Below are 72,089 nucleotides of genomic sequence, written 5' to 3' on the forward strand. Positions count from 1 at the left end.
GCTCCTGTGCCGCTGCCTGACTGTCTGCAAGCTTTATAGGACCCCTACCCAGGGAAGCCCCGCCCCCTAATCACGGCTCAGCTTCTCTCCCAACACAAAGCCCCTACCCATACAGATACCACCAATACAAAACCAAACACACACAAATACCTTCTCCTCCAAAAGAACTCCCACTCAAACTCCCCTGTTTACAGCTCTGTTTGCTAGCTCCTGTGCCGCTGCAGCTGTCTGTGCCGCTGCCTGACTGGCTGATATCTTTTTTGGACCCCTAGTCAGTGAAGCCCCGCCCCCTAATCAGGGCTCATCTTCTGTCCCAGCACAAAGCATCTACACATACAGATACCACCAATACAAAACCAAACACACACAAATACCTTCTCCTCCAACAGAACTCCCACTCAAACTCCCCTGTTTACAGATCTCTTTGATAGCTCTTGTGCCGCTGCCTGACCGGCTGCAAGCTTTATAGGACCCCTAGTCAGGGAAGCCCCGCCCCCTAATCAGGGCTCAGCTTCTCTCCCAGCACAAAGCCTCTACACATTCAGATACTACCCATACAAAACCAAACACACACAAATACCTTCTACTCCAACAGAACTCCCACTCAAACTCCCCTGTTTACAGCTCTGTTTGATAGCTCCTGTGCCGCTGCCTGACTGGCTGCAAGCTTTATAGGACCCCTAGTCAGGGAAGCCCCGCCCCCTAATCAGGGCTCAGCTTCTCTCCCAACACAAAGCCCCTACACATACAGATACCACCTATACAAAACCAAACACACACACAAATACCTTCTACTCCAACAGAACTCCCACTCAAACTCCCCTGTTTACAGCTCTGTTTACTCGCTCCTGTGCCGCTGCCTGACTGGCTGCAAGCTTTATAGGACCCCTAGTCAGGGAAGCCCCGCCCCCTAATCAGGGCTCAGCTTCTCTCCCAGCACAAAGCCCCTACACATACAAATACTACCAGTACAAAACCAAACACACACAAATACCTTCTACTCCAACAGAACTCCCACTCAAACTCCCCTCTTTACATCTCTGTTTGCTAGCTCCTGTGCCGCTGCCTGACTGGCTGCTACCTTTAAAGGACCCCTACCCAGGGAAGCCCCGCCCCCTAATCAGGGCTCAGCTTCTCTCCCAGGACAAAGCCCCTACACACACAGATACTACCAATACAAAACCAAACACACACAAATAGCTTCTACTCCAACAGAACTCCCACTCAAACTCCCCTGTTTACAGCTCTGTTTGCTAGCTCCTGTGCCGCTGCCTGACTGGCTGCTACCTTTATAGGACCCCTACCCAGGGAAGCCCCGCCCCCTAATCAGGGCTCAGCTTCTCTCCCAGGACAAAGCCCCTACACATACAGATACCACCAATACAAAACCAAACACACACAAATACCTTCTCCTCCAAAAGAACTCCCACTCAAACTCCCCTGTTTACAGCTCTGTTTGCTAGCTCCTGTGCCGCTCCAGCTGTCTGTGCCGCTGCCTGACTGGCTGATATCTTTTTTGGACCCCTTGTCAGTGAAGCCCCGCCCCTAATCAGGGCTCATCTTCTGTCCCAGCACAAAGCCCCTACACATACAGATACTACCAATACAAAACCAAACACACACAAATACCTTCTACTCCAACAGAACTCCAACTCAAACTCCCCTGTTTACAGCTCTGTTTGCTAGCTCCTATGCCGCTGCCTGACTGGCTGCAAGCTTTATAGGACCCCTAGTCAGGGAAGCCCCGACCACTAATCAGGGCTCAGCTTCTCTCCCAGCACAAAGGCCCTCAAAGCCTCTACACATACACATACCACGAATACAAAACCAAACACACACAAATACCTTCTCCTTCAACAGAACTCCCACTCAAACTCCCCTGTTTACAGCTCTGTTTGCTAGCTCCTGTGCCGCTGCAGCTGTCTGTGCCGCTGCCTGACTGGCTGATATCTTTTTTGGACCCCTTGTCAGTGAAGCCCCGCCCCCTAATCAGGGCTCATCTTCTGTCCCAGCACAAAGCCCCTACACATACAGATACTACCAATACAAAACCAAACACACACAAATACCTTTTCCTCCAAGAGAACTCCCACTCAAACTCCCCTGTTTACAGCTCTGTTTGATAGCGCCTGTGCCGCTGCCTGACTGGCTGCAAGCTTTATAGGACCCCTAGTCAGGGAAGCCCCGCCCCCTAATCAGGGCTCAGCTTCTCTCCCAACACAAAGCCCCTACACATACAGATACCACCTATACAAAACCAAACACACACAAGTACCTTCTCCTCCAACAGAACCCCCACTCATACTCCCCTGTTTACAGCTCTGTTTGCTAGCTCCTGTGCCGCTGCCTGACTGGCTGCAACCTTTATAGGACCCCTAGTCAAGGAAGCCCCGCCCCCTAATCAGGGCTCAGCTTCTCTCCCAGCACAAAGCCCCTACACATACAGATACTACCAATACAAAACCAAACACCCACAAATACCTTCTCCTCCAACAGAACTCCCACTCAAACTACCCTGTTTACAGCTCTGTTTCCTAGCTCCTGTGCCGCTTCCTGACTGGCTGCTACCTTTATAGGACCCCTAGTCAGGGAAGCCCCGCCCCCTAATCAGGGCTCAGCTTCTCTCCCAGCACAAAGCCCCTGCACATACAGATACTACAAATACAAAACCAAACATCCACAAATACCTTCTCCTCCAAAGGAACTCCCACTCAAACTCCCCTGTTTACAGCTCTGTTTGCTAGCTCCTGTGCCGCTGCAGCTGTCTGTGCCGCTGCCTGACTGGCTGATATCTTTTTTGGACCCCTAGTCAGTGAAGCCCCGCCCCCTAATCAGGGCTCATCTTCTGTCCCAGCACAAAGCCCCTACACATACAGATACTACCAATACAAAACCAAACACACACGAATACATTCTACTCCAACAGAACTCCAACTCAAACTCCCCTGTTTACAGCTCTGTTTGATAGCTCCTGTGCCGCTGCCTGACTGGCTGCAACCTTTATAGGACCCCTAGTCAAGGAAGCCCCGCCCCCTAATCAGGGCTCAGCTTCTCTCCCAGCACAAAGCCCCTACACATACAGATACTACCAATACAAAACCAAACACCCACAAATACCTTCTCCTCCAACAGAACTCCCACTCAAACTACCCTGTTTACAGCTCTGTTTCCTAGCTCCTGTGCCGCTTCCTGACTGGCTGCTACCTTTATAGGACCCCTAGTCAGGGAAGCCCCGCCCCCTAATCAGGGCTCAGCTTCTCTCCCAGCACAAAGCCCCTGCACATACAGATACTACAAATACAAAACCAAACATCCACAAATACCTTCTCCTCCAAAGGAACTCCCACTCAAACTCCCCTGTTTACAGCTCTGTTTGCTAGCTCCTGTGCCGCTGCAGCTGTCTGTGCCGCTGCCTGACTGGCTGATATCTTTTTTGGACCCCTAGTCAGTGAAGCCCCGCCCCCTAATCAGGGCTCATCTTCTGTCCCAGCACAAAGCCCCTACACATACAGATACTACCAATACAAAACCAAACACACACGAATACATTCTACTCCAACAGAACTCCAACTCAAACTCCCCTGTTTACAGCTCTGTTTGATAGCTCCTGTGCCACTGCCTGACTGGCTGCAAGCTTTATAGGACCCCTAGTCAGGGAAGCCCCGCCCCCTAATCAGGGCTCAGCTTCTCTCCCAGCACAAAGCCCCTGCACATACAGATACTACCAATTCAAAACCAAACACCCACAAATACCTTCTCCTCCAAAAGAACTCCCACTCAAACTCCCCTGTTTACAGCTCTGTTTCCTAGCTCCTGTGAAGCTGCAGCTGTCTGTGCCGCTGCCTGACTGGCTGATACCTTTTTTGGACCCCTAGTCAGTGAAGCCCCGCCCCCTAATCACGGCTCAGCTTCTCTCCCAGCACAAAGCCCCTACACATACAGATACTACCAATACAAAACCAAACACACACACAAATACCTTCTCCTCCAACAGAACTCCCACTCAAACTCCCCTGTTTACAGCTCTGTTTGCTAGCTCCTGTGCCGCTGCCTGACTGGCTGCTACCTTTATAGGACCCCTACCCAGGGAAGCCCCGCCCCCTAATCAGGGCTCAGCTTCTCTCCCAGGACAAAGCCCCTACACATACAGATACCACCAATACAAAACCAAACACACACACAAATACCTTCTCCTCCAACAGAACTCCCACTCAAACTCCCCTGTTTGCTAGCTCCTGTGCCACTGCCTGACTGGCTGCAAGCTTTATAGGACCCCTAGTCAGGGAAGCCCCGACCACTAATCAGGGCTCAGCTTCTCTCCCAGCACAAAGCCCCTCCAAGCCTCTACACATACAGATACCACCAATACAAAACCAAACACACACACAAATACCTTTTCCTCCAACAGAACTCCCACTCAAACTCCCCTGTTTACAGCTCTGTTTCCTAGCTCCTGTGCCGCTGCAGCTGTCTGTGCCGCTGCCTGACTGGCTGATACCTTTTTTGGACCCCTAGTCAGTGAAGCCCCGCCCCCTAATCACGGCTCAGATTCTCTCCCAGCACAAAGCCCCTACACATACAGATACTACCAATACAAAACCAAACACACACAAATAGCTTCTCCTCCAACAGAACTCCCACTCAAACTCCCCTGTTTACAGCTCTGTTTGATAGCTCCTGTGCCGCTGCCTGACTGGCTGCAAGCTTTATAGGACACCTAGTCAGGGAAGCCCCGCCCCCTAATCAGGGCTCAGCTTCTCTCCCAGCACAAAGCCCCTACACATACAGATACTAACAATACAAAACCAAACACACACACAAGTACCTTCTCCTCCAACAGAACTCCCACTCAAACTCCCCTGTTTACAGCTCTGTTTGCTAGCTCCTGTGCCGCTGCAGCTGTCTGTGCCGCTGCCTGACTGGCTGCTACCTTTATAGGACCCCTAGTAAGAGAAGCCCCGCCCCGTAATCAGGGCTCAGCTTCTCTCCCAGCACAAAGCCTCTACACATACAAATACTGCCAATACAAATCCAAACACACACAAATACCTTCTCCTCCAACAGAACTCCCACTCAAACTCCCCTGTTTACAGCTCTGATTGCTAGCTCCTGTGCCGCTGCAGCTGTCTGTGCCGCTGCCTGACTGGCTGCTACCTTTATAGGACCCCTAGTAAGAGAAGCCCCGCCCCCTAATCACGGCTCAGCTTCTCTCCCAGGACAAAGCCCCTACACATACAGATACCACCAATACAAAACCAAGCACACACAAATACCTCTCCTCCACCAGAACTCCCACTCAAACTCCCCTGTTTACAGCTCTCTTTGATAGCTCCTGTGCCGCTGCCTGACTGGCTGCATGCTTTATAGGACCCCTAGTCAGGGAAGCCCCGCCCACTAATCAGGGCTCAGCTTCTCTCCCAGCACAAAGCCCCTCCAAGCCTCCACACATACAGATACCACCAATACAAAACCAAACACACACACAAATACCTTTTCCTCCAACAGAACTCCCACTCAAAGTCCCCTGTTTACAGCTCTGTTTGCTAACTCCTGTGCCGCTGCAGCTGTCTGTGCCGCTGCCTGATTGGCTGCTACCTTTATAGGACCCCTAGTCAGAGAAGCCCCGCCCCCTAATCAGGGCTCAGCTTCTCTCCCAGCACAAAGCCCCTGCACATACAGATACTACCAATACAAAACCAAACACACACAAATACCTTCTCCTCCAACAGAACTCCCACTCAAACTCCCCTGTTTACAGCTCTGTTTGCTAGCTCCTGTGCCGCTGCAGCTGTCTGTGCCGCTGCCTGATTGGCTGCTACCTTTATAGGAACCCTAGTCAGAGAAGCCCCGCCCCGTAATCAGGGCTCAGCTTCTCTCCCAGCACAAAGCCTCTACACATACAAATACTGCCAATACAAATCCAAACACACACAAATACCTTCTCCTCCAACAGAACTCCCACTCAAACTCCCCTGTTTACAGCTCTCTTTGATAGCTCCTGTGCCGCTGCCTGACTGGCTGCATGCTTTATAGGACCCGTAGTCAGGGAAGCCCCGCCCACTAATCAGGGCTCAGCTTCTCTCCCAGCACAAAGCCCCTCCAAGCCTCCACACATACAGATACCACCAATACAAAACCAAACACACACACAAATACCTTTTCCTCCAACAGAACTCCCACTCAAAGTCCCCTGTTTACAGCTCTGTTTGCTAACTCCTGTGCCGCTGCAGCTGTCTGTGCCGCTACTTGACTGGCTGCTACCTTTATAGGACCCCTAGTCAGTGAGGCCCCGCCCCCTAATCAGGGCTCATCTTCTGTCCCAGCACAAAGCCCCTACACATACAGATACTACCAATACAAAACCAAACACACACAAATACATTCTACTCCAACAGAACTCCCACTCAAACTCCCCTGTTTACAGCTCTGTTTGCTAGCTCCTGTGCCGCTGCCTGACTGTCTGCAAGCTTTATAGGACCCCTAGTCAGGGAAGCCCCGCCCCCTAATCAGGGCTCAGCTTCTCTCCCAACACAAAGCCCCTACACATACAGATACCACCAATACAAAACCAAACACACACAAGTACCTTCTCCTCCAACAGAACTCCCACTCAAACTCCCCTGTTTACAGCTCTGTTTGCTAGCTCCTGTGCCGCTGCCTGACTGGCTGCTACCTTTATAGGACCCCTACCCAGGGAAGCCCCGCCCCCTAATCACGGCTCAGCTTCTCTCCCAGGACAAAGCCCCTACACATACAGATACCACCAATACAAAACCAAACACACACACAAATACCCTTTCCTCCAACAGAACTCCCACTCAAACTCCCCTGTTTACAGCTCTGTTTGCTAACTCCTGTGCCAATGCAGCTGTCTGTGCCGCTACTTGACTGGCTGCTACCTTTATGGGACCCCTAGTCAGGGAAGCCCCGCCCCGTAATCAGGGCTCAGCTTCTCTCCCAGCACAAAGCCTCTACACATAAAAATACTGCCAATACAAATCCAAACACACACAAATACCTTCTCCTCCAACTGAACTCCCACTCAAACTCCCCTGTTTACAGCTCTGTTTGCTAGCTCCTGTGCCGCTGCAGCTGTCTGTGCCGCTGCCTGACTGGCTGATATCTTTTTTGGACCCCTAGTCAGTGAAGCCCCGCCCCCTAATCACGGCTCAGCTTCTCTCCCAGGACAAAGCCCCTACACATACAGATACCACCAATACAAAACCAAACACACACAAATACCTTCTCCTCCAACAGAACTCCCACTCAAACTCCCCTGTTTACAGCTCTCTTTGATAGCTCTTGTGCCGCTGCCTGACTGGCTGCAAGCTTTATAGGATCCCTAGTCAGGGAAGCCCCGCCCACTAATCAGGGCTCAGCTTCTCTCCCAGCACAAAGCCCCTCCAAGCCTACACACATACAGATACCACCAATACAAAACCAAACACACACACAAATACCCTTTCCTCCAACAGAACTCCCACTCAAACTCCCCTGTTTACAGCTCTGTTTGCTAACTCCTGTGCCGCTGCAGCTGTCTGTGCCGCTACTTAACTGGCTGCTAGCTTTATGGAACCCCTAGTCAGTGAGGCCCCGCCCCCTAATCAGGGCTCATCTTCTGTCCCAGCACAAAGCCCCTACACATACAGATACTACCAATACAAAACCAAACACACACAAATACTTTCTACTCCAACAGAACTCCCACTCAAACTCCCCTGTTTACAGCTCTGTTTGATAGCTCCTGTGCCGCTGCCTCACTGGCTGCTACCTTTATAGAACCCCTAGTCAGGGAAGCCCCGCCCCCTAATCAGGGCTCAGCTTCTCTCCCAGCACAAAGCCCCTACACATACAGATACTAACAATACAAAACCAAACACACAAGTACCTTCTCCTCCAACAGAACCCCCACTCATACTCCCCTGTTTACAGCTCTGTTTGCTAGCTCCTGTGCCACTGCAGCTGTCTGTGCCGCTGCCTGACTGGCTGATACCTTTATAGGACCCCTAGTCAGTGAAGACCCGCCCCCTAATCAGGGCTCAGCTTCTCTCCCAGCACAAAGCCCCTACACATACAGATACTAACAATACAAAACCAAACACACACAAGTACCTTCTCCTCCAACAGAACCCCCACTCATACTCCCCTGTTTACAGCTCTGTTGGCTAGCTCCTGTGCCACTGCAGCATCTGTGCCGCTGCCTGACTGGCTGCTACCTTTATAGGACCCCTAGCCAGGGAAGCCCCGCCCCCTAATCAGAGCTCAGCTTCTGTCCCAGCACAGAGCCCCTACACAAACAGATACCACCAATACAAAACCAAACACACACAAATACCTTCTCCTCCAACAGAACTCCCACTCAAACTCCCCTGTTTACAGCTCTGTTTGCTAGATTCTGTGCCGCTGCAGCTGTCTTTGCCGCTGCCTGACTGGCTGATACCTTTATAAGACCCCTCGTCAGTGAAGCCCCGCCCCCTAATCACGGCTCAGCTTCTCTCCCAGCACAAAGCCCCTACACATACAGATACTACCAATACAAAACAAAACACACCAAATACCTTCTCCTCCAACAGAACTCCCACTCAAACTCCCCTGTTTACAGCTCTGTTTGCTAGCCCCTGTGGGGCTGCCTGACTGGCTGCTACCTTTATAGAACCCCTAGTGAGGGAAGCCCCGACCACTAATCAGGGCTCAGCTTCTCTCCCAGGACAAAGCCCCTACACACACAGATACTACCAATACAAAACCAAACACACACAAATACCTTCTACTCCAACAGAACTCCCACTCAAACTCCCCTGTTTACAGCTCTGTTTGATAGCTCCTGTGCCGCTGCCTGACTGGCTGCAACCTTTATAGGACCCCTACCCAGGGAAGCCCCGCCCCCTAATCAGGGCTCAGCTTCATTCCCAGGACAAGCCCCTACACATACAGATACCACCAATACAAAACCAAGCACACACAAATACCTTCTCCTCCAAAAGAACTCCCACTCAAACTCCCCTGTTTACAGCTCTGTTTGCTAGCTCCTGTGCCGCTGCAGCTGTCTGTGCCGCTGCCTGACTGGCTGATATCTTTTTTGGACACCTAGTCAGTGAAGCCCCGCCCCCTAATCAGGGCTCATCTTCTGTCCCAGCACAAAGCCCCTACACATACAGATACTACCAATACAAAACCAAACACACACAAATACCTTCTACTCCAACAGAACTCCCACTCAAACTCCCCTGTTTACAGCTCTGTTTGATAGCTCCTGTGCCACTGCCTGACTGGCTGCAAGCTTTATAGGACCCCTAGTCAGGGAAGCCCCGACCACTAATCAGGGCTCAGCTTCTCTCCCAGCACAAAGCCCCTCCAAGCCTCTACACATACAGATACCACCAATACAAAACCAAACACACACACAAATACCTTTTCCTCCAACAGAACTCCCACTCAAACTCCCCTGTTTACAGCTCTGTTTGCTAGCTCCTGTGCCGCTGCAGCTGTCTGTGCCGCTACCTGACTGGCTGCTACCTTTATAGGACCCCTAGTCAGTGAGGCTCCGCCCCCTAATCAGGGCTCATCTTCTGTCCCAGCACAAAGCCCCTACACATACAGATACTACCAATACAAAACCAAACACACACAAATACCTTCTACTCCAACGGAACTCCAACTCAAACTCCCCTGTTTACAGCTCTGTTTGTTAGCTCCTGTGCCGCTGCCTGACTGGCTGCTACCTTTATAGGACCCCTACCCAGGGAAGCCCCGCCCCCTAATCACGGCTCAGCTTCTCTCCCAGGACAAAGCCCCTACACATACAGATACCACCAATACAAAACCAAACACACACAAATACCTTCTCCTCCAACAGAACTCCCACTCAAACTCCCCTGTTTACAGCTCTCTTTGATAGCTCCTGTGCCGCTGCCTGACTGGCTGCATACTTTATAGGACCCCTAGTCAGGGAAGCCCCGCCCACTAATCAGGGCTCAGCTTGTCTCCCAGCACAAAGCCCCTCCAAGCCTCCACACATACAGATACGACCAATACAAAACCAAACACACACACAAATACCTTTTCCTCCAACAGAACTCCCACTCAAAGTCCCCTGTTTACAGCTCTGTCTGCTAACTCCTGTGCCGCTGCAGCTGTCTGTGCCGCTACTTGACTGGCTGCTACCTTTATAGGACCCCTAGTCAGTGAGGCCCCGCCCCCTAATCAGGGCTCATCTTCTGTCCCAGCACAAAGCCCCTACACATACAGATACTACCAATACAAAACCAAACACACAAATACCTTCTACTCCAACAGAACTCCCACTCAAACTCCCCTGTTTACAGCTCTGTTTGCTAGCTCCTGTGCCGCTGCCTGACTGTCTGCAAGCTTTATAGGACCCCTACCCAGGGAAGCCCCGCCCCCTAATCACGGCTCAGCTTCTCTCCCAACACAAAGCCCCTACCCATACAGATACCTCCAATACAAAACCAAACACACACAAATACCTTCTCCTCCAAAAGAACTCCCACTCAAACTCCCCTGTTTACAGCTCTGTTTGCTAGCTCCTGTGCCGCTGCAGCTGTCTGTGCCGCTGCCTGACTGGCTGATATCTTTTTTGGACCCCTAGTCAGTGAAGCCCCGCCCCCTAATCAGGGCTCATCTTCTGTCCCAGCACAAAGCATCTACACATACAGATACCACCAATACAAAACAAAACACACACAAATACCTTCTCCTCCAACAGAACTCCCACTCAAACTCCCCTGTTTACAGATCTCTTTGATAGCTCTTGTGCCGCTGCCTGACTGGCTGCAAGCTTTATAGGATCCCTAGTCAGGGAAGCCCCGCCCACTAATCAGGGCTCAGCTTCTCTCCCAGCACAAAGCCCCTCCAAGCCTCCACACATACAGATACCACCAATACAAAACCAAACACACACACAAATACCTTCTCCTCCAACAGAACTCCCACTCCAACTCCCCTGTTTACAGATCTCTTTGATAGCTCTTGTGCCGCTGCCTGACCGGCTGCAAGCTTTATAGGACCCCTAGTCAGGGAAGCCCCGCCCCCTAATCAGGGCTCAGCTTCTCTCCCAGCACAAAGCCTCTACACATTCAGATACTACCAATACAAAACCAAACACCCACAAATAACTTCTCCTTCAACAGAACTCCCACTCAAACTCCCCTGTTTACAGCTCTGTTTGATAGCTCCTGTGCCGCTGCCTGACTGGCTGCAAGCTTTATAGGACCCCTAGTCAGGGAAGCCCCGCCCCCTAATCAGGGCTCAGCTTCTCTCCCAACACAAAGCCCCTACACATACAGATACCACCTATACAAAACCAAACACACACACAAATACCTTCTACTCCAACAGAACTCCCACTCAAACTCCCCTCTTTACATCTCTGTTTGCTAGCTCCTGTGCCGCTGCCTGACTGGCTGCTACCTTTAAAGGACCCCTACCCAGGGAAGCCCCGCCCCCTAATCAGGGCTCAGCTTCTCTCCCAGGACAAAGCCCCTACACACACAGATAATACCAATACAAAACCAAACACACACAAATAGCTTCTACTCCAACAGAACTCCCACTCAAACTCCCCTGTTTACAGCTCTGTTTGCTAGCTCCTGTGCCGCTGCCTGACTGGCTGCTACCTTTATAGGACCCCTACCCAGGGAAGCCCCGCCCCCTAATCAGGGCTCAGCTTCTCTCCCAGGACAAAGCCCCTACACATACAGATACCACCAATAAAAACCAAACACACACAAATACCTTCTCCTCCAAAAGAACTCCAACTCAAACTCCCCTGTTTACAGCTCTGTTTGATAGCTCCTGTGCCACTGCCTGACTGGCTGCAAGCTTTATAGGACCCCTAGTCAGGGAAGCCCCGCCCCCTAATCAGGGCTCAGCTTCTCTCCCAGCACAAAGCCCCTACACATACAGATACCACCAATACAAAACCAAACACACACAAATACCTTCTCCTCCAACAGAACTCCCACACAAACTCCCCTGTTTACAGCTCTGTTTGATAGCTCCTGTGCCGCTGCCTGACTGGCTGCAACCTTTATAGGACCCCTAGTCAGGGAAGCCCCGCCCCCTAATCAGGGCTCAGCTTCTCTCCCAGCACAAAGCCCCTGCACATACAGATACTACCAATTCAAAACCAAACACCCACAAATACCTTCTCCTCCAAAAGAACTCCCACTCAAACTCCCCTGTTTACAGCTCTGTTTCCTAGCTCCTGTGCCGCTGCAGCTGTCTGTGCCGCTGCCTGACTGGCTGATACCTTTTTTGGACCCCTAGTCAGTGAAGCCCCGCCCCCTAATCACGGCTCAGCTTCTCTCCCAGCACAAAGCCCCTACACATACAGATACTACCAATACAAAACCAAACACACACACAAATACCTTCTCCTCCAACAGAACTCCCACTCAAACTCCCCTGTTTACAGCTCTGTTTGCTAGCTCCTGTGCCGCTGCCTGACTGGCTGCTACCTTTATAGGACCCCTACCCAGGGAAGCCCCGCCCCCTAATCAGGGCTCAGCTTCTCTCCCAGGACAAAGCCCCTACACATACAGATACCACCAATACAAAACCAAACACACACACAAATACCTTCTCCTCCAACAGAACTCCCACTCAAACTCCCCTGTTTACAGCTCTGTTTGCTAGCTCCTGTGCCACTGCCTGACTGGCTGCAAGCTTTATAGGACCCCTAGTCAGGGAAGCCCCGACCACTAATCAGGGCTCAGCTTCTCTCCCAGCACAAAGCCCCTCCAAGCCTCTACACATACAGATACCACCAATACAAAACCAAACACACACACAAATACCTTTTCCTCCAACAGAACTCCCACTCAAACTCCCCTGTTTACAGCTCTGTTTCCTAGCTCCTGTGCCGCTGCAGCTGTCTGTGCCGCTGCCTGACTGGCTGATACCTTTTTTGGACCCCTAGTCAGTGAAGCCCCGCCCCCTAATCACGGCTCAGATTCTCTCCCAGCACAAAGCCCCTACACATACAGATACTACCAATACAAAACCAAACACACACAAATAGCTTCTCCTCCAACAGAACTCCCACTCAAACTCCCCTGTTTACAGCTCTGTTTGATAGCTCCTTTGCCGCTGCCTGACTGGCTGCAAGCTTTATAGGACCCCTAGTCAGGGAAGCCCCGCCCCCTAATCAGGGCTCAGCTTCTCTCCCAGCACAAAGCCCCTACACATACAGATACTAACAATACAAAACCAAACACACACACAAGTACCTTCTCCTCCAACAGAACTCCCACTCAAACTCCCCTGTTTACAGCTCTGTTTGCTAGCTCCTGTGCCGCTGCAGCTGTCTGTGCCGCTGCCTGACTGGCTGCTACCTTTATAGGACCCCTAGTAAGAGAAGCCCCGCCCCGTAATCAGGGCTCAGCTTCTCTCCCAGCACAAAGCCTCTACACATAAAAATACTGCCAATACAAATCCAAACACACACAAATACCTTCTCCTCCAACAGAACTCCCACTCAAACTCCCCTGTTTACAGCTCTGTTTGCTAGCTCCTGTGCCGCTGCCTGACTGGCTGCATGCTTTATAGGACCCCTAGTCAGGGAAGCCCCGCCCCCTAATCAGGGCTCAGCTTCTCTCCCAACACAAAGCCCCTACACATACAGATACCACCAATACAAAACCAAACACACACAAGTACCTTCTCCTCCAACAGAACTCCCACTCAAACTCCCCTGTTTACAGCTCTGTTTGCTAGCTCCTGTGCCGCTGCCTGACTGGCTGCTACCTTTATAGGACCCCTACCCAGGGAAGCCCCGCCCCCTAATCACGGCTCAGCTTCTCTCCCAGGACAAAGCCCCTACACATACAGATACCACCAATACAAAACCAAACACACACACAAATACCCTTTCCTCCAACAGAACTCCCACTCAAACTCCCCTGTTTACAGCTCTGTTTGCTAACTCCTGTGCCAATGCAGCTGTCTGTGCCGCTACTTGACTGGCTGCTACCTTTATGGGACCCCTAGTCAGGGAAGCCCCGCCCCGTAATCAGGGCTCAGCTTCTCTCCCAGCACAAAGCCTCTACACATAAAAATACTGCCAATACAAATCCAAACACACACAAATACCTTCTCCTCCAACTGAACTCCCACTCAAACTCCCCTGTTTACAGCTCTGTTTGCTAGCTCCTGTGCCGCTGCAGCTGTCTCTGCCGCTGCCTGACTGGCTGATATCTTTTTTGGACCCCTAGTCAGTGAAGCCCCGCCCCCTAATCACGGCTCAGCTTCTCTCCCAGGACAAAGCCCCTACACATACAGATACCACCAATACAAAACCAAACACACACAAATACCTTCTCCTCCAACAGAACTCCCACTCAAACTCCCCTGTTTACAGCTCTCTTTGATAGCTCTTGTGCCGCTGCCTGACTGGCTGCAAGCTTTATAGGATCCCTAGTCAGGGAAGCCCCGCCCACTAATCAGGGCTCAGCTTCTCTCCCAGCACAAAGCCCCTCCAAGCCTACACACATACAGATACCACGAATACAAAACCAAACACACACACAAATACCCTTTCCTCCAACAGAACTCCCACTCAAACTCCCCTGTTTACAGCTCTGTTTGCTAACTCCTGTGCCAATGCAGCTGTCTGTGCCGCTACTTGACTGGCTGCTACCTTTATGGGACCCCTAGTCAGTGAGGCCCCGCCCCCTAATCAGGGCTCATCTTCTGTCCCAGCACAAAGCCCCTACACATACAGATACTACCAATACAAAACCAAACACACACAAATACCTTCTACTCCAACAGAACTCCCACTCAAACTCCCCTGTTTACAGCTCTGTTTGATAGCTCCTGTGCTGCTGCCTGACTGGCTGCAAGCTTTATAGGACCCCTAGTCAGGGAAGCCCCGCCCCCTAATCAGGGCTCAGCTTCTCTCCCAGCACAAAGCCCCTGCACATACAGATACTACCAACACAAAACCAAACACCCACAAATACCTTATCCTCCAACAGAACTCCCACTCAAACTCCCCTGTTTACAGCTCTGTTTGCTAGCTCCTGTGCCGCTGCCTGACTGGCTGCTACCTTTATAGGACCCCTAGTCAGTGAAGCCCCGCCCCCTAATCAGGGCTCAGCTTCTCTCCCAGCACAAAGCCCCTACACACACAGATACTACCAATACAAAACCAAACACACACAAATACCTTCTACTCCAACAGAACTCCCACTCAAACTCCCCTGTTTACAGCTCTTTTTGATAGCTCCTGTGCCGCTGCCTGCCTGGCTGCAAGCTTTATAGGACCCCTAGTCAGGGAAGCCCCGCCCCCTAATCAGGGCTCAGCTTCTCTCCCAACACAAAGCCCCTACACATACAGATACCACCTATACAAAACCAAACACACACAAATAACTTCTCCTCCAACAGAACTCCCACTCAAACTCCCCTGTTTACAGCTCTGGTTGCTAGCTCCTGTGCCGCTGCAGCTGTCTGTGCCGCTGCCTGATTGGCTGCTACCTTTATAGGACCCCTAGTCAGGGAAGCCCCGCCCCGTAATCAGGGCTCAGCTTCTCTCCCAGCACAAAGCCTCTACACATACAAATACTGCCAATACAAATCCAAACACACACAAATACCTTCTCCTCCAACAGAACTCCCACTCAAACTCCCCTGTTTACATCTCTGTTTGCTAGCTCCTGTGCCGCTGCCTGACTGGCTGCTACGTTTATAGGACCCCTACCCAGGGAAGCCCCGCCCCCTAATCACGGCTCAGCTTCTCTCCCAGGACAAAGACCCTACACATACAGATACCACCAATACAAAACCAAACACACACAAATACCTTCTCCTCCAACAGAACTCCCACTCAAACTCCCCTGTTTACAGCTCTGTTTGCTAACTCCTGTGCCGCTGCAGCTGTCTGTGCCGCTACTTGACTGGCTGCTACCTTTATAGGACCCCTAGTCAGTGAGGCCCCGCCCCCTAATCAGGGCTCATCTTCTGTCCCAGCACAAAGCCCCTACACATACAGATACTACCAATACAAAACCAAACACAAACAAATACCTTCTACTCCAACAGAACTCCCACTCAAACTCCCCTGTTTACAGCTCTGTTTGCTAGCTCCTGTGCCGCTGCCTGACTGTCTGCAAGCTTTATAGGACCCCTAGTCAGGGAAGCCCCGCCCCTTAATCAGGGCTCAGCTTCTCTCCCAACACAAAGCCCCTACACATACAGATACCACCAATACAAAACCAAACACACACAAGTACCTTCTCCTCCAACAGAACTCCCACTCAAACTCCCCTGTTTACAGCTCTGTTTGCTAGCTCCTGTGCCGCTGCCTGACTGGCTGCTACCTTTATAGGACCCCTACCCAGGGAAGCCCCGCCCCCTAATCAGGGCTCAGCTTCTCTCCCAGGACAAAGCCCCTACACATACAGATACCACCAATACAAAACCAAACACACACAAATACCTTCTCCTCCAAAAGAACTCCCACTCAAACTCCCCTGTTTACAGCTCTGTTTGCTAGCTCCTGTGCCGCTGCAGCTGTCTGTGCCGCTGCCTGACTGGCTGATATCTTTTTTGGACCCCTAGTCAGTGAAGCCCCGCCCCCTAATCACGGCTCAGCTTCTCTCCCAGGACAAAGCCCCTACACATACAGATACCACCAATACAAAACCAAACACACACAAATACCTTCTCCTCCAACAGAACTCCCACTCAAACTCCCCTGTTTACAGCTCTCTTTGATAGCTCTTGTGCCGCTGCCTGACTGGCTGCAAGCTTTATAGGATCCCTAGTCAGGGAAGCCCCGCCCACTAATCAGGGCTCAGCTTCTCTCCCAGCACAAAGCCCCTCCAAGCCTCCACACATACAGATACCACCAATACAAAACCAAACACACACACAAATACCCTTTCCTCCAACAGAACTCCCACTCCAACTCCCCTGTTTACAGCTCTGTTTGCTAACTCCTGTGCCAATGCAGCTGTCTGTGCCGCTACTTGACTGGCTGCTACCTTTATCTGACCCCTAGTCAGTGAGGCCCCGCCCCCTAATCAGGGCTCATCTTCTGTCCCAGCACAAAGCCCCTACACATACAGATACTACCAATACAAAAAAAACACACACAAATACCTTCTACTCCAACAGAACTCCCACTCAAACTCCCCTGTTTACAGCTCTGTTTGATAGCTCCTGTGCCGCTGCCTGACTGGCTGCAAGCTTTATAGGACCCCTAGTCAGGGAAGCCCCGCCCCCTAATCAGGGCTCAGCTTCTCTCCCAGCACAAAGCCCCTGCACATTCAGATACTACCAATACAAAACCAAACACACACAAATACCTTCTCCTCCAACAGAGCTCCCACTCAAACTCCCCTGTTTACAGCTCTGTTTGTTAGCTCCTGTGCCGCTGCCTGACTGGCTGCTACCTTTATAGGACCCCTAGTCAGTGAAGCCCCGCCTCCTAATCAGGGCTCAGCTTCTCTCCCAGCACAAAGCCTCTACACATTCAGATACTACCAATACAAAACCAAACACACACAAATACCTTCTCCTCCAACAGAGCTCCCACTCAAACTCCCCTGTTTACAGCTCTGTTTGACAGCTCCTGTGCCGCTGCCTGACTGGCTGCTACCTTTACAGAACCCCTACCCAGGGAAGCCCCGCCCCCTAATCAGGGCTCAGCTTCATTCCCAGGACAAGCCCCTACACATACAGATACCACCAATACAAAACCAAACACACACACAAGTACCTTCTCCTCCAACAGAACTCCCACTCAAACTCCCCTGTTTACAGCTCTGTTTGCTAGCTCCTGTGCCGCTGCAGCTGTCTGTGCCGCTGCCTGATTGGCTGCTACCTTTATAGGACCCCTAGTCAGGGAAGCCCCGCCCCCTAATCACGGCTCAGCTTCTCTCCCAGGACAAAGCCCCTACACATACAGATACCACCAATACAAAACCAAACACACACAAATACCTTCTCCTCCAACAGAACTCCCACTCAAAGTCCCCTGTTTACAGCTCTGTTTGCTAACTCCTGTGCCGCTGCAGCTGTCTGTGCCGCTACTTGACTGGCTGCTACCTTTATAGGACCCCTAGTCAGTGAGGCCCCGCCCCCTAATCAGGGCTCATCTTCTGTCCCAGCACAAAGCCCCTACACATACAGATACTACCAATACAAAACCAAACACACACAAATACCTGCTCCTCCAACAGAACTCCCACTCAAACTCCCCTGTTTACAGCTCTGTTTGCTAGCTCCTGTGCCGCTGCCTGACTGGCTGCTACCTTTATAGGACCCCTAGTCAGGGAAGCCCCGCCCCCTAATCAGGGCTCAGCTTCTCTCCCAGCACAAAGCCCCTGCACATACAGATACTACCAATACAAAACCAAACACACACAAATACCTTCTCCTCCAACAGAACTCCCACTCAAACTCCCCTGTTTACAGCTCTGTTTGCTAGCTCCTGTGCCGCTGCCTGACTGTCTGCAAGCTTTATAGGACCCCTAGTCAGGGAAGCCCCGCCCCCTAATCAGGGCTCAGCTTCTCTCCCAACACAAAGCCCCTACACATACAGATACCACCAATACAAAACCAAACACACACAAGTACCTTCTCCTCCAACAGAACTCCCACTCAAACTCCCCTCTTTACAGCTCTGTTTGCTAGCTCCTGTGCCGCTGCCTGACTGGCTGCTACCTTTATAGGACCCCAACCCAGGGAAGCTCCGCCCCCTAATCAGGGCTCAGCTTCTGTCCCAGCACAAAGCCCCTACACATACAGATACTACCAATACATAACCAAACACACACAAATACCTTCTACTCCAACAGAACTCCCACTCAAACTCCCCTGTTTACAGCTCTGTTTGATAGCTCCTGTGCCACGGCCTGACTGGCTGCAAGCTTTATAGGACCCCTAGTCAGGGAAGCCCCGACCACTAATCAGGGCTCAGCTTCTCTCCCAGCACAAAGCCCCTCCAAGCCTCTACACATACAGATACCACCAATACAAAATCAAACACACACACAAATACCTTTTCCTCCAACAGAACTCCCACTCAAACTCCCCTGTTTACAGCTCTGTTTGCTAGCTCCTGTGCCGCTGCAGCTGTCTGTGCCGCTACCTGACTGGCTGCTACCTTTATTGGACCCCTAGTCAGTGAGGCTCCGCCCCCTAATCAGGGCTCATCTTCTGTCCCAGCACAAAGCCCCTACACATACAGATACTACCAATACAAAACCAAACACACACAAATACCTTCTACTCCAACGGAACTCCCACTCAAACTCCCCTGTTTACAGCTCTGTTTGCTAGCTCCTGTGCCGCTGCCTGACTGGCTGCTACCTTTATAGGACCCCTAGTCAGGGAAGCCCCGCCCCCTAATCAGGGCTCAGCTTCTCTCCCAGCACAAAGCCCCTGCACATACAGATACTACCAATACAAAACCAAACACACACAAATACCTTCTCCTGCAACAGAACTCCCACTCAAACTCCCCTGTTTACAGCTCTGTTTGCTAGCTCCTGTGCCGCTGCAGCTGTCTGTGCCGCTGCCTGATTGGCTGCTACCTTTATAGGACCCCTAGTCAGGGAAGCCCCGCCCCGTAATCAGGGCTCAGCTTCTCTCCCAGCACAAAGCCTCTACACATACAAATACTGCCAATACAAATCCAAACACACACAAATACCTTCTCCTCCAACTGAACTCCCACTCAAACTCCCCTGTTTACATCTCTGTTTGCTAGCTCCTGTGCCGCTGCCTGACTGGCTGCTACCTTTATAGGACCCCTAGTCAGGGAAGCCCCGCCCCCTAATCAGGGCTCAGCTTCTCTCCCAACACAAAGCCCCTACACATACAGATACCACCTATACAAAACCAAACACACACAAATACCTTCTCCTCCAACAGAACTCCCACTCAAACTCCCCTGTTTACATCTCTTTTTGCTAGCTCCTGTGCCGCTGCCTGACTGGCTGCTACCTTTATAGGACCCCTACCCAGGGAAGCCCCGCCCCCTAATCAGGGCTCAGCTTCTCTCCCAGGACAAAGCCCCTACACATACAGATACCACCAATACAAAACCAAACACACACAAATACCTTCTCCTCCAACAGAACTCCCACTCAAACACCCCTGTTTACAGCTCTCTTTGATAGCTCTTGTGCCGCTGCCTGACTGGCTGCAAGCTTTATAGGATCCCTAGTCAGGGAAGCCCCGCCCACTAATCAGGGCTCAGCTTCTCTCCCAGCACAAAGCCCCTCCAAGCCTCCACACATACAGATACCACCAATACAAAACCAAACACACACACAAATACCCTTTCCTCCAACAGAACTCCCACTCAAACTCCCCTGTTTACAGCTCTGTTTGCTAACTCCTGTGCCAATGCAGCTGTCTGTGCCGCTACTTGACTGGCTGCTACCTTTATGGGACCCCTAGTCAGTGAGGCCCCGCCCCCTAATCAGGGCTCATCTTCTGTCCCAGCACAAAGCCCCTACACATACAGATACCACCAATACAAAACCAAACACACACAAATACCTTCTACTCCAACAGAACTCCCACTCAAACTCCCCTGTTTACAGCTCTGTTTGATAGCTCCTGTGCCGCTGCCTGACTTGCTGCTACCTTTATAGGACCCCTAGTCAGGGAAGCCCCGCCCCCTAATCAGGGCTCAGCTTCTCTCCCAGCACAAAGCCCCTGCACATACAGATACTACCAATACAAAACCAAACACCCACAAATACCTTATCCTCCAAGAGAGCTCCCACTCAAACTCCCCTGTTTACAGCTCTGTTTGATAGCTCCTGTGCCGCTGCCTGACTGGCTGCAAGCTTTATAGGACCCCTGGTCAGGGAAGCCCCGCCCACTAATCAGGGCTCAGCTTCTCTCCCAGCACAAAGCCCCTCCAAGCCTCCACACATACAGATACCACCAATACAAAACCAAACACACACACAAATACCTTTTCCTCCAACAGAACTCCCACTCAAACTCCCCTGTTTACAGCTCTGTTTGCTAACTCCTGTGCCGCTGCAGCTGTCTGTGCCGCTTCTTAACTGGCTGCTAGCTTTATGGAACCCCTAGTCAGTGAGGCCCCGCCCCCTAATCAGGGCTCATCTTCTGTCCCAGCACAAAGCCCCTACACATACAGATACTACCAATACAAAACCAAACACACACAAATACCTTCTACTCCAACAGAACTCCCACTCAAACTCCCCTGTTTACAGCTCTGTTTGATAGCTCCTGTGCCGCTGCCTCACTGGCTGCTACCTTTATAGAACCCCTAGTCAGGGAAGCCCCGCCCCCTAATCAGGGCTCAGCTTCTCTCCCAGCACAAAGCCCCTACACATACAGATACTACCAATACAAAACCAAACACACACAAATACCTTCTCCTCCAACAGAACTCCCACTCAAACTCCCCTGTTTACAGCTCTGTTTGCTAGCTCCTGTGCCGCTGCCTGACTGGCTGCTACCTTTATAGGACCCCTAGTCAGTGAAGCCCCGCCCCCTAATCACGGTTCAGCTTCTGTCCTAGAACAAAGCCCCTACACACACAGATACTACCAATACAAAACCAAACACACACAAATACCTTCTACTCCAACAAAACTCCCACTCAAACTCCCCTGTTTACAGCTCTGTTTGCTAGCTCCTGTGCCGCTGCAGCTGTCTGTGCGGCTGCCTGACTGGCTGCTACCTTTATAGGATCCCTAGTCAGGGAAGCCCCGCCCACTAACCAGAGCTCAGCTTCTCTCCCAGCACAAAGCCCCTCCAAGCCTCTACACATGCAGATACTACCAATACAAAACCAAACACACACAAATACCTTCTCCTCCAACAGAACTCCCACTCAAACTCCCCTGTTTACAGCTCTGTTTGCTAGCTCCTGTGCCGCTGCCTGACTGACTGCTACCTTTATAGGACCCCTAGTCAGGGAAGCCCCGCCCCCTAATCAGGGCTCAGCTTCTCTCCCAGCACAAAGCCCCTACACATACAGATACTAACAATACAAAACAAAACACACACAAATACCTTCTCCTCCAACAGAACTCCCACTCAAACTCCCCTGTTTACAGCTCTGTTTGATAGCTCCTGTGCCGCTGCAGCTGTCTGTGCGGCTGCCTAACTGGCTGCTACCTTTATAGGACCCCTCGTCAGGGAAGCCCCGCCCACTAATCAGGGCTCAGCTTCTTTCCCAGCACAAAGCCCCTCCAAGCCTCTACACATACAGATACTACCAATACAAAACCAAGCACACACACAAATACCTTCTCCTCCAACAGAAATCCCACTCAAACCCGCCTGTTTACAGCTCTGTTTGCTACCTCCTGTGCCGCTGCAGCTGTCTGTGCCGCTGCCTGACTGGCTGCGACCTTTATAGGACCCCTAGTCAGTCAAGCCCCGCCCCCTAATCAGGGCTCAGCTTCTCTCCCAGCACAAAGCCCCTACACATACAGATACTACCAATACAAAAACACACACAAATACCTTCTCCTCCAACAGAACTCCCACTCAAACTCCCCTGTTTACAGCTCTGTTTGATAGCTCCTGTGCCGCTGCCTCACTGGCTGCAAACTTTATAGGACCCCTAGTCAGGGAAGCCCCGCCCCCTAATCAGGGCTCAGCTTCTCTCCCAGCACAAAGCCCCTACACATACAGATACCACCAATACAAAACCAAACACACACAAATATCTTCTCCTCCAACAGAACTCGCACTCAAACTCCCCTGTTTACAGCTCTGTTTGCTAGCTCCTGTGCCGCTGCCTGACTGGCAGCTACCTTTATAGGACCCCTAGTCAGTGAAGCCCCGCCCCCCAATCAGGGCTCAGCTTCTGTCTCAGCACAAAGCCCCTACACACACAGATACTACCAATACAAAACCAAACACACACAAATACCTTCTCCTCCAACAGAACTCCCACTCAAAATCCCCTGTTTACAGCTCTGTTTGCTAGCTCCTGTGCCGCTGCAGCTGTCTGTGCCGCTGCCTGACTGGCTGATACCTTTCTAGGACCCCTAGTAAGTGAAGCCCCGCCCCCTAATCACGGCTCAGCTTCTCTCCCAGCACAAAGCCCCTTCACATACAGATACTACCAATACAAAACCAAACACACACACAAGCACCTTCTCCACCAACAGAACTCCCACTCAAACTCCCCTGTTTACAACTCTGTGTGCTAGCTCCTGTGCCGCTGCCTGACTGGCTGCGACCTTTATAGGACCCCTAGTCAGTCAAGCCCCGCCCCCTAATCAGGGCTCAGCTTCTCTCCCAGCACAAAGCCCCTACACATACAGATACTAACAATACAAAACCAAACACACACAAATACCTTCTCCTCCAACAGAACTCCCACTCAAACTCCCCTGTTTACAGCTCTGTTTGCTAGCTCCTGTGCCGCTGCCTGACTGGCTGCTACCTTTATAGGACCCCTACACAGGGAAGCCCCGCCCCCTAATCACGGCTCAGCTTCTCTCCCAGGACAAAGCCCCTACACATACAGATACCACCAATACAAAACCAAACACACACACAAATACCCTTTCCTCCAACAGAACTCCCACTCAAACTCCCATGTTTACAGCTCTGTTTGCTAACTCCTGTGCCAATGCAGCTGTCTGTGCCGCTACTTGACTGGCTGCTACCTTTATGGGACCCCTAGTCAGTGAGGCCCCGCCCCCTAATCAGGGCTCATCTTCTGTCCCAGCACAAAGCCCCTACACATACAGATACTACCAATACAAAACCAAACACACACAAATACCTTCTACTCCAACAGAACTCCCACTCAAACTCCCCTGTTTACAGCTCTGTTTGATAGCTCCTGTGCCGCTGCCTGATTGGCTGCTACCTTTATAGGACCCCTAGTCAGGGAAGCCCCGCCCCGTAATCAGGGCTCAGCTTCTCTCCCAGCACAAAGCCTCTACACATACAAATACTGCCAATACAAATCCAAACACACACAAATACCTTCTCCTCCAACAGAACTCCCACTCAAACTCCCCTGTTTACATCTCTGTTTGCTAGCTCCTGTGCCGCTGCCTGACTGGCTGCTACCTTTATAGGACCCCTACCCAGGGAAGCCCCGCCCCCTAATCAGGGCTCAGCTTCTCTCCCAGGACAAAGCCCCTACACATACAGATACCACCAATACAAAACCAAACACACACAAATACCTTCTCCTCCAAAAGAACTCCCACTCAAACTCCCCTGTTTACAGCTCTCTTTGATAGCTCTTGTGCCGCCTCCTGACTGGCTGCAAGCTTTATAGGATCCCTAGTCAGGGAAGCCCCGCCCACTAATCAGGGCTCAGCTTCTCTCCCAGCACAAAGCCCCTCCAAGCCTCCACACATACAGATACCACCAATACAAAACCAAACACACACACAAATACCCTTTCCTCCAACAGAACTCCCACTCAAACTCCCCTGTTTACAGCTCTGTTTGCTAACTCCTGTGCCAATGCAGCTGTCTGTGCCGCTACTTGACTGGCTGCTACCTTTATGGGACCCCTAGTCAGTGAGGCCCCGCCCCCTAATCAGGGCTCATCTTCTGTCCCAGCACAAAGCCCCTACACATACAGATACTACCAATACAAAACCAAACACACACAAATACCTTCTACTCCAACAGAACTCCCACTCAAACTCCCCTGTTTACAGCTCTGTTTGATAGCTCCTGTGCCGCTGCCTGACTGGCTGCAAGCTTTATAGGACCCCTAGTCAGGGAAGCCCCGCCCCTAATCAGGGCTCAGCTTCTCTCCCAACACAAAGCCCCTACACATACAGATACCACCTATACAAAACCAAACACACACAAATAACTTCTCCTTCAACAGAACTCCCACTCAAACTCCCCTGTTTACAGCTCTGTTTGCTAGCTCCTGTGGCGCTGCCTGACTTGCTGCTACCTTTATAGGACCCCTAGTCAGGGAAGCCCCGCCCCCTAATCAGGGCTCAGCTTCTCTCCCAGCACAAAGCCTCTACACATTCAGATACTACCAATACAAAACCAAACACACACAAATACCTTCTCCTCCAACAGAGCTCCCACTCAAACTCCCCTGTTTACAGCTCTGTTTGATAGCTCCTGTGCCGCTGCCTGACTGGCTGCAAGCTTTATAGGACCCCTAGTCAGGGAAGCCCCGCCCACTAATCAGGGCTCAGCTTCTCTCCCAGCACAAAGCCCCTCCAAGCCTCCACACATACAGATACCACCAATACAAAACCAAACACACACACAAATACCTTTTCCTCCAACAGAACTCCCACTCAAACTCCCCTGTTTACAGCTCTGTTTGCTAACTCCTGTGCCGCTGCAGCTGTCTGTGCCGCTACTTAACTGGCTGCTAGCTTTATGGAACCCCTAGTCAGTGAGGCCCCGCCCCCTAATCAGGGCTCATCTTCTGTCCCAGCACAAAGCCCCTACACATACAGATACTACCAATACAAAACCAAACACACACAAATACCTTCTACTCCAACAGAACTCCCACTCAAACTCCCCTGTTTACAGCTCTGTTTGATAGCTCCTGTGCCGCTGCCTCACTGGCTGCTACCTTTATAGAACCCCTAGTCAGGGAAGCCCCGCCCCCTAATCAGGGCTCAGCTTCTCTCCCAGCACAAAGCCCCTACACATACAGATACTAACAATACAAAACCAAACACACACAAATACCTTCTCCTCCAACAGAACTCCCACTCAAAATCCCCTGTTTACAGCTCTGTTTGCTAGCTCCTGTGCCGCTGCCTGACTGGCTGCTACCTTTATAGCACCCCTAGTAAGTGAAGCCCCGCTCCCTAATCAGGGCTCAGCTTCTCTCCCAGCACAAAGCCTCTACACATACAAATACTACCAATACAAATCCAAACACACACAAATACCTTCTCCTCCAACAGAACTCCCACTCAAACTCCCCTGTTTACAGCTCTTTTTGATAGCTCCTGTGCCGCTGCCTGACTGGCTGCAAGCTTTATAGGACCCCTAGTCAGGGAAGCCCCGCCCACTAATCAGGGCTCAGCTTCTCTCCCAGCACAAAGCCCCTCCAAGCCTCCACACATACAGATACCATCAATACAAAACCAAACACACACACAAATACCTTTTCCTCCAACAGAACTCCCATTCAAACTCCCCTGTTTACAGCTCTGTTTGCTAACTCCTGTGCCGCTGCAGCTGTCTGTGCCGCTACTTGACTGGCTGCTACCTTTATAGGACCCCTAGTCAGTGAGGCCCCGCCCCCTAATCAGGGCTCATCTTCTCTCCCAGCACAAAGCCCCTACACATACAGATACTACCAATACAAAACCAAACACACACAAATACCTTCTACTCCAACAGAACTCCCACTCAAACTCCCCTGTTTACAGCTCTGTTTGATAGCTCCTGTGCCGCTGCCTGACTGCCTGCAAGCTTTATAGGACCCCTAGTCAGGGAAGCCCCGCCCCCTAATCAGGGCTCAGCTTCTCTCCCAGCACAAAGACCCTACACATACAAATACTACCAATACAAAACCAAACACACACACAAGCACCTTCTCCACCAACAGAACTCCCACTCAAACTCCCCTGTTTAAAACTCTGTGTGCTAGCTCCTGTGCCGCTGCCTGACTGGCTGCTACCTTTATAGGACCCCTAGTCAGGGAAGCCCCGCCCCCTAATCAGGGCTCAGCTTCTCTCCCAGCACAAAGCCCCTACACATACAGATACTAACAATACAAAACCAAACACACACAAATACCTTCTCCTCCAACAGAACTCCCACTCAAACCCGCCTGTTTACAGCTCTGTTTGCTAGCTCCTGTGCCGCTGCAGCTGTCTGTGCCGCTGCCTGACTGGCTGCGACCTTTATAGGACCCCTAGTCAGTCAAGCCCCGCCCCCTAATCAGGGCTCAGCTTCTCTCCCAGCACAAAGCCCCTACACATACAGATACTAACAATACAAAACCAAACACACACAAATACCTTCTCCTCCAACAGAACTCCCACTCAAACTCCCCTGTTTACAGCTCTGTTTGCTAGCTCCTGTGCCGCTGCCTGACTGGCTGCTACCTTTATAGGACCCCTACACAGGGAAGCCCCGCCCCCTAATCACGGCTCAGCTTCTCTCCCAGGACAAAGCCCCTACACATACAGATACCACCAATACAAAACCAAACACACACACAAATACCCTTTCCTCCAACAGAACTCCCACTCAAACTCCCATGTTTACAGCTCTGTTTGCTAACTCCTGTGCCAATGCAGCTGTCTGTGCCGCTACTTGACTGGCTGCTACCTTTATGGGACCCCTAGTCAGTGAGGCCCCGCCCCCTAATCAGGGCTCATCTTCTGTCCCAGCACAAAGCCCCTACACATACAGATACTACCAATACAAAACCAAACACACACAAATACCTTCTACTCCAACAGAACTCCCACTCAAACTCCCCTGTTTACAGCTCTGTTTGATAGCTCCTGTGCCGCTGCCTGATTGGCTGCTACCTTTATAGGACCCCTAGTCAGGGAAGCCCCGCCCCGTAATCAGGGCTCAGCTTCTCTCCCAGGACAAAGCCCCTACACATACAGATACCACCAATACAAAACCAAACACACACAAATACCTTCTCCTCCAAAAGAACTCCCACTCAAACTCCCCTGTTTACAGCTCTCTTTGATAGCTCTTGTGCCGCCTCCTGACTGGCTGCAAGCTTTATAGGATCCCTAGTCAGGGAAGCCCCGCCCACTAATCAGGGCTCAGCTTCTCTCCCAGCACAAAGCCCCTCCAAGCCTCCACACATACAGATACCACCAATACAAAACCAAACACACACACAAATACCCTTTCCTCCAACAGAACTCCCACTCAAACTCCCCTGTTTACAGCTCTGTTTGCTAACTCCTGTGCCAATGCAGCTGTCTGTGCCGCTACTTGACTGGCTGCTACCTTTATGGGACCCCTAGTCAGTGAGGCCCCGCCCCCTAATCAGGGCTCATCTTCTGTCCCAGCACAAAGCCCCTACACATACAGATACTACCAATACAAAACCAAACACACACAAATACCTTCTACTCCAACAGAACTCCCACTCAAACTCCCCTGTTTACAGCTCTGTTTGATAGCTCCTGTGCCGCTGCCTGACTGGCTGCAAGCTTTATAGGACCCCTAGTCAGGGAAGCCCCGCCCCTAATCAGGGCTCAGCTTCTCTCCCAACACAAAGCCCCTACACATACAGATACCACCTATACAAAACCAAACACACACAAATAACTTCTCCTTCAACAGAACTCCCACTCAAACTCCCCTGTTTACAGCTCTGTTTGCTAGCTCCTGTGGCGCTGCCTGACTTGCTGCTACCTTTATAGGACCCCTAGTCAGGGAAGCCCCGCCCCCTAATCAGGGCTCAGCTTCTCTCCCAGCACAAAGCCCCTGCACATACAGATACTACCAATACAAAACCAAACACCCACAAATACCTTATCCTCCAACAGAACTCCCACTCAAACTCCCCTGTTTACAGCTCTGTTTGCTAGCTCCTGTGCCGCTGCCTGACTGGCTGCTACCTTTATAGGACCCCTAGTCAGTGAAGCCCCGCCCCCTAATCAGGGCTCAGCTTCTCTCCCAGCACAAAGCCTCTACACATTCAGATACTACCAATACAAAACCAAACACACACAAATACCTTCTACTCCAACAGAACTCCCACTCAAACTCCCCTGTTTACAGCTCTGTTTGATAGCTCCTGTGCCGCTGCCTCACTGGCTGCTACCTTTATAGAACCCCTAGTCAGGGAAGCCCCGCCCACTAATCAGGGCTCAGCTTCTCTCCCAGCACAAAGCCCCTCCAAGCCTCCACACATACAGATACCACCAATACAAAACCAAACACACACACAAATACCTTTTCCTCCAACAGAACTCCCACTCAAACTCCCCTGTTTACAGCTCTGTTTGCTAACTCCTGTGCCGCTGCAGCTGTCTGTGCCGCTACTTAACTGGCTGCTAGCTTTATGGAACCCCTAGTCAGTGAGGCCCCGCCCCCTAATCAGGGCTCATCTTCTGTCCCAGCACAAAGCCCCTACACATACAGATACTACCAATACAAAACCAAACACACACAAATACCTTCTACTCCAACAGAACTCCCACTCAAACTCCCCTGTTTACAGCTCTGTTTGATAGCTCCTGTGCCGCTGCCTCACTGGCTGCTACCTTTATAGAACCCCTAGTCAGGGAAGCCCCGCCCCCTAATCAGGGCTCAGCTTCTCTCCCAGCACAAAGCCCCTACACATACAGATACTAACAATACAAAACCAAACACACACAAATACCTTCTCCTCCAACAGAACTCCCACTCAAAATCCCCTGTTTACAGCTCTGTTTGCTAGCTCCTGTGCCGCTGCCTGACTGGCTGCTACCTTTATAGGACCCCTAGTAAGTGAAGCCCCGCTCCCTAATCAGGGCTCAGCTTCTCTCCCAGCACAAAGCCTCTACACATACAAATACTACCAATACAAATCCAAACACACACAAATACCTTCTCCTCCAACAGAACTCCCACTCAAACTCCCCTGTTTACATCTCTGTTTGCTAGCTCCTGTGCCGCTGCCTGACTGGCTGCTACCTTTATAGGACCCCTAGTCAGGGAAGCCCCGCCCCCTAATCAGGGCTCAGCTTCTCTCCCAGCACAAAGCCTCTACACATACAAATACTACCAATACAAATCCAAACACACACAAATACCTTCTCCTCCAACAGAACTCCCACTCAAACTCCCCTGTTTACAGCTCTTTTTGATAGCTCCTGTGCCGCTGCCTGACTGGCTGCAAGCTTTATAGGACCCCTAGTCAGGGAAGCCCCGCCCACTAATCAGGGCTCAGCTTCTCTCCCAGCACAAAGCCCCTCCAAGCCTCCACACATACAGATACCATCAATACAAAACCAAACACACACACAAATACCTTTTCCTCCAACAGAACTCCCATTCAAACTCCCCTGTTTACAGCTCTGTTTCCTAACTCCTGTGCCGCTGCAGCTGTCTGTGCCGCTACTTGACTGGCTGCTACCTTTATAGGACCCCTAGTCAGTGAGGCCCCGCCCCCTAATCAGGGCTCATCTTCTCTCCCAGCACAAAGCCCCTACACATACAGATACTACCAATACAAAACCAAACACACACAAATACCTTCTACTCCAACAGAACTCCCACTCAAACTCCCCTGTTTACAGCTCTGTTTGATAGCTCCTGTGCCGCTGCCTGACTGCCTGCAAGCTTTATAGGACCCCTAGTCAGGGAAGCCCCGCCCCCTAATCAGGGCTCAGCTTCTCTCCCAACACAAAGCCCCTACACATACAGATACCACCTATGCAAAACCAAACACACACACAAATACCTTCTACTCCAACAGAACTCCCACTCAAACTCCCCTGTTTACAGCTCTGTTTACTCGCTCCTGTGCCGCTGCCTGACTGGCTGCAAGCTTTATAGGACCCCTAGTCAGGGAAGCCCCGCCCCCTAATCAGGGCTCAGCTTCTCTCCCAGCACAAAGACCCTACACATACAAATACTACCAATACAAAACCAAACACACACAAATACCTTCTACTCCAACAGAACTCCCACTCAAACTCCCCTCTGTACATCTCTGTTTGCTAGCTCCTGTGCCGCTGCCTGACTGGCTGCTACCTTTATAGGACCCCTAGTCAGGGAAGCCCCGCCCCCTCATCAGGGCTCAGCTTCTCTCCCAGCACAAAGCCCCTACACACACAGATACTACCAATACAAAACCAAACACACACAAATACCTTCTACTCCAACAGAACTCCCACTCAAACTCCCCTGTTTATAGCTCTGTTTGCTAGCTCCTGTGCCGCTGCCTGACTGGCTGCTACCTTTAAAATACCCCTACCCAAGGAAGCCCCGCCCCCTAATCAGGGCTCAGCTTCTCTCCCAGGACAAAGCCCCTACACACACAGATACTACCAATACAAAACCAAACACACACAAATAGCTTCTACTCCAACAGAACTCCCACTCAAACTCCCCTGTTTACAGCTCTGTTTGCTAGCTCCTGTGCCGCTGCCTGACTGGCTGCTACCTTTATAGGACCCCTACCCAGGGAAGCCCCGCCCCCTAATCAGGGCTCAGCTTCTCTCCCAGGACAAAGCCCCTACACATACAGATACCACCAATACAAAACCAAACACACACAAATACCTTCTCCTCCAAAAGAACTCTCACTCAAACTCCCCTGTTTACAGCTCTGTTTACTAGCTCCTGTGCCGCTGCAGCTGTCTGTGCCGCTGCCTGACTGGCTGATATCTTTTTTGGACCCCTAGTCAGTGAAGCCCCGCCCCCTAATCAGGGCTCATCTTCTGTCCCAGCACAAAGCCCCTACACATACAGATACTACCAATACAAAACGAAACACACACAAATACCTTCTACTCCAACAGAACTCCAACTCAAACTCCCCTGTTTACAGCTCTGTTTGATAACTCCTGTGCCACTGCCTGACTGGCTGCAAGCTTTATAGGACCCCTAGTCAGGGAAGCCCCGACCACTAATCAGGGCTCAGCTTCTCTCCCAGCACAAAGCCCCTGCACATACAGATACTACAAATACAAAACCAAACACCCACAAATACCTTCTCCTCCAAAAGAACTCCCACTCAAACTCCCCTGTTTACAGCTCTGTTTGATAGCTCCTGTGCCGCTGCCTGACTGGCTGCAACCTTTATAGGACCTCTAGTCAGGGAAGCCCCGCCCCCTAATCAGGGCTCAGCTTCTCTCCCAGCACAAAGCCCCGACACATACAGATACTACCAATACAAAACCAAACACACACACAAATACCTTCTACTCCAACAGAACTCCCACTCAAACTCCCCTGTTTACAGCTCTGTTTGATAGCTCGTGTGCCGCTGCCTGACTGGCTGCAAGCTTTATAGGACCCCTAGTCAGGGAAGCCCCGACCACTAATCAGGGCTCAGCTTCTCTCCCAGCACAAAGCCCCTCCAAGCCTCTACACATACAGATACCACCAATACAAAACCAAACACACACACAAATACCTTTTCCTCCAACAGAACTCCCACTCAAACTCCCCTGTTTACAGCTCTGTTTCCTAGCTCCTGTGCCGCTGCAGCTGTCTGTGCCGCTGCCTGACTGGCTGATACCTTTTTTGGACCCCTAGTCAGTGAAGCCCCGCCCCCTAATCACGGCTCAGATTCTCTCTCAGCACAAAGCCCCTACACATACAGATACTACCAATACAAAACAAAACACACACAAATACCTTCTCCTCCAACAGAACTCCCACTCAAACTCCCCTGTTTACAGCTCTGTTTGCTAGCTCCTGTGCCGCTGCAGCTGTCTGTGCCGCTGCCTGATTGGCTGCTACCTTTATAGGACCCCAAGTCAGGGAAGCCCCGCCCCCTAATCAGGGCTCAGCTTCTCTCCCAGCACAAAGCCTCTACACATACAAATACTACCAATACAAATCCAAACACACACAAATACCTTCTCCTCCAACAGAACTCCCACTGAAACTCCCCTGTTTACAGCTCTGTTTGCTAGCTCCTGTGCCGCTGCAGCTGTCTGTGCCGCTGCCTGACTGGCTGCTACCTTTATAGGACCCCTAGTCAGTGAAGGCCGCCCCCTAATCAGGGCTCAGCTTCTGTCCCAGCACAAAGCCCCTACACACACACAGATACTACCAATACAAAACCAAACACACACACAAATACCTTCTCCTCCAACAGAACTCCCACTCAAACCCGCCTGTTTACAGCTCTGTTTGCTAGCTCCTGTGCCGCTGCAGCTGTCTGTGCCGCTGCCTGACTGGCTGATACCTTTATAGGACCCCTAGTCAGTGAAGCCCCGCCCCCTAATCACGGTTCAGCTTCTGTCCTAGAACAAAGCCCCTACACACACAGATACTACCAATACAAAACCAAACACACACAAATACCTTCTACTCCAACAAAACTCCCACTCAAACTCCCCTGTTTACAGCTCTGTTTGCTAGCTCCTGTGCCGCTGCACCTGTCTGTGCGGCTGCCTGACTGGCTGCTACCTTTATAGGATCCCTAGTCAGGGAAGCCCCGCCCACTAACCAGAGCTCAGCTTCTCTCCCAGCACAAAGCCCCTCCAAGCCTCTACACATGCAGATACTACCAATACAAAACCAAACACACACAAATACCTTCTCCTCCAACAGAACTCCCACTCAAACTCCCCTGTTTACAGCTCTGTTTGCTAGCTCCTGTGCCGCTGCCTGACTGACTGCTACCTTTATAGGACCCCTAGTCAGGGAAGCCCCGCCCCCTAATCAGGGCTCAGCTTCTCTCCCAGCACAAAGCCCCTACACATACAGATACTAACAATACAAAACCAAACACACACAAATACCTTCTCCTCCAACAGAACTCCCACTCAAACTCCCCTGTTTACAGCTCTGTTTGATAGCTCCTGTGCCGCTGCAGCTGTCTGTGCGGCTGCCTAACTGGCTGCTACCTTTATAGGACCCCTCGTCAGGGAAGCCCCGCCCACTAATCAGGGCTCAGCTTCTTTCCCAGCACAAAGCCCCTCCAAGCCTCTACACATACAGATACTACCAATACAAAACCAAGCACACACACAAACACCTTCTCCTCCAACAGAACTCCCACTCAAACCCGCCTGTTTACAGCTCTGTTTGCTACCTCCTGTGCCGCTGCAGCTGTCTGTGCCGCTGCCTGACTGGCTGCGACCTTTATAGGACCCCTAGTCAGTCAAGCCCCGCCCCCTAATCAGGGCTCAGCTTCTCTCCCAGCACAAAGCCCCTACACATACAGATACTACCAATACAAAAACACACACAAATACCTTCTCCTCCAACAGAACTCCCACTCAAACTCCCCTGTTTACAGCTCTGTTTGCTAGCTCCTGTGCCGCTGCCTGACTGGCTGCTACCTTTATAGGACCCCTAGTCAGGGAAGCCCCGCCCCCTAATCAGGGCTCAGCTTCTCTCCCAGCACAAAGCCCCTACACATAGAGATACTAACAATACAAAACCAAACACACACAAATACCTTCTCCTCCAACAGAACTCCCACTCAAACTCCCCTGTTTACAGCTCTGTTTGATAGCTCCTGTGCCGCTGCAGCTGTCTGTGCGGCTGCCTGACTGGCTGCTACCTTTATAGGATCCCTAGTCAGGGAAGCCCCGCCCACTAATCAGGGCTCAGCTTCTCTCCCAGCACAAAGCCCCTCCAAGCCTCTACACATACAGATACTAACAATACAAAACCAAACACACACAAATACCTTCTCCTCCAACAGAACTCCCACTCGAACTCCCCTGTTTACAGCTCTGTTTGTAGCCCCTGTGCCGCTGCCTGACTGGCTGCTACCTTTATAGGACCCCTCGTCAGGGAAGCCCCGCCCCCTAATCAGGGCTCAGCTTCTTTCCCAGCACAAAGCCCCTCCAAGCCTCTACACATACAGATACTACCAATACAAAACCAAGCACACACACAAATACCTTCTCCTCCAACAGAACTCCCACTCAAACCCGCCTGTTTACAGCTCTGTTTGCTACCTCCTGTGCCGCTGCAGCTGTCTGTGCCGCTGCCTGACTGGCTGCTACCTTTATAGGACTCCTAGTCAGTGAAGCCCCGCCCCCTAATCAGGGCTCAGCTTCTGTCCCAGCACAAAGCCCCGACACACACAGATACTACCAATACAAAACCAAACACACACAAATACCTTCTACTCCGACAGTACTCCCACTCAAACTCCCCTGTTTACAGCTCTGTTTGATAGCTCCTGTGCCGCTGCCTCACTGGCTGCAAACTTTATAGGACCCCTAGTCAGGGAAGCCCCGCCCCCTAATCAGGGCTCAGCTTCTCTCCCAGCACAAAGCCCCTACACATACAGATACCACCAATACAAAACCAAACACACACAAATACCTTCTCCTCCAACAGAACTCGCACTCAAAATCCCCTGTTTACAGCTCTGTTTGCTAGCTCCTGTGCCGATGCAGCTGTCTGTGCCGCTGCGTGACTGGCTGATACCTTTTTAGGACCCCTAGTCAGTGAAGCCCCGCCCCCTAATCAGGGCTCAGCTTCTCTCCCAGCACAAAGCCCCTACACATACAGATACTAACAATACAAAACAAAACACACACAAATACCTTCTCCTCCCACTCAAACTCCCCGTTTACAGCTCTGTTTGATAGCTCCTGTGCCGCTGCAGCTGTCTGTGCCGCTGCCTGACTGGCTGATACCTTTATAGGACCCCTAGTCAGTGAAGCCCCGCCCCCTAATCACGGCTCAGCTTCTCTCCCAGCACAAAGCCCCTACACATACAGATACTACCAATACAAAAACACACACAAATACCTTCTCCTCCAACAGAACTCCCACTCAAACTCCCCTGTTTACAGCTCTGTTTGCTAGCTCCTGTGCCGCTGCCTGACTGGCAGCTACCTTTATAGGACCCCTAGTCAGGGAAGCCCCGCCCCCTAATCAGGGCTCAGCTTCTCTCCCAGCACAAAGCCCCTACACATACATATACTAACAATACAAAACCAAACACACACAAATACCTTCTCCTCCAAAAGAACTCCCACTCAAACTCCCCTGTTTACAGCTCTGTTTGCTAGCTCCTGTACTGCTGCAGCTGTCTGTGCCGCTACCTGACTGGCTGCTACCTTTATAGGACCCCTAGTCAGTGAAGCCCCGCCCCCCAATCAGGGCTCAGCTTCTGTCTCAGCACAAAGCCCCTACACACACAGATACTACCAATACAAAACCAAACACACACAAATACCTTCTCCTCCAACAGAACTCCCACTCAAAATCCCCTGTTTACAGCTCTGTGTGCTAGCTCCTGTGCCGCTGCCTGACTGGCTGCTACCTTTATAGGACCCCTAGTCAGGGAAGCCCCGCCCCCTAATCAGGGCTCAGCTTCTCTCCCAGCACAAAGCCCCTACACATACAGATACTAACAATACAAAACCAAACACACACAAATACCTTCTCCTCCAACAGAACTCCCACTCAAACCCGCCTGTTTACAGCTCTGTTTGCTAGCTCCTGTGCCGCTGCAGCTGTCTGTGCCGCTGCCTGACTGGCTGCGACCTTTATAGGACCCCTAGTCAGTCAAGCCCCGCCCCCTAATCAGGGCTCAGCTTCTCTCCCAGCACAAAGCCCCTACACATACAGATACTAACAATACAAAACCAAACACACACAAATACCTTCTCCTCCAACAGAACTCCCACTCAAACTCCCCTGTTTACAGCTCTGTTTGCTAGCTCCTGTGCCGCTGCAGCTGTCTGTGCGGCTGCCTGAGTGGCTGCTACCTTTATAGGATCCCTAGTCAGGGAAGCCCCGCCCACTAATCAGGGCTCAGCTTCTCTCCCAGCACAAAGCCCCTCCAAGCCTCTACACATGCAGATACTACCAATACAAAACCAAACACACACAAATACCTTCTACTCCAGCAGAACTCCCACTCAAACTCCCCTGTTTACAGCTCTGTTTGCTAGCTCCTGTGCTGCTGCCTGACTGGCTGCTACCTTTATAGGACCCCTAGTCATTGAAGCCCCGCCCCCTAATCAGGGCTCAGCTTCTCTCCCAGCACAAAGCCCCTACACATACAGATACTAACAATACAAAACCAAACACACACAAATACCTTCTCTTCCAACAGAACTCCCACTCGAACTCCCCTGTTTACAGCTCTGTTTGTAGCTCCTGTGCCGCTGCCTGACTGGCTGCTACCTTTATAGGACCCCTCGCCAGGGAAGCCCCGCCCCCTAATCAGGGCTCAGCTTCTTTCCCAGCAAAAAGCCCATACACATACAGATACTACCAATACAAAACCAAACACACACAAATACCTTCTCCTCCAACACAACTCCCACTCAAACCCGCCTGTTTACAGCTCTGTTTGCGAGCTCCTGTGCCGCTGCAGCTGTCTGTGCCGCTGCCTGACTGGCTGCGACCTTTATAGGACCCCTAGTCAGTCAAGCCCCGGCCCCTAATCAGGGCTCAGCTTCTCTCCCAGCAAAAAGCCCCTACACATACAGATACTACCAATACAAAACCAAACACACACAAATACCTTCTCCTCCAACAGAACTCCCACTCAAACTCCCCTGTTTTCAGCTCTGTTTGCTAGCTCCTGTGCCGCTGCAGCTGCCTGTGCCGCTGCCTGACTGGCTGATACCTTTATGGGACCCCTAGTCAGTGAAGCCCCGCCCCCTAATCACGGCTCAGCTTCTCTCCCAGCACAAAGCCCCTACACATACAGATACTATCAATACAAAAACACACACAAATACCTTCTCCTCCAACAGAACTCCCACTCAAACTCCCCTGTTTACAGCTCTGTTTGTAGCTCCTGTGCCGCTGCAGCTGTCTGTGCGGCTGCCTGAGTGGCTGCTACCTTTATAGGATCCCTAGTCAGGGAAGCCCCGCCCACTAATCAGGGCTCAGCTTCTCTCCCAGCACAAAGCCCCTCCAAGCCTCTACACATGCAGATACTACCAATACAAAACCAAACACACACAAATACCTTCTACTCCAGCAGAACTCCCACTCAAACTCCCCTGTTTACAGCTCTGTTTGCTAGCTCCTGTGCTGCTGCCTGACTGGCTGCTACCTTTATAGGACCCCTAGTCATTGAAGCCCCGCCCCCTAATCAGGGCTCAGCTTCTCTCCCAGCACAAAGCCCCTACACATACAGATACTAACAATACAAAACCAAACACACACAAATACCTTCTCTTCCAACAGAACTCCCACTCGAACTCCCCTGTTTACAGCTCTGTTTGTAGCTCCTGTGCCGCTGCCTGACTGGCTGCTACCTTTATAGGACCCCTCGCCAGGGAAGCCCCGCCCCCTAATCAGGGCTCAGCTTCTTTCCCAGCAAAAAGCCCATACACATACAGATACTACCAATACAAAACCAAACACACACAAATACCTTCTCCTCCAACACAACTCCCACTCAAACCCGCCTGTTTACAGCTCTGTTTGCGAGCTCCTGTGCCGCTGCAGCTGTCTGTGCCGCTGCCTGACTGGCTGCGACCTTTATAGGACCCCTAGTCAGTCAAGCCCCGGCCCCTAATCAGGGCTCAGCTTCTCTCCCAGCAAAAAGCCCCTACACATACAGATACTACCAATACAAAACCAAACACACACAAATACCTTCTCCTCCAACAGAACTCCCACTCAAACTCCCCTGTTTTCAGCTCTGTTTGCTAGCTCCTGTGCCGCTGCAGCTGCCTGTGCCGCTGCCTGACTGGCTGATACCTTTATGGGACCCCTAGTCAGTGAAGCCCCGCCCCCTAATCACGGCTCAGCTTCTCTCCCAGCACAAAGCCCCTACACATACAGATACTATCAATACAAAAACACACACAAATACCTTCTCCTCCAACAGAACTCCCACTCAAACTCCCCTGTTTACAGCTCTGTTTGTAGCTCCTGTGCCGCTGCCTGACTGGCTGCTACCTTTATAGGACCCCTAGTCAGGGAAGCCCCGCCCCCTAATCAGGGCTCAGCTTCTTTCCCAGCACAAAGCCTCTCCAAGCCTCTACACATACAGATACTACCAATACAAAACCAAACACACACACAAATACCTTCTCCTCCAACAGAACTCCCACTCAAACCCGCCTGTTTACAACTCTGTTTGCTAGCTCCTGTGCCGCTGCAGCTGTCTGTGCCGCTGCCTGACTGGCTGCGACCTTTATAGGACCCCTAGTCAGTCAAGCCCCGCCCCCTAATCAGGGCTCAGCTTCTCTCCCAGCACAAAGCCCCTCCAAGCCTCTACACATACAGATACTACCAATACAAAAACACACACAAATACCTTCTCCTCCAACAGAACTCCCACTCAAACTCCCCTGTTTACAGCTCTGTTTGCTAGCTCCTGTGCCGCTGCCTGACTGGCTGCTACCTTTATAGGACCCCTAGTCAGGGAAGCCCCGCCCCTAATCAGGGCTCAGCTTCTCTCCCAGCACAAAGCCCCTACACACACAGATACTACCAATACAAAACCAAACACACAAATACCTTCTCCTCCAACAGAACTCCCACTCAAACTCCCCTGTTTACAGCTCTGTTTGATAGCTCCTGTGCCGCTGCAGCTGTCTGTGCCGCTGCCTGACTGGCTGATACGTTTATAGGACCCCTAGTCAGTGAAGCCCCGCCCCCTAATCTCAGCTCAGCTTCTCTCCCAGCACAAAGCCCCTACACATACAGATACTACCAATACAAAAACACACACAAATACCTTCTCCTCCAACAGAACTCCCACTCAAACTCCCCTGTTTACAGCTCTGTTTGCTAGCTCCTGTGCCGCTGCCTGACTGGCTGCTACCTTTATAGGACCCCTAGTCAGGGAAGCCCCGCCCACTAATCAGGGCTCAGCTTCTCTCCCAGCACAAAGCCTCTACACATACAGATACCACCAATACAAAACCAAACACACACACAAATACCTTTTCCTCCAACAGAACTCCCACTCAAACTCCCCTGTTTACAGCTCTGTTTGCTAGCTCCTGTGCCGCTGCCTGACTGGCTGCTACCTTTATAGGACCCCAAGTCAGGGAAGCCCCGCCCCCTAATCAGGGCTCAGCTTCTTTCCCAGCACAAAGCCCCTCCAAGTCTCTACACATACAGATACTACCAATACAAAACCAAACACACACACAAATACCTTCTCCTCCAACAGAACTCCCACTCGAACTCCCCTGTTTAGAGCTCTGTTTGATAGCTCCTGTGCCGCTGCCTGACTGGCTGCTACCTTTATAGGATCCCTAGTCAGGGAAGCCCCGCCCCCTAATCAGGGCTCAGCTTCTCTCCCAGCACAAAGCCCCTACACATACAGATACTAACAATACAAAACCAAACACACACAAATACCTTCTCCTCCAAAAGAACTCCCACTCAAACTCCCCTGTTTACAGCTCTGTTTGCTAGCTCCTGTGCTTCTGCAGCTGTCTGTGCCGCTACCTGACTGGCTGCTACCTTTATAGGACCCGTAGTCAGTGAAGCCCCGCCCCCCAATCAGGGCTCAGCTTCTGTCTCAGCACAAAGCCCCTACACACACAGATACTACCAATACGAAACCAAACACACACAAATACCTTCTACTCCGACAGTACTCCCACTCAAACTCCCCTGTTTACAGCTCTGTTTGATAGCTCCTGTGCCGCTGCCTGACTGGCTGCAACCTTTATAGGACCCCTAGTCAGGGAAGCCCCGCCCCCTAATCAGGGCTCAGCTTCTCTCCCAGGACAAAGCCCATACACATACAGATACCACCGATACAAAACCAAACACACACAAATACCTTCTCCTCCAACAGTACTCCCACTCAAACTCCCCTGTTTACAGCTCTGTTTGCTAGCTCCTGTGCCGCTGCCTGACTGGCTGCTACCTTTATAGGACCCCTAGTCAGTCAAGCCCCGCCCCCTAATCAGGCCTCAGCTTCTCTCCCAGCACAAAGCCCCTACACATATAGATATTACCATTACAAAACCAAACACACACAAATACCTTCTTCTCCAACAGAACTCCCACTCAAACTCCCTGTTTACAGCTCTGTTTGCTAGCTCCTGTGCCGCTGCCTGACTGGCAGCTACCTTTATAGGACCCCTAGTCAGGGAAGCCCCACCCCCTAATCAGGGCTCAGCTTCTCTCCCAGGACAAAGCGCCTACACATACAGATACCACCAATACAAAACCAAACACACACAAATACCTTCTCCTCCAACAGAACTCCCACTCAAACTCCCCTGTTTACAGCTCTGTTTGCTAGCTCCTGTGCCGCTGCAGCTGTCTGTGCCGCTGCCTGACTGGCTGATACCTTTCTAGGACCCCTAGTAAGTGAAGACCCGCCCCCTAATCACGGCTCAGCTTCTCTCCCAGCACAAAGCCCCTTCACATACAGATACTACCAATACAAAACCAAACACACACACAAATACCTCTCCTCCAACAGAACTCCCACTCAAACTCCCCTGTTTACAGCTCTGTTTGCTGGCTCCTGTGCCGCTGCCTGACTGGCTGCTACCTTTATAGGATCCCTAGTCAGGGAAGCCCCGCCCACTAATCAGGGCTCAGCTTCTCTCCCAGCACAAAGCCCCTCCAAGCCTCTACACATACAGATACTACCAATACAAAACCAAACACACACAAATACCTTCTCCTCCAACAGGACTCCCACTCGAACTCCCCTGTTTACAGCTCTGTTTGTAGCTCCAGTGCCACTGCCTGACTGGCTGCTACCTTTATAGGACCCCTAGTCAGTGAAGCCCCGCCCCCTAATCAGGGCTCAGCTTCTGTCCCAGCACAAAGCCCCTACACACACAGATACTACCAATACAAAACCAAACACACACAAATACCTTCTACTCCAACAGAACTCCCACTCAAACTCCCCTGTTTACAGCTCTGTTTGATAGCTCCTGTGCCGCTGCCTTACTGGCTGCAACCTTATTGGACCTCTTGTCAGGGAAGCCCCGCCCACTAATCAGGGCTCAGCTTCTTTCCCAGCACAAAGCCCCTCCAAGCCTCTACACATACAGATACCACCAATACAAAACCAAACACACACACAAATACCTTTTCCTCCAACAGAACTCCCACTCAAACTCCGCTGTTTACAGCTCTGTTTGCTACTCCTGTGCCGCTGCCTGACTGGCTGCTACCTTTATAGGACCCCAAGTCAGGGAAGCCCCGCCCCCTAATCAGGGCTCAGCTTCTGTCCCAGCACAAAGCCCCTACACACACAGATACTACCAATACAAAACCAAACACACACACAAATACCTTCTCCTCCAACAGTACTCCCACTCAAACTCCCCTGTTTACAGCTCTGTTTGCTAGCTCCTGTGCCGCTGCCTGACTGGCAGCTACCTTTATAGGACCCCTAGTCAGGGAAGCCCCGCCCCCTAATCAGGGCTCAGCTTCTCTCCCAGGACAAAGCGCCTACACATACAGATACCACCGATACAAAACCAAACACACACAAATACCTTCTCCTCCAAGAGAACTCCCACTCAGACTCCCCTGTTTACAGCTCTGTTTGCTAGCTCCTGTGCCGCTGCAGCTGTCTGTGCCGCTGCCTGACTGGCTGCTACCTTTATAGGACCCCTAGTCAGTGAAGCCCCGCCCCCTAATCAGGGCTCAGCTTCTGTCCAGCACAAAGCCCCTACACACACAGATACTACCAATACAAATCCAAACACACACAAATACCTTCTACTCCAACAGAACTCCCACTCAAACTCCCCTGTTTACAGGTCTGTTTGATAGCTCCTGTGCCGCTGCCTGACTGGCTGCAACCTTTATAGGACCCCTAGCCAGGGAAGCCCCGCCCCCTAATCCGGGCTCAGCTTCTCTCCCAGGACAAAGCCCCTACACATACAGATACCACCAATACAAAACCAAACACACACAAATACCTTCTCCTCCAACAGAACTCCCACTCAAACTCCCCTGTTTACAGCTCTGTTTGCGAGCTCCTGTGCCGCTGAAGCTGTCTGTGCCGCTGCCTGACTGGCTGATACCTTTATAGGACCCCTAGTCAGGGAAGCCCCGCCCCCTAATCAGGGCTCAGCTTCTCTCCCAGCACAAAGCCCATACACATACAGATACTAACAATACAAAACCAAACACACACAAATACCTTCTCCTCCAACAGAACTCCCACTCCAACTCCCCTGTTTACAGCTCTGTTTGCTAGCTCCTGTGCCGCTGCAGCTGTCTGTGCCGCTGCCTGACTGGCTGCTACCTTTATAGGACCCCTAGTCAGTGAAGCCCCGCCCCCTAATCAGGGCTCAGCTTCTCTCCCAGCACAAAGACCCTCCAAGCCTCTACCATACAGATACCACCAATACAAAACCAAACACACACAAATACCTTCTCCTCCAACAGAACTCCCACTCAAACTCCCCTGTTTACAGCTCTGTTTGCTAGCTCCTGTGCCGCTGCCTGACTGGCTGCTACCTTTATAGGACCCCTAGCCAGGGAAGCCCCGCCCCCTAATCAGGGCTCAGCTTCTCTCCCAGCACAAAGCCCCTACACACACAGATACTACCAATACAAAACCAAACACACACACAAATACCTTCTCCTCCAACAGTACTCCCACTCAAACTCCCCTGTTTACAGCTCTGTTTGCTAGCTCCTGTGCCGCTGCCTGACTGGCAGCTACCTTTATAGGACCCCTAGTCAGTGAAGCCCCGCCCCCTAATCAGGGCTCAGCTTCTGTCCCAGCACAAAGCCCCTCCAAGCCTCTACACATACAGGTACTACCAATACAAAACCAAACACACACACAAATACCTTCTCCTCCAACAGAACTCCCACTCAAACTCCCCTGTTTACAGCTCTGTTTGCTAGCTCCTGTGCCGCTGCAGCTGTCTGTGCCGCTGCCTGACTGGCTGCGACCTTTATAGGACCCCTAGTCAGTCAAGCCCCGCCCCCTACTCAAGGCTCAGCTTCTCTCCCAGCACAAAGCCCCTACACACACAGATACTACCAATACAAAACCAAACACACAAATACCTTCTACTCCAACAGTACTCCCACTCAAACTCCCCTGTTTACAGCTCTGTTTGCTAGCTCCTGTGCCGCTGCCTGACTGGCTGCTACCTTTAGAGGACCCCTAGTCAGGGAAGCCCCGCCCCCAAATCAGGGCTCAGCTTCTCTCCCAGCACAAAGCCCCTACACATACAGATACTAACAATACAAAACCAAACACACACAAATACCTTCTCCTCCAAAAGAACTCCCACTCAAACTCCACTGTTTACTGCTCTGTTTGCTAGCTCCTGTGCTGCTGCAGCTGTCTGTGCCGCTACCTGACTGGCTGCTACCTTTATAGGACCCCTAGGCAGTGAAGCCCCGCCCCCCAATCAGGGCTCAGCTTCTGTCTCAGCACAAAGCCCCTACACACACAGATACTACCAATACAAAACCAAACACACACAAATACCTTCTACTCCGACAATACTCCCACTCAAACTCCCCTGTTTACAGCTCTGTTTGATAGCTCCTGTGCCGCTGCCTGACTGTCTGCAACCTTTATAGGACCCCTAGTCAGGGAAGCCCCGCCCCCTAATCAGGGGTCAGCTTCTCTCCCAGCACAAAGCCCCTACACATACAGATACTACCAATACAAAACCAAACACACACAAATACCTTCTCCTCCAACAGAACTCCCACTCAAACTCCCCTGTTTACAGCTCTGTTTGCTAGCTCCTGTGCCGCTGCAGCTGTCTGTGCCGCTGCCTGACTGGCTGCTACCTTTATAGGACCCCTAGTCAGTGAAGCCCCGCCCCCTAATCAGGGCTCAGCTACTCTCCCAGCACAAAGCCCCTACACATACAGATACTAACAATACAAAACCAAACACACACAAATACCTTCTCCTCCCACTCAAACTCCCCGTTTACAGCTCTGCTTGCTAGCCCCTGTGCCGCTGCAGCTGTCTGTGCCGCTGCCTGACTGGCTGCTACCTTTATAGGACCCCTAGCCAGGGAAGCCCCGCCCCCTAATCAGGGCTCAGCTTCTCTCCCAGGACAAAGCCCCTACACATACAGATACCACCAATACAAAACCAAACACACACAAATACCTTCTCCTCCAACAGAACTCCCACTCAAACTCCCCTGTTTACAGCTCTGTTTGCTAGCTCCTGTGCCGCTGCAGCTGTCTGTGCCGCTGCCTGACTGGCTGATACCTTTCTAGGACCCCTAGTAAGTGAAGCCCCGCCCCCTAATCACGGCTCAGCTTCTCTTCCAGCACAAAGCCCCTTCACATACTGATACTACCAATACAAAACCAAACACACACGAATACCTTCTCCTCCAACAGAACTCCCACTCGAACTCCCCTGTTTACAGCTCTGTTTGCTTGCTCCTGTGCCGCTGCAGCTGTCTGTGCGGCTGCCTGACTGGCTGCTACCTTTATAGGACCCCTAGTCAGGGAAGCCCCGCCCCCTAATCAGGGCTCAGCTTCTGTCCCAGCACAAAGCCCCTACACATACAGATACTAACAATACAAAACCAAACACACACAAATACCTTCTCCTCCAACAGAACTCCCACTCAAACTCCCCTGTTTACATCTCTGTGTACTAGCTCCTGTGCCGCTGCCTGACTGGCTGCTACCTTTATAGGACCCCTAGTCAGGGAAGCCCCGCCCCCTAATCAGGGCTCAGCTTCTCTCCCAGCACAAAGCCCCTACACATACAGATACTAACAATACAAAACCAAACACACACAAATACCTTCTCCTCCAACAGAACTCCCACTCAAACTCCCCTGTTTACATCTCTGTGTACTAGCTCCTGTGCCGCTGCCTGACTGGCTGCTACCTTTATAGGACCCCTAGTCAGGAAAGCCCCGCCCCCTAATCAGGGCTCAGCTTCTGTCCCAGCACAAAGCCCCTACACATACAGATTCTAACAATACAAAACCAAACACACACAAATACCTTCTCCTCCAACAGAACTCTTATTCCAACTCCCCTGTTTAGAGCTCTGTTTGCTAGCTCCTGTGCCGCTGCAGCTGTCTGTGCCGCTGCCTGACTGGCTGATACCTTTCTAGGACCCCTAGTAAGTGAAGCCCCGCCCCCTAATCACGGCTCAGCTTCTCTCCCAGCACAAAGCCCCTTCACATACAGATACTAACAATACAAAACCAAACACACACAAATACCTTCTCCTCCAAAAGAACTCCCACTCAAACTCCCCTGTTTACAGCTCTGTTTGCTAGCTCCTGTGCTGTTGCAGCTGTCTGTGCGGCTACCTGACTGGCTGCTACCTTTATAGGACCCCTAGTCAGTGAAGCCCCGCCCCCCAATCAGGGCTCAGCTTCTGTCTCAGCACAAAGCCCCTTCACATACAGATACTAACAATACAAAACCAAACACACACAAATACCTTCTACTCCGACAGTACTCCCACTCAAACTCCCCTGTTTACAGCTCTGTTTGCTAGCTCCTGTGCCGCTGCAGCTGTCTGTGCCGCTGCCTGATTGGCTGCTACGTTTATAGGACCCCTAGTCAGGGAAGCCCCGCCCCCTAATCAGGGCTCAGCTTCTCACCCAGCACAAAGCCCCGACACATACAAATACCAATACAAAACCAAACACACACAAATACCTTCTCCTCCAACAGAACTCCCACTCAACCCCCCCTGTTTACAGCTCTGTTTGCTAGCTCCTGTGCCGCTGCAGCTGTCTGTGCCGCTGTCTGACTGGCTGCTACCTTTATAGGACCCCTAGTCAGTGAAGCCCCGCCCCCTAATCAGGGTTCAGCTTCTGTCCCAGCACAAAGCCCCTACACACACAGATACTACCAATACAAAACCAAACACACACAAATACCTTCTACTCCAACAGAACTCCCACTCAAACTCCCCTGTTTACAGCTCTGTTTGGTAGCTCCTGTGCCGCTGCCTGACTGGCTGCAACCTTATAAGACCCCTAGTCAGGGAAGCCCCGCCCACTAATCAGGGCTCAGCTTCTTTCCCAGCACAAAGCCCCTCCAAGCCTCTACACATACAGATACCACCAATACAAAACTAAACACACACACAAATACCTTTTCCTCCAACAGAACTCCCACTCAAACTCCCCTGTTTACAGTTCTGTTTGCTAGCTCCTGTGCCGCTGCAGCTGTCTGTGCCGCTGCCTGACTGGCTGCTACCTTTATAGGACCCCTAGTCAGTCAAGCCCCGCCCCCTAATCAGGGCTCAGTTTCTTTCCCAGCACAAAGCCCCTACACATACAGATACTACCAATACAAAACCAAACACACACAAATACCTTCTCCTCCAACAGAACTCCCACTCAAACTCCACTGTTTACAGCTCTGCTTGCTAGCCCCTGTGCCGCTGCAGCTGTCTGTGCCTCTGCCTGACTGGCTGCTACCTTTATAGGACCCCTAGTCAGGGAAGCCCCGCCCCCTAATCAGGGCTCAGCTTCTGTCCCAGCACAAAGCCCCTACACACACAGATACTACCAATACAAAACCAAACACACACACAAATACCTTCTCCTCCAAAAGAACTCCCACTCAAACTCCCCTGTTTACAGCTCTGTTTGCTAGCTCCTGTGCCGCTGCAGCTGTCTGTGCCGCTGTCTGACTGGCTGCTACCTTTATAGGACCCCTAGTCAGTGAAGCCCCGCCCCCTAATCAGGGTTCAGCTTCTCTCCCAGCACAAAGCCCCTACACACACAGATACTACCAATACAAAACCAAACACACACAAATACCTTCTACTCCAACAGAACTCCCACTCAAACTCCCCTGTTTACAGCTCTGTTTGATAGCTCCTGTGCCGCTGCCTGACTGGCTGCAACCTTATAAGACCCCTAGTCAGGGAAGCCCCGCCCACTAATCAGGGCTCAGCTTCTTTCCCAGCACAAAGCCCCTCCAAGCCTCTACACATACAGATACCACCAATACAAAACTAAACACACACACAAATACCTTTTCCTCCAACAGAACTCCCACTCAAACTCCCCTGTTTACGGCTCTGTTTGCTAGCTCCTGTGCCGCTGCAGCTGTCTGTGCCTCTGCCTGACTGGCTGCTACCTTTATAGGACCCCTAGTCAGGGAAGCCCCGCCCCCTAATCAGGGCTCAGCTTCTGTCCCAGCACAAAGCCCCTACACACACAGATACTACCAATACAAAACCAAACACACACACAAATACCTTCTCCTCCAACAGTACTCCCACTCAAACTCCCCTGTTTACAGCTCTGTTTGCTAGCTCCTGTGCCGCTGCCTGACTGGCTGCTACCTTTATAGGACCCCTAGTCAGGAAAGCCCCGCCCCTAATCAGGGCTCAGCTTCTCTCCCAGCACAAAGCCCCTACACATACAGATACTAACAATACAAAACCAAACACACACAAATACCTTCTCCTCCAAAAGAACTCCCACTCAAACTCCCCTGTTTACAGCTCTGTTTGTAGCTCCTGTGCCGCTGCCTGACTGGCTGCTCCCTTTATAGGACCCCTAGTCAGGGAAGCCCCGCCCCCTAATCAGGGCACAGCTTCTTTCCCAGCACAAAGCCCCTCCAAGCCTCTACACATACAGATACTACCAATACAAAACCAAACACACACGAATACCTTCTCCTCCAACAGAACTCCCACTCAAACCCGCCTGTTTACAGCTCTGTTTGCTAGCTCCTGTGCCGCTGCAGCTGTCTGTGCCGCTGCCTGACTGGCTGCGACCTTTATAGGACCCCTAGTCAGTGAAGCCCCGCCCCCTAATCAGGGTTCAGCTTCTCTCCCAGCACAAAGCCCCTACACACACAGATACTACCAATACAAAACCAAACACACACAAATACCTTCTCCTCCCACTCAAACTCCCCTGTTTACAGGTCTGTTTGATAGCTCCTGTGCCGCTGCCTGACTGGCTGCAACCTTATAGGACCCCTAGTCAGGGAAGCCCCGCCCACTAATCAGGGCTCAACTTCTTTCCCAGCACAAAGCCCCTCCAAGCCCCTACACATACAGATACTAACAATACAAAACCAAACACACACGAATACCTTCTCCTCCAACAGAACTCCCACTCGAACTCCCCTGTTTACAGCTCTGTTTGCTAGCTCCTGTGCCGCTGCCTGACTGGCTGCTACCTTTATAGGACCCCTAGTCAGGGAAGCCCCGCCCCCTAATCAGGGCTCAGCTTCTCTCCCAGCACAAAGCCCCTACACATACAGATACTAACAATACAAAACCAAACACACACACAAATACCTTCTCCTCCAACAGAACTCCCACTCGAACTCCCCTGTTTACAGCTCTGTTTGTAGCTCCTGTGCCGCTGCCTGACTGGCTGCTCCCTTTATAGGACCCCTAGTCAGGGAAACCCCGCCCCCTAATCAGGGCACAGCTTCTTTCCCAGCACAAAGCCCCTCCAAGCCTCTACACATACAGATACTACCAATACAAAACCAAACACACACGAATACCTTCTCCTCCAACAGAACTCCCACTCAAACCCGCCTGTTTACAGCTCTGTTTGCTAGCTCCTGTGCCACTGCAGCTGTCTGTGCCGCTGTCTGACTGGCTGCTACCTTTATAGGACCCCTAGTCAGTGAAGCCCCGCCCCCTAATCAGGGCTCAGCTACTCTCCCAGCACAAAGCCCCTACACATACAGATACTACCAATACAAAACCAAACACACACAAATACCTTCTACTCCAACAGAACTCCCACTCAAACTCCCCTGTTTACAGCTCTGTTTGATAGCTCCTGTGCCGCTGCCTGACTGGCTGCAACCTTATAAGACCCCTAGTCAGGGAAGCCCCGCCCACTAATCAGGGCTCAGCTTCTTTCCCAGCACAAAGCCCCTCCAAGCCTCTACACATACAGATACCACCAATAGAAAACCAAACACACACACAAATACCTTTTCCTCCAACAGAACTCCCACTCAAACTCCCCTGTTTACAGCTCTGCTTGCTAGCCCCTGTGTCGCTGCAGCTGTCTGTGCCGCTGCCTGACTGGCTGCTACCTTTATAGGACCCCTAGTCAGCCAGCACAAAGCCCCTACACACACAGATACTACCAATACAAAACCAAACACACACACAAACACCTTCTCCTCCAACAGTACTCCCACTCAAACTCCCCTGTTTACAGCTCTGTTTGCTTGCTCCTGTGCCGCTGCAGCTGTCTGTGCGGCTGCCTGACTGGCTGCTACCTTTATAGGACCCCTAGTCAGGGAAGCCCCGCCCCCTAATCAGGGCTCAGCTTCTCTCCCAGCACAAAGCCCCTACACATACAGATACTAACAATACAAAACCAAACACACACAAATACCTTCTCCTCCAACAGAACTCCCACTCAAACTCCCCTGTTTACAGCTCTGTTTGCTTGCTCCTGTGCCGCTGCAGCTGTCTGTGCGGCTGCCTGACTGGCTGCTACCTTTATAGGACCCCTAGTCAGGGAAGCCCGCCCACTAATCAGGGCTCAGCTTCTCTCCCAGCACAAAGCCCCTCCAAGCCTCTACACATACAGGTACTACCAATACAAAACCAAACACACACAAATACCTTCTCCTCCAACAGAACTCCCACTCAAACTCCCCTGTTTACAGCTCTGTTTGCTAGCTCCTGTGCCGCTGCCTGACTGGCTGCTACCTTTATAGGACCCCTAGTCAGGGAAGCCCCGCCCCCTAATCAGGGCTCAGCTTCTCTCCCAGCACAAAGCCCCTACACATACAGATACTAACAATACAAAACCAAACACACACAAATACCTTCTCCTCCAACAGAACTCCCACTCAAACTCCCCTGTTTACATCTCTGTGTGCTAGCTCCTGTGCCGCTGCCTGACTGGCTGCTACCTTTATAGAACCCCTAGTCAGGAAAGCCCCGCCCCCTAATCAGGGCTCAGCTTCTGTCCCAGCACAAAGCCCCTACACATACAGATACTAACAATACAAAACCAAACACACACAAATACCTTCTCCTCCAACAGAACTCTCATTCCAACTCCCCTGTTTAGAGCTCTGTTTGCTAGCTCCTGTGCCGCTGCAGCTGTCTGTGCCGCTGCCTGACTGGCTGATACCTTTCTAGGACCCCTAGTAAGTGAAGCCCCGCCCCCTAATCACGGCTCAGCTTCTCTCCCAGCACAAAGCCCCTTCACATACAGATACTAACAATACAAAACCAAACACACACAAATACCTTCTCCTCCAAAAGAACTCCCACTCAAACTCCCCTGTTTACAGCTCTGTTTGCTAGCTCCTGTGCTGTTGCAGCTGTCTGTGCCGCTACCTGACTGGCTGCTACCTTTATAGGACCCCTAGTCAGTGAAGCCCCACCCCCCAATCAGGACTCAGCTTCTGTCTCAGCACAAAGCCTCTACACATACAGATACCACCAATACAAAACCAAACACACACAAATACCTTCTACTCCGACAGTACTCCCACTCAAACTCCCCTGTTTACAGCTCTGTTTGATAGCTCCTGTGCCGCTGCCTGACTGGCTGCAACCTTTATAGGACCCCTAGTCAGGGAAGCCCCGCCCCCTAATCAGGGCTCAGCTTCTCTCCCAGCACAAAGCCTCTACACATACAGATACCACCAATACAAAACCAAACACACACAAATACCTTCTCCTCCAAAAGAACTCCCACTCAAACTCCCCTGTTTACAGCTCTGTTTGCTAGCTCCTGTGCCGCTGCAGCTGTCTGTGCCGCTGCCTGATTGGCTGCTACGTTTATAGGACCCCTAGTCAGGGAAGCCCCGCCCCCTAATCAGGGCTCAGCTTCTCACCCAGCACAAAGCCCCGACACATACAAATACCAATACAAAACCAAACACACACAAATACCTTCTCCTCCAACAGAACTCCCACTCAAACCCCCCTGTTTACAGCTCTGTTTGCTAGCTCCTGTGCCGCTGCAGCTGTCTGTGCCGCTGCCTGACTGGCTGCTTCCTTTATAGGACCCCTAGTCAGTCAAGCCCCGCCCCCTAATCAGGGGTCAGCTTCTCTCCCAGCACAAAGCCCCTACACATACAGATACTACCAATACAAAACCAAACACACACAAATACCTTCTCCTCCAACAGAACTCCCACTCAAACTCCCCTGTTTACAGCTCTGTTTGCTAGCTCCTGTGCCGCTGCAGCTGTCTGTGCCGCTGCCTGACTGGCTGCTACCTTTATAGGACCCCTAGTCAGTGAAGCCCCGCCCCCTAATCAGGGTTCAGCTTCTGTCCCAGCACAAAGCCCCTACACACACAGATACTACCAATACAAAACCAAACACACACAAATACCTTCTACTCCAACAGAACTCCCACTCAAACTCCCCTGTTTACAGCTCTGTTTGATAGCTCCTGTGCCGCTGCCTGACTGGCTGCTACCTTTATAGGACCCCTAGTCAGGGAAGCCCGCCCACTAATCAGGGCTCAGCTTCTCTCCCAGCACAAAGCCCCTCCAAGCCTCTACACATACAGGTACTACCAATACAAAACCAAACACACACAAATACCTTCTCCTCCAACAGAACTCCCACTCAAACTCCCCTGTTTACAGCTCTGTTTGCTAGCTCCTGTGCCGCTGCCTGACTGGCTGCTACCTTTATAGGACCCCTAGTCAGGGAAGCCCCGCCCCCTAATCAGGGCTCAGCTTCTCTCCCAGCACAAAGCCCCTACACATACAGATACTAACAATACAAAACCAAACACACACAAATACCTTCTCCTCCAACAGAACTCCCACTCAAACTCCCCTGTTTACATCTCTGTGTGCTAGCTCCTGTGCCGCTGCCTGACTGGCTGCTACCTTTATAGGACCCCTAGTCAGGAAAGCCCCGCCCCCTAATCAGGGCTCAGCTTCTGTCCCAGCACAAAGCCCCTACACATACAGATACTAACAATACAAAACCAAACACACACAAATACCTTCTCCTCCAACAGAACTCTCATTCCAACTCCCCTGTTTAGAGCTCTGTTTGCTAGCTCCTGTGCCGCTGCAGCTGTCTGTGCCGCTGTCTGACTGGCTGATACCTTTCTAGGACCCCTAGTAAGTGAAGCCCCGCCCCCTAATCACGGCTCAGCTTCTCTCCCAGCACAAAGCCCCTTCACATACAGATACTAACAATACAAAACCAAACACACACAAATACCTTCTCCTCCAAAAGAACTCCCACTCAAACTCCCCTGTTTACAGCTCTGTTTGCTAGCTCCTGTGCTGTTGCAGCTGTCTGTGCCGCTACCTGACTGGCTGCTACCTTTATAGGACCCCTAATCAGTGAAGCCCCGCCCCCCAATCAGGGCTCAGCTTCTGTCTCAGCACAAAGCCTCTACACATACAGATACCACCAATACAAAACCAAACACACACAAATACCTTCTACTCCGACAGTACTCCCACTCAAACTCCCCTGTTTACAGCTCTGTTTGATAGCTCCTGTGCCGCTGCCTGACTGGCTGCAACCTTTATAGGACCCCTAGTCAGGGAAGCCCCGCCCCCTAATCAGGGCTCAGCTTCTCTCCCAGCACAAAGCCTCTACACATACAGATACCACCAATACAAAACCAAACACACACACAAATACCTTTTCCTCCAACAGAACTCCCACTCAAACTCCACTGTTTACAGCTCTGCTTGCTAGCCCCTGTGCCCCTGCAGCTGTCTGTGCCGCTGCCTGACTGGCTGCTACCTTTATAGGACCCCTAGTCAGGGAAGCCCCGCCCCCTAATCGGGGCTCAGCTTCTCTCCCAGCACAAAGCCCCTACACACACAGATACTAACAATACAAAACCAAACACACACAAATACCTTCTCCTCCAACAGAACTGTCATTCCAACTCCCCTGTTTAGAGCTGTTTGCTAGCTCCTGTGCCGCTGCAGCTTCTGTGCCGCTGCCTGACTGGCTGATACCTTTCTAGGACCCCTAGTAAGTGAAGCCCCGCCCCCTAATCACGGCTCAGCTTCTCTCCCAGCACAAAGCCCCTTCACATACAGATACTAACAATACAAAACCAAACACACACAAATACCTTCTCCTCCAACAGAACTCCCACTCAAACTCCCCTGTTTACAGCTCTGTTTGCTAGCTCCTGTGCTGCTGCAGCTGTCTGTGCCACTACCTGACTGGCTGCTACCTTTATAGGACCCCTAGTCAGTGAAGCCCCGCCCCCTAATCGGGGCTCAGCTTCTCTCCCAGCACAAAGCCCCTACACATACAGATACTAACAATACAAAACCAAACACACACAAATACCTTCTCCTCCCACTCAAACTCCCCGTTTACAGCTCTGTTTGCTAGCTCCTGTGCCGCTGCAGCTGTCTGTGCCGCTGCCTGACTGGCTGCTACCTTTATAGGACCCCTAGTCAGTGAAGCCCCGCCCCCTAATCAGGGTTCAGCTTCTGTCCCAGCACAAAGCCCCTACACACACAGATACTACCAATACAAAACCAAACACACACAAATACCTTCTACTCCAACAGAACTCCAACTCAAACTCCCCTGTTTACAGCTCTGTTTGATAGCTCCTGTGCCGCTGCCTGACTGGCTGCAACCTTATAAGACCCCTAGTCAGGGAAGCCCGGCCCACTAATCAGGGCTCAGCTTCTTTCCCAGCACAAAGCCCCTCCAAGCCTCTACACATACAGATACCACCAATACAAAACCAAACACACACACAAATACCTTTTCCTGCAACAGAACTCCCACTCAAACTCCCCTGTTTACAGCTCTGTTTGCTAGCTCCTGTGCTGTTGCAGCTGTCTGTGCCGCTACCTGACTGGCTGCTACCTTTATAGGACCCCTAGTCAGTGAAGCCCCGCCCCCCAATCAGGGCTCAGCTTCTGTCTCAGCACAAAGCCTCTACACATACAGATACCACCAATACAAAACCAAACACACACAAATACCTTCTACTCCGACAGTACTCCCACTCAAACTCCCCTGTTTACAGCTCTGTTTGCTAGCTCCTGTGCCGCTGCAGCTGTCTGTGCCGCTGCCTGATTGGCTGCTACGTTTATAGGACCCCTAGTCAGGGAAGCCCCGCCCCCTAATCAGGGCTCAGCTTCTCACCCAGCACAAAGCCCCGACACATACAAATACCAATACAAAACCAAACACACACAAATACCTTCTCCTCCAACAGAACTCCCACTCAAACCCCCCTGTTTACAGCTCTGTTTGCTAGCTCCTGTGCCGCTGCAGCTGTCTGTGCCGCTACCTGACTGGCTGCTACCTTTATAGGACCCCTAGTAAGTGAAGCCCCGCCCCCTAATCACGGCTCAGCTTCTCTCCCAGCACAAAGCCCCTTCACATACAGATACTAACAATACAAAACCAAACACACACAAATACCTTCTCCTCCAAAAGAACTCCCACTCAAACTCCCCTGTTTACAGCTCTGTTTGCTAGCTCCTGTGCTGTTGCAGCTGTCTGTGCCGCTACCTGACTGGCTGCTACCTTTATAGGACCCCTAATCAGTGAAGCCCCGCCCCCCAATCAGGGCTCAGCTTCTGTCTCAGCACAAAGCCTCTACACATACAGATACCACCAATACAAAACCAAACACACACAAATACCTTCTACTCCGACACTACTCCCACTCAAACTCCCCTGTTTACAGCTCTGTTTGATAGCTCCTGTGCCGCTGCCTGACTGGCTGCAACCTTTATAGGACCCCTAGTCAGGGAAGCCCCGCCCCCTAATCAGGGCTCAGCTTCTCTCCCAGCACAAAGCCTCTACACATACAGATACCACCAATACAAAACCAAACACACACAAATACCTTCTCCTCCAACAGAACTCCCACTCAAACTCCCCTGTTTACAGCTCTGTTTGCTAGCTCCTGTGCTGCTGCAGCTGTCTGTGCCACTACCTGACTGGCTGCTACCTTTATAGGACCCCTAGTCAGTGAAGCCCCGCCCCCTAATCGGGGCTCAGCTTCTCTCCCAGCACAAAGCCCCTACACATACAGATACTAACAATACAAAACCAAACACACACAAATACCTTCTCCTCCCACTCAAACTCCCCGTTTACAGCTCTGTTTGCTAGCTCCTGTGCCGCTGCAGCTGTCTGTGCCGCTGCCTGACTGGCTGCTACCTTTATAGGACCCCTAGTCAGTGAAGCCCCGCCCCCTAATCAGGGTTCAGCTTCTGTCCCAGCACAAAGCCCCTACACACACAGATACTACCAATACAAAACCAAACACACACAAATACCTTCTACTCCAACAGAACTCCAACTCAAACTCCCCTGTTTACAGCTCTGTTTGATAGCTCCTGTGCCGCTGCCTGACTGGCTGCAACCTTATAAGACCCCTAGTCAGGGAAGCCCGGCCCACTAATCAGGGCTCAGCTTCTTTCCCAGCACAAAGCCCCTCCAAGCCTCTACACATACAGATACCACCAATACAAAACCAAACACACACACAAATACCTTTTCCTGCAACAGAACTCCCACTCAAACTCCCCTGTTTACAGCTCTGTTTGCTAGCTCCTGTGCCGCTGCAGCTGTCTGTGCCGCTGCCTGATTGGCTGCTACGTTTATAGGACCCCTAGTCAGGGAAGCCCCGCCCCCTAATCAGGGCTCAGCTTCTCACCCAGCACAAAGCCCCGACACATACAAATACCAATACAAAACCAAACACACACAAATACCTTCTCCTCCAACAGAACTCCCACTCAAACCCCCCTGTTTACAGCTCTGTTTGCTAGCTCCTGTGCCGCTGCAGCTGTCTGTGCCGCTACCTGACTGGCTGCTACCTTTATAGGACCCCTAGTAAGTGAAGCCCCGCCCCCTAATCACGGCTCAGCTTCTCTCCCAGCACAAAGCCCCTTCACATACAGATACTAACAATACAAAACCAAACACACACAAATACCTTCTCCTCCAAAAGAACTCCCACTCAAACTCCCCTGTTTACAGCTCTGTTTGCTAGCTCCTGTGCTGTTGCAGCTGTCTGTGCCGCTACCTGACTGGCTGCTACCTTTATAGGACCCCTAATCAGTGAAGCCCCGCCCCCCAATCAGGGCTCAGCTTCTGTCTCAGCACAAAGCCTCTACACATACAGATACCACCAATACAAAACCAAACACACACAAATACCTTCTACTCCGACACTACTCCCACTCAAACTCCCCTGTTTACAGCTCTGTTTGATAGCTCCTGTGCCGCTGCCTGACTGGCTGCAACCTTTATAGGACCCCTAGTCAGGGAAGCCCCGCCCCCTAATCAGGGCTCAGCTTCTCTCCCAGCACAAAGCCTCTACACATACAGATACCACCAATACAAAACCAAACACACACAAATACCTTCTCCTCCAAAAGAACTCCCACTCAAACTCCCCTGTTTACAGCTCTGTTTGCTAGCTCCTGTGCCGCTGCAGCTGTCTGTGCCGCTGCCTGATTGGCTGCTACCTTTATAGGACCCCTAGTCAGTGAAGCCCCGCCCCCTAATCAGGGTTCAGCTTCTGTCCCAGCACAAAGCCCCTACACACACAGATACTACCAATACAAAACCAAACACACACAAATACCTTCTACTCCAACAGAACTCCCACTCAAACTCCCCTGTTTACAGCTCTGTTTGACAGCTCCTGTGCCGCTGCCTGACTGGCTGCAACCTTATAAGACCCCTAGTCAGGGAAGCCAGGCCCACTAATCAGGGCTCAGCTTCTTTCCCAGCACAAAGCCCCTCCAAGCCTCTACACATACAGATACCACCAATACAAAACCAAACACACACACAAATACCTTTTCCTCCAACAGAACTCCCACTCAAACTCCACTGTTTACAGCTCTGCTTGCTAGCCCCTGTGCCCCTGCAGCTGTCTGTGCCGCTGCCTGACTGGCTGCTACCTTTATAGGACCCCTAGTCAGGGAAGCCCCGCCCCCTAATCAGGGCTCAGCTTCTGTCCCAGCACAACGCCCCTACACACACAGATACTACCAATACAAAACCAAACACACACACAAATACCTTCTCCTCCAACAGTACTCCCACTCAAACTCCCCTGTTTACAGCTCTGTTTGCTAGCTCCTGTGCTGCTGCAGCTGTCTGTGCCACTACCTGACTGGCTGCTACCTTTATAGGACCCCTAGTCAGTGAAGCCCCGCCCCCTAATCGGGGCTCAGCTTCTCTCCCAGCACAAAGCCCCTACACATACAGATACTAACAATACAAAACCAAACACACACAAATACCTTCTCCTCCCACTCAAACTCCCCGTTTACAGCTCTGTTTGCTAGCTCCTGTGCCGCTGCAGCTGTCTGTGCCGCTGCCTGACTGGCTGCTACCTTTATAGGACCCCTAGTCAGTGAAGCCCCGCCCCCTAATCAGGGTTCAGCTTCTGTCCCAGCACAAAGCCCCTACACACACAGATACTACCAATACAAAACCAAACACACACAAATACCTTCTACTCCAACAGAACTCCAACTCAAACTCCCCTGTTTACAGCTCTGTTTGATAGCTCCTGTGCCGCTGCCTGACTGGCTGCAACCTTATAAGACCCCTAGTCAGGGAAGCCCGGCCCACTAATCAGGGCTCAGCTTCTTTCCCAGCACAAAGCTCCTCCAAGCCTCTACACATACAGATACCACCAATACAAAACCAAACACACACACAAATACCTTTTCCTGCAACAGAACTCCCACTCAAACTCCCCTGTTTACAGCTCTGTTTGCTAGCTCCTGTGCTGTTGCAGCTGTCTGTGCCGCTACCTGACTGGCTGCTACCTTTATAGGACCCCTAGTCAGTGAAGCCCCGCCCCCCAATCAGGGCTCAGCTTCTGTCTCAGCACAAAGCCTCTACACATACAGATACCACCAATACAAAACCAAACACACACAAATACCTTCTACTCCGACAGTACTCCCACTCAAACTCCCCTGTTTACAGCTCTGTTTGCTAGCTCTTGTGCCGCTGCAGCTGTCTGTGCCGCTGCCTGACTGGCTGCTACCTTTATAGGACCCCTAGTCAGTGAAGCCCCGCCCCCTAATCAGGGTTCAGCTTCTGTCCCAGCACAAAGCCCCTACACACACAGATACTACCAATACAAAACCAAACACACACAAATACCTTCTACTCCAACAGAACTCCCACTCAAACTCCCCTGTTTACAGCTCTGTTTGATAGCTCCTGTGCCGCTGCCTGACTGGCTGCAACCTTATAAGACCCCTAGTCAGGGAAGCCCGGCCCACTAATCAGGGCTCAGCTTCTTTCCCAGCACAAAGCCCCTCCAAGCCTCTACACATACAGATACCACCAATACAAAACCAAACACACACACAAATACCTTTTCCTCCAACAGAACTCCCACTCAAACTCCACTGTTTACAGCTCTGCTTGCTAGCCCCTGTGCCGCTGCAGCTGTCTGTGCCGCTGCCTGACTGGCTGCTACCTTTATAGGACCCCTAGTCAGGGAAGCCCCGCCCCCTAATCAGGGCTCAGCTTCTGTCCCAGCACAAAGCCCCTACACACACAGATACTACCAATACAAAACCAAACACACACACAAATACCTTCTCCTCCAACAGTACTCCCACTCAAACTCCCCTGTTTACAGCTCTGTTTGCTAGCTCCTGTGCCGCTGCCTGACTGGCTGCTACCTTTATAGGACCCCTAGTCAGGAAAGCCCCGCCCCTAATCAGGGCTCAGCTTCTCTCCCAGCACAAAGCCCCTACACATACAGATACTAACAATACAAAACCAAACACACACAAATACCTTCTCCTCCAAAAGAACTCCCACTCAAACTCCCCTGTTTACAGCTCTGTTTGCTAGCTCCTGTGCTGCTGCAGCTGTCTGTGCCACTACCTGACTGGCTGCTACCTTTATAGGACCCCTAGTCAGTGAAGCCCCGCCCCCTAATCGGGGCTCAGCTTCTCTCCCAGCACAAAGCCCCTACACATACAGATACTAAGAATACAAAACCAAACACACACAAATACCTTCTCCTCCCACTCAAACTCCCCTGTTTACAGGTCTGTTTGCTAGCTCCTGTGCCGCTGCAGCTGTCTGTGCCGCTGCCTGACTGGCTGCTACCTTTATAGGACCCCTAGTCAGTGAAGCCCCGCCCCCTAATCAGGGTTCAGCTTCTGTCCCAGCACAAAGCCCCTACACACACAGATACTACCAATACAAAACCAAACACACACAAATACCTTCTCCTCCAACAGAACTCCCACTCAAACTCCCCTGTTTACAGCTCTGTTTGATAGCTCCTGTGCCGCTGCCTGACTGGCTGCAACCTTTATAGGACCCCTAGTCAGGGAAGCCCCGCCCCCTAATCAGGGCTCAGCTTCTCTCCCAGCACAAAGCCCCTACACATACAGATACTAACAATACAAAACCAAACACACACAAATACCTTCTCCTCCCACTCAAACTCCCCTGTTTACAGCTCTGTTTGCCAGCTCCTGTGCCGCTGCAGCTGTCTGTGCGGCTGCTTGACTGGCTGCTACCTTTATAGGACCCCTAGTCAGGGAAGCCCCGCCCACTAATCAGGGCTCAGCTTCTCTCCCAGCACAAAGCCCCTCCAAGCCTCTACACATACAGATACTACTAATACAAAACCAAACACACACAAATACCTTCTCCTCCAAGAGAACTCCCACTCAGACTCCCCTGTTTACAGCTCTGTTTGCTAGCTCCTGTGCCGCTGCAGCTGTCTGTGCCGCTGCCTGACTGGCTGATACCTTTCTAGGACCCCTAGTCAGTGAAGCCCCGCCCCCTAATCAGGGTTCAGCTTCTGTCCCAGCACAAAGCCCCTACACACACAGATACTACCAATACAAAACCAAACACACACAAATACCTTCTACTCCAACAGAACTCCCACTCAAACTCCCCTGTTTACAGCTCTGTTTGCTAGCTCCTGTGCCGCTGCCTGACTGGCTGCTACCTTTATAGGACCCCTAGTCAGGGAAGCCCCGCCCCCTAATCAGGGCTCAGCTTCTCTCCCAGCACAAAGCCCCTACACATACAGATACTAACAATACAAAACCAAACACACACAAATACCTTCTCCTCCAACAGAACTCCCACTCAAACTCCCCTGTTTACAGCTCTGTTTGCTAGCTCCTGTGCCGCTGCAGCTGTCTGTGCGGCTGCCTGACTGGCTGCTACCTTTATAGGATCCCTAGTCAGGGAAGCCCCGCCCACTAATCAGGGCTCAGCTTCTCTCCCAGCACAAAGCCCCTCCAAGCCTCTACACATACAGATACTACCAATACAAAACCAAACACACACAAATACCTTCTCCTCCAACAGAACTCCCACTCAAATCCCCCTGTTTACAGCTCTGTTTGCTGGCTCCTGTGCCGCTGCAGCTGTCTGTGCCGCTGCCTGACTGGCTGCTACCTTTATAGGACCCCTAGTCAGTGAAGCCCCGCCCCCTAATCAGGGCTCAGCTTCTCTCCCAGCACAAAGCCCCTACACATACAGATACTAACAATACAAAACCAAACACACACAAATACCTTCTACTCCAACAGAACTCCCACTCAAACTCCCCTGTTTACAGCTCTGTTTGCTAGCTCCTGTGCCGCTGCAGCTGTCTGTGCCGCTGCCTGACTGGCTGCTACCTTTATAGGACCCCTAGTCAGTGAAGCCCCGCCCCCTAATCAGGGTTCAGCTTCTGTCCTAGCACAAAGCCCCTACACACACAGATACTACCAATACAAAACCAAACACACACAAATACCTTCTACTCCAACAGAACTCCCACTCAAACTCCCCTGTTTACAGCTCTGTTTGCTAGCTCCTGTGCCGCTGCCTGACTGGCTGCTACCTTTATAGGACCCCTAGTCAGGGAAGCCCCGCCCCCTAATCAGGGCTCAGCTTCTCTCCCAGCACAAAGCCCCTACACACACAGATACTACCAATACAAAACCAAACACACACAAATACCTTCTCCTCCAACAGAACTCCCACTCAAATCCCCCTGTTTACAGCTCTGTTTGCTGGCTCCTGTGCCGCTGCAGCTGTCTGTGCCGCTGCCTGACTGGCTGCTACCTTTATAGGACCCCTAGTCAGTGAAGCCCCGCCCCCTAATCAGGGCTCAGCTTCTCTCCCAGCACAAAGCCCCTACACATACAGATACTAACAATACAAAACCAAACACACACAAATACCTTCTACTCCAACAGAACTCCCACTCAAACTCCCCTGTTTACAGCTCTGTTTGCTAGCTCCTGTGCCGCTGCAGCTGTCTGTGCCGCTGCCTGACTGGCTGCTACCTTTATAGGACCCCTAGTCAGTGAAGCCCCGCCCCCTAATCAGGGTTCAGCTTCTGTCCTAGCACAAAGCCCCTACACACACAGATACTACCAATACAAAACCAAACACACACAAATACCTTCTACTCCAACAGAACTCCCACTCAAACTCCCCTGTTTACAGCTCTGTTTGCTAGCTCCTGTGCCGCTGCCTGACTGGCTGCAACCTTATAGGACCCCTAGTCAGGGAAGCCCCGCCCCCTAATCAGGGCTCAGCTTCTCTCCCAGCACAAAGCCCCAAAACATACAGATACTACCAACACAAAACCAAACACACACACAAATACCTTCTCCACCAACAGAACTCCCACTCAAACTCCCCTGTTTACATCTCTGTGTGCTAGCTCCTGTGCCGCTGCCTGACTGGCTGCTACCTTTATAGGACCCCTAGTCAGGGAAGCCCCGCCCCCTAATCAGGGCTCAGCTTCTCTCCCAGCACAAAGCCCCAAAACATACAGATACTAACAATACAAAACCAAACACACACACAAATACCTTCTCCACCAAAAGAACTCCCACTCAAACTCCCCTGTTTACAGCTCTGTTTGTAGCTCCTGTGCCGCTGCCTGACTGGCTGCGACCTTTATAGGACCCCTAGTCAGTCAAGCCCCGCCCCCTAATCAGGGCTCAGCTTCTGTCCCAGCACAAAGCCCCTACACACACAGATACTACCAATACAAAACCAAACACACACAAATACCTTCTACTCCAACAGTACTCCCACTCAAACTCCCCTGTTTACAGCTCTGTTTGATAGCTCCTGTGCCGCTGCAGCTGTCTGTGCCGCTGCCTGACTGGCTGATACCTTTATAGGACCCCTAGTCAGTGAAGCCCCGCCCCCTAATCTCGGCTCAGCTTCTCTCCCAGCACAAAGCCCCTACACACACAGATACTACCAATACAAAACCAAACACACACAAATACCTTCTACTCCAACAGTACTCCCACTCAAACTCCCCTGTTTACAGCTCTGTTTGATAGCTCCTGTGCCGCTGCAGCTGTCTGTGCCGCTGCCTGACTGGCTGATACCTTTATAGGACCCCTAGTCAGTGAAGCCCCGCCCCCTAATCTCGGCTCAGCTTCTCTCCCAGCACAAAGCCCCTACACATACAGATACTACCAATACAAAACCAAACACACACACAAATACCTTCTCCACCAACAGAACTCCCACTCAAACTCCCCTGTTTACAGCTCTGTTTGCTAGCTCCTGTGCTGCTGCAGCTGTCTGTGCTGCTACCTGACTGGCTGCTACCTTTATAGGACCCCCAGTCAGTGAAGCCCCGCCCCCCAATCAGGGCTCAGCTTCTGTCTCAGCACAAAGCCCCAAAACATACAGATACTACCAACACAAAACCAAACACACACACAAATACCTTCTCCACCAACAGAACTCCCACTCAAACTCCCCTGTTTACATCTCTGTGTGCTAGCTCCTGTGCCGCTGCCTGACTGGCTGCTACCTTTATAGGACCCCTAGTCAGGGAAGCCCCGCCCCCTAATCAGGGCTCAGCTTCTCTCCCAGCACAAAGAGCCTACACATACAGATACTAACAATACAAAACCAAACACACACAAATACCTTCTACTCCAACAGAACTCCCACTCAAACTCCCCTGTTTACAGCTCTGTTTGCTAGCTCCTGTGCCGCTGCCTGACTGGCTGCTACCTTTATAGGACCCCTAGTCAGGGAAGCCCCGCCCCCTAATCAGGGCTCATCTTCTCTCCCAGCACAAAGCCCCAAAACATACAGATACTACCAACACAAAACCAAACACACACAAAAATACCTTCTCCACCAACAGAACTCCCACTCAAACTCCCCTGTTTACAGCTCTGTTTGTAGCTCCTGTGCCGCTGCCTGACTGGCTGCGACCTTTATAGGACCCCTAGTCAGTCAAGCCCCGCCCCCTAATCAGGGCTCAGCTTCTGTCCCAGCACAAAGCCCCTACACACACAGATACTACCAATACAAAACCAAACACACACAAATACCTTCTACTCCAACAGAACTCCCACTCAAACTCCCCTGTTTACAGCTCTGTTTGATAGCTCCTGTGCCGCTGCCTGACTGGCTGCAACCTTATAGGACCCCTAGTCAGGGAAGCCCCGGCCCCCTAATCAGGGCTCATCTTCTCTCCCAGCACAAAGCCCCAAAACATACAGATACTACCAACACAAAACCAAACACACACACAAATACCTTCTCCTCCAACAGAACTCCCACTCAAACTCCCCTGTTTACAGCTCTGTTTGCTAGCTCCTGTGCCGCTGCAGCTGTCTGTGCCGCTGCCTGACTGGCTGCTACATTTATAGGACCCCTTGTCAGTGAAGCCCCGCCCCCTAATCAGGGCTCAGCTTCTCTCCCAGCACAAAGCCCCTACACATACAGATACTAAGAATACAAAACCAAACACACACAAATACCTTCTCCTCCCACTCAAACTCCCCTGTTTACAGGTCTGTTTGCTAGCTCCTGTGCTGCTGCCTGACTGGCTGCAACCTTATAGGACCCTAGTCAGGGAAGCCCCGCCCACCAATCAGGGCTTAGCTTGTTTCCCAGCACAAAGCTCCTCCAAGCCTCTACACGTACAGATACCACCAATACAAAACCAAACACACACACAAATACCTTCTCCTCCAACAGTACTCGCACTCAAACTCCCTGTTTACAGCTTTGTTTGCTAGCTCCTGTGCTGCTGCCTGACTGGCTGCTACCTTTATAGGACCCCTAGTCAGGGAAGCCCCGCCCCTAATCAGGGCTCAGCTTCTCTCCCAGCACAAAGCCCCTACACATACAGATACTAACAATACAAAACCAAACACACACAAATACCTTCTCCTCCGAAAGAACTCCCACTCAAACTCCCCTGTTTACAGCTCTGTTTGCTAGCTCCTGTGCTGCTGCAGCTGTCTGTGCCACTACCTGACTGGCTGCTACCTTTATAGGACCCCTAGTCAGTGAAGCCCCGCCCCCTAATCAGGGCTCAGCTTCTGTCTCAGCACAAAGCCCCTACACACACAGATACTACCAATACAAAACCAAACACACACAAATACCTTCTACTCCAACAGTACTCCCACTCAAACTCCCCTGTTTACAGCTCTGTTTGCTAGCTCCTGTGCCGCTGCCTGACTGGCTGCTACCTTTATAGGACCCCTAGTCAGGGAAGCCCCGCCCCCTAATCAGGGCTCAGCTTCTCTCCCAGCACAAAGCCTCTACACATACAAATACTACCAATACAAATCCAAACACACACAAATACCTTCTCCTCCAACAGAACTCCCACTCAAACTCCCCTGTTTACATCTCTGTGTGCTAGCTCCTGTGCCGCTGCCTCACTGGCTGCTACCTTTATAGGACCCCTAGTCAGGGAAGCCCCGCCCCCTAATCAGGGCTCAGCTTCTCTCCCAGCACAAAGCCTCTACACATACAAATACTACCAATACAAATCCAAACACACACAAATACCTTCTCCTCCAGCAGAACTCTCACTCCAACTCCCCTGTTTACAGCTCTGTTTGCTAGCTCCTGTGCCGCTGCAGCTGTCTGTGCCGCTGCCTGAGTGGCTGCTGCCTTTATAGGACCCCTAGTCCGTCAAGCCCCGCCCCCTAATCAGGGCTCAGATTCTCTCCCAGCACAAAGCCTCTACACATACAGATACCACCAATACAAAAACACACACACACAAATACCTTCTCCTCCAACAGAACTCCCACTCAAACTCCCCTGTTTACAGCTCTGTTTGCTAGCTCCTGTGCCGCTGCCTGACTGGCTGCTACCTTTATAGGACCCCTAGCCAGGGAAGCCCCGCCCCCTAATCAGGGCTCAGCTTCTCTCCCAGGACAAAACACCCTACACATACAGATACCACAAATACAAAACCAAACACACACAAATACCTTCTCCTCCAACAGAACTCCCACTCAAACTCCCCTGTTTACAGCTCTGTTTGCTAGCTCCTGTGCCGCTGCCTGACTGGCTGCAACCTTTATAGGACCCCTAGTCAGGGAAGCCCCGCCCACTAATCAGGGCTCAGCTTCTCTCCCAGCACAAAGCCCCTCCAAGCCTCTACACATACAGATACCACCAATACAAAACCAAACACACACACAAATACCTTTTCCTGCAACAGAACTCCCACTCAAACTCCCCTGTTTACAGCTCTGTTTGCTAGCTCCTGTGCCGCTGCAGCTGTCTGTGCCGCTGCCTGACTGGCTGCTACCTTTATAGGACCCCTAGCCAGGGAAGCCCCGCACCCTAATCAGGGCTCAGCTTCTCTCCTAGGACAAAGCCCCTACACATACAGATACCACCAATACAAAACCAAACACACAAAAATACCTTCTCCTCCAACAGAACTCCCACTCAAACTCCGCTGTTTACAGCTCTGTTTGCTAGCTCCTCTGCCGCTGCAGCTGTCTTTGCCGCTGCCTGACTGGCTGATACCTTTATAGGACCCCTAGTCAGGGAAGCCCCGCCCCCTAATCACAGCTCAGCTTCTCTGCCAGCACAAAGCCCCTACACATACAGATACTACCAATACAAAACCAGACACCCACAAATACCTTCTCCTCCAACAGAACTCCCACTCAAACTCCCCTGTTTACAGCTCTGTTTGCTAGCTCCTGTGCCGCTGCCTGACTGGCTGCTACCTTTATAAGACCCCTAGTCAGGGAAGCCCCGCCCCCCAATCAGGGCTCATCTTCTGTCCCAGCACAAAGCCCCTACACATACAGATACCACTAATACAAAACCAAACACACACAAATACCTTCTCCTCCAACAGAACTCCCACTCAAACTCCCCTGTTTACAGCTCTGTTTGCTAGCTCCTGTGCCGCTGCCTGACTGGCTGCTACCGTTATAGGACCCCTAGTCAGGGAAGCCCCGCCCCCTAATCACGGCTCAGCTTCTCTCCCAGCACAAAGCCCCTGCACATACACATACCACCAATACAAAACCAAACACACACAAATACCTTCTTCTCCAGCAGAACTCCCACTCAAACTCCCCTGTTTACAGCTCTGTTTGCTAGCTCCTGTGCCGCTGCAGCTGTCTTTGCCGCTGCCTGACTGGCTGATACCTTTATAGGACCCCTAGCCAGGGAAGCCCCGAACCCTAATCAGGGCTCAGCTTCTGTCCCAGCACAAAGCCCCTACACATACAGATACGACCAATACAAAACCAAACACACACAAATACCTTCTCCTCCAACAGAACTCCCAGTCAAACTCCCCTGTTTACAGCTCTGTTTGCTAGCTCCTGTGCCGCTGCAGCTGTCTGTGCCGCTGCCTGACTGGCTGCAACCTTTATAGGACCCCTAGTCAGGGAAGCCCCGCCCACTAATCAGGGCTCAGCTTCTCTCCCAGAACAAAGCCCCTCCAAGCCTCTACACATACAGATACCACCAATACAAAACCAAACACACACACAAATACCTTTTCCTGCAACAGAACTCCCACTCCAACTCCCCTGTTTACAGCTCTGTTTGCTCGCTCCTGTGCCGCTGCAGCTGTCTGTGCCGCTGCCTGACTGGCTGATACCTTTCTAGGACCCCTAGTCAGTGAAGCCCCGCCCCCTAATCACGGCTCAGCTTCTCTCCCAGGACAAAGCCCCTACACATACAGATGCCACCAATACAAAACCAAACACACACAAATACCTTCTCCTCCAACAGAACTCCCACTCAAACTCCGCTGTTTACAGCTCTGTTTGCTAGCTCCTGTGCCGCTGCCTGACTGGCTGCTACCTTTACAGGACCCCTAGTCAGGGAAGCCCCGCCCCCTAATCAGGGCTCATCTTCTCTCCCAGCACAAAGCCCCTACACATACAGATACCACCAATACAAAACCAAACACACACAAATACCTCCTCCTCCAACAGAACTCCCACTCCAACTCTCCTGTTTACAGCTCTGTTTGCTAGCTCCTGTGCCGCTGCAGCTGTCTGTGCCGCTGCCTGACTGGCTGATACCTTTATAGGACCCCTAGTCAGTGAAGCCCCGCCCCCTAATCAGCGCTCAGCTTCTCTCCCAGCACAAAGACCCTGCACATACAGATACCACCAATACAAAACGAAACACACACAAATACCTTGTCCTCCAACAGAACTCCCACTCAAACTCCCCTGTTTACAGCTCTGTTTGCTAGCTCCTGTGCCGCTGCCTGACTGGCTGCTACCTTTATAGGACCCCTAGCCAGGGAAGCCCCGCCCCCTAATCAGGGCTCAGCTTCTCTCCCAGGACAAAAGACCCTACACATACAGATACCACCAATACAAAACCAAACACACACACAAATACCTTTTCCTGCAACAGAACTCCCACTCAAACTCCCCTGTTTACAGCTCTGTTTGCTAGCTCCTGTGCCGCTGCAGCTGTCTTTGCCGCTGCCTGATTGGCTGCTACCTTTATAGGACCCCTAGTCAGTGAAGCCCCGCCCCCTAATCAGGGGTCAGCTTCTCTCCCAGCACAAAGCCCCTGCACATACAGATACTACCAATACAAAATCAAACACACACAAATACCTTCTCCTCCAACAGAACTCCCACTCAAACTCCCCTGTTTACAGCTCTGTTTGCTAGCTCCTGTGCCGCTGCAGCTGTCTGTGCCGCTGCCTGACTGGCTGCTACCTTTATAGGACCCCTAATCCATGAAGCCCCGCCCCCTAATCAGGGCTCAGCTACTCTCCCAGCACAAAGCCCCTACACATACAGATACTAACAATACAAAACCAAACACACACAAATACCTTCTCCTCCCACTCAAACTCCCCGTTTACAGCTCTGTTTGCTAGCTCCTGTGCCGCTGCAGCTGTCTGTGCCGCTGTCAGACTGGCTGCTACCTTTATAGGACCCCTAGTCAGTGAAGCCCCGCCCCCTAATCAGGGCTCAGCTTCTCTCCCAGCACAAAGCCCCTACACATACAGATACTAACAATACAAAACCAAACACACACAAATACCTTCTCCTCCAAAAGAACTCCCACTCAAACTCCCCTGTTTACAGCTCTGTTTGCTAGCTCCTGTGCTGCTGCAGCTGTCTGTGCCGCTACCTGACTGGCTGCTACCTTTACAGCACCCCTAGTCAGTCAAGCCCCGCCCCCTAATCAGGGCTCAGCTTCTCTCCCAGCACAAAGCCCCTACACATACAGATACTACCAATACAAAACCAAACACACAAATACCTTCTCCTCCAACAGAACTCCCACTCAAACTCCCCTGTTTACAGCTGTGTTTGCTAGCTCCTGTGCCGCTGCAGCTGTCTGTGCCGCTGCCTGACTGGCTGCTACCTTTATAGGACTCCTAGTCATTGAAGCCCCGCCCCCTAACCTCAGCTCAGCTTCTCTCCCAGCACAAAGCCCCTACACACACAGATACTACCAATACAAAACCAAACACACAGAAATACCTTCTCCTCCGACAGTACTCCCACTCAAACTCCCCTGTTTACAGCTCTGTTTGATAGCTCCTGTGCCGCTGCAGCTGTCTGTGCCGCTGCGTGACTGGCTGATACCTTTTTAGGACCCCTAGTCAGTGAAGCCCCGCCCCCTAATCAGGGCTCAGCTTCTCTCCCAGCACAAAGACCCTCCAAGCCTCTACCATACAGATACCACCAATACAAAACCAAACACACACAAATACCTTCTCCTCCAACAGAACTCCCACTCAAACCCGCCTGTTTACAGCTCTGTTTGCTAGCTCCTGTGCCGCTGCCTGACTGGCTGCTACCTTTATAGGACCCCTAGCCAGGGAAGCCCCGCCCCCTAATCAGGGCTCAGCTTCTCTCCCAGGACAAAGCCCCTACACATACAGATACCACCAATACAAAACCAAACACACACAAATACCTTCTCCTGCAACAGAACTCCCACTCGAACTCCCCTGTTTACAGCTCTGTTTGTAGCTCCTGTGCCGCTGCCTGACTGGCTGCTACCTTTATAGGACCCCTAGTCAGGGAAGCCCCGCCCCCTAATCAGGGCTCAGCTTCTTTCCCAGCACAAAGCCCCTCCAAGCCTCTACACATACAGATACTACCAATACAAAACCAAACACACAAATACCTTCTACTCCAACAGTACTCCCACTCAAACTCCCCTGTTTACAGCTCTGTTTGCTAGCTCCTGTGCCGCTGCCTGACTGGCTGCTACCTTTATAGGACCCCTAGTCAGGGAAGCCCCGCCCCCAACTCAGGGCTCAGCTTCTCTCCCAGCACAAAGCCCCTACACATACAGATACTAACAATACAAAACCAAACACACACAAATGCCTTCTCCTCCAAAAGAACTCCCACTCAAACTCCCCTGTTTACAGCTCTGTTTGCTAGCTCCTGTGCTGCTGCAGCTGTCTGTGCTGCTACCTGACTGGCTGCTACCTTTATAGGACCCCTAGTCCGTGAAGCCCCGCCCCCCAATCAGGGCTCAGCTTCTGTCTCAGCACAAAGCCCCTACACACACAGATACTACCAATACAAAACCAAACACACACAAATACCTTCTACTCCGACAGTACTCCCACTCAAACTCCCCTGTTTACAGCTCTGCTTGATAGCTCCTGTGCCGCTGCCTGACTGTCTGCTACCTTTATAGGACCCCTAGTCAGTGAAGCCCCGCCCCCTAATCAGGGGTCAGCTTCTCTCCCAGCACAAAGCCCCTACACATACAAATAATACCAATACAAAACCAAACACACACAAATACCTTCTCCTCCAACAGAACTCCCACTCAAACTCCCCTGTTTACAGCTCTGTTTGCTAGCTCCTGTGCCGCTGCAGCTGTCTGTGCCGCTGTCAGACTGGCTGCTACCTTTATAGGACCCCTAGTCAGTGAAGCCCCGCCCCCTAATCAGGGCTCAGCTTCTGTCTCAGCACAAAGCCCCTACACACACACATACTACGAATACAAAACCAAACACACACAAAAACCTTCTACTCCAACAGTACTCCCACTCAAACTCCCCTGTTTACAGCTCTGTTTGCTAGCTCCTGTGCCGCTGCCTGACTGGCTGCTACCTTTATTGGACCCCTAGCCAGGGAAGCCCCGCCCCCTAATCAGGGCTCAGCTTCTCTCCCAGGACAAAGCCCCTACACATACAGATACCACCAATACAAAACCAAACACACACAAATACCTTCTCCTCCAACAGAACTCCCACTCAAACTCCCCTGTTTACAGCTCTGTTTGCTAGCTCCTGTGCCGCTGCAGCTGTCTGTGCCGCTGCCTGACTGGCTGATACCTTTCTAGGACCCCTAGTAAGTGAAGCCCCGCCCACTAATCACGGCTCAGCTTCTCTCCCAGCACAAAGCCCCTTCACATACAGATACTACCAATACAAAACCAAACACACACGAATACCTTCTCCTCCAACAGAACTCCCACTCGAACTCCGCTCTTTACAGCTCTGTTTGTAGCTCCTGTGCCGCTGCCTGACTGGCTGCTACCTTTATAGGACCCCTAGTCAGGGAAGCCCCGCCCCCTAATCAGGGCTCAGCTTCTCTCCCAGCACAAAGCCCCTACACATACAGATACTAACAATACAACACCAAACACACACAAATACCTTCTCCTCCAACAGAACTCCCACTCAAACTCCCCTGTTTACAGCTCTGTTTGCTAGCTCCTGTGCCGCTGCAGCTGTCTGTGCGGCTGCCTGACTGGCTGCTACCTTTATAGGATCCCTAGTCAGGGAAGCCCCGCCCACTAATCAGGGCTCAGCTTCTCTCTCAGCACAAAGCCCCTCCAAGCCTCTACACATGCAGATACGACCAATACAAAACCAAACACACACAAATACCTTCTACTCCAACAGAACTCCCACTCAAACTCCCCTGTTTACAGCTCTGTTTGCTAGCTCCTGTGCCGCTGCCTCACTGGCTGCTACCTTTATAGGACCCCTAGTCAGGGAAGCCCGGCCCCCTAATCAGGGCTCATCTTCTCTCCCAGCACAAAGCCCCAAAACATACAGATACTACCAATACAAAACCAAACACACACACAAACACCTTCTCCACCAACAGAACTCCCACTCAAACTCCCCTGTTTACAACTCTGTGTGCTAGCTCCTGTGCCGCTGCCTGACTCGCTGCTACCTTTACAGGACCCCTAGTCAGGGAAGCCCCGCCCCCTAATCAGGGCTCAGCTTCTCTCCCAGCACAAAGCCCCTACACATACAGATACTAACAATACAAAACCAAACACACACAAATACCTTCTCCTCCAACAGAACTCCCACTCAAACCCGCCTGTTTACAGCTCTGTTTGCTAGCTCCTGTGCTGCTGCAGCTGTCTGTGCCGCTGCCTGACT

This window comes from Lepidochelys olivacea (genome assembly GCF_965140295.1).
Source record: "Lepidochelys olivacea isolate rLepOli2 genome assembly, chromosome: 18".
In the NCBI taxonomy this organism is placed as follows: Eukaryota; Metazoa; Chordata; order Testudines; family Cheloniidae; genus Lepidochelys; species Lepidochelys olivacea.